This window comes from Tenrec ecaudatus, chromosome 1, assembly GCF_050624435.1.
Source record: "Tenrec ecaudatus isolate mTenEca1 chromosome 1, mTenEca1.hap1, whole genome shotgun sequence".
Taxonomy (NCBI): Eukaryota; Metazoa; Chordata; class Mammalia; order Afrosoricida; family Tenrecidae; genus Tenrec; species Tenrec ecaudatus.
In genome coordinates this window covers 155,639,504-155,711,342 of record NC_134530.1, presented here as the reverse complement: position 1 = coordinate 155,711,342, position 71,839 = coordinate 155,639,504, and the positions used below count along the sequence as shown (strand labels likewise).

General features: G+C 47.3%; 1 protein-coding gene across 2 annotated transcripts; it reads left to right on the top strand.

The window, feature by feature from the left end:
* Window positions 1-19,103: 19,103 nt before the first annotated feature.
* ZNF697 (zinc finger protein 697) lies at window positions 19,104-58,721 on the top strand. Of its 2 annotated transcripts, none has more exons than XM_075560097.1 (3): window positions 19,104-19,387; window positions 51,507-51,757; window positions 53,732-58,721. In XM_075560097.1, exons 2-3 carry the CDS (start codon window positions 51,526-51,528, stop codon window positions 55,120-55,122), a joined length of 1,623 nt encoding a protein of 540 aa, XP_075416212.1. In that variant the 5' UTR covers window positions 19,104-19,387; window positions 51,507-51,525; the 3' UTR covers window positions 55,123-58,721. The 2 variants fall into 2 exon arrangements, with proteins under 2 accessions (XP_075416212.1, XP_075416203.1); XM_075560088.1 differs by lacking the exon at window positions 19,104-19,387 and adding an exon at window positions 19,397-19,600.
* Window positions 58,722-71,839: the final 13,118 nt, after the last annotated feature.

Sequence of the window (71,839 nt, the reverse complement as noted above, 5' to 3'; positions counted from 1 at the left end):
GCACTTTAGCACCCTCCATTCCTATTCACCCAAGTAGGGCCTAGAACGGCTCCGTGTGGGCTGTGTTACGCCAATTGAATTTGGTCTCCCTTGAGACCATCCTGGGTAATTTGATGTCCTTTAAAATATTATTTTTTAATAGAAAGGAGTGGAGAAAAATTTATTTCCATGAAAAAAAATAAAATCCCTCTTTACGTTTAAATAAGGGAGTCTTGTATGCACTAGCAGTAGCCAAATATTTTCCTTATTTGGAAGTTTCTGTTTTCCATGGTTTTTCCCATACTCATAAGCGGAAAGCATTACTCATTCACATTCACTAAGGAGAGAGGTAACGTCCATGGAGATGCCTACACAGGCTTTTTCAAAACATGTCACAAAATGGGCTTCTTGCATCACTGGAAGAGTAGCAAGACAGGGAGTGCTATGTAGACGGTGACTTTGGCTTTTTCAAAACGTCTCCGTTCAAATTCCTGAAGAGCAAGAGTATATTCACACATCACCTCTCTATTCTACACATAACTCGTCACCACTCTGTTGAGTCAGCTCGGAGGACCCCATAGAGCCAGGCTCAGCAGGGCCTACATGACTGTGATCTTCCCAGAACAGATCACCAGGCTGTCTTCCTGTGGTTTGAACCGCCAACCCTGTAGTTTCCTCTCTCTTATTTATTGATTGGATTTAAGACCAAGAAAGTCTTTACCCGACTTCTGTAGTTTCTGTTCTAGCTCAGTCTTCAGTTTCCCAATCTGATGACTTGATGAGGGGTATATTAGGAAGATTGACATTTATGTGTTTTTTTTAATCTCTTACTCCTTGTACAGCGTCACATTCTTGTTTCATTTCCGAGTGTCAGTGCCGGCTTCGTGTCTAGTCAGGATGCTCTATGACACGAAGGAAGATGGACGCACACACGTACACAAAACCAAACCACACCGAGCCCGCTGCCACTGAACGGATTATGACTCACAGTGACCGGCAGAGGGCGTCTAAGGCTGTCTGTAAGGGCACAGACAGACGCATCTTTTTCCTTCTGAGTGGCTGCTGAGTTTGAACCGTTGATCTTGAGGTTAGCTGTCCAATGCCTAACCCACATGGTCACTAGGGCTACACACACACACACACACACACACACACACACACACACACACACACACACACACACACACACCACAGAAAATCTTAACAAAATCAAGTCCAGAACCTTTGGAGTACTTTTAAATCTTTATTTCTCGGCACCTGTACCTCACGCTCAATCCCCACCCCACCTGTCCCTGGAGGCTTGTGTGCTACTTTGTGGAACAGGTTCAGAGGATGAAGCAGACTAGGAAGAAAATCCTGGTAGAAAACTGTCAGAGATGGAAAACAAAATTCTTTTCTACTAAAATAAGTGAAACAAAAGCAGTAGGTCTGTACTCTGGTGAAAAATTTCTGAGATTTAAACTAATAATAGCACCAAAGGTAGTCCTGTTGAGATTGGTTTCTCACAGGTTTCACTATACCTCCGAAATCCGTCACGGAAACACTCCCAAGATACTGCTTTCATCTGCAAGTGATCACAAGGCTGGCATAAGACCTGCGTGGGGCCAGCGGGGAGAGAGGGCAGCCAAGAAGAATAGCATCGTCAGGAGTGCAAATAGACCCAGTTTACAAGCTTTCATTTGTGTGGGGTGGCAGATAGAAACTTGAATTAAATGGCCCCGGATCTCTGATCGGTTCACGTGAAGTTTCCGTTACTGCGTGTGAGGTCTGCAATAACTGACCCCGTCTTTCATCTGGCTCGTTATAACTTTGTTCATGGCAATGAAACTCCCTAAAACTCAATTCCCTCATCGTTAATACTATTAATACCCACTCATCTCTATTCATGTCTATGGCAGCGCCCGGGTGGTACAAGTGATTTAGCATTCAGTTACTAACCGAAGGTTGGCTGTTCGCATGCCCCCAGAAGCACCTTGATAGAAAGCTATGGTCATCTACTTCCAAATGCTCACAGTCATTGACAAATATGGACCCCGGTCCTCTGAAACACGAGACGGCAGTAAATCAGTTAATTTGATCCCGCTCACTGCTGTCGAGTGAACTCTGACCCACAGTGACCCTGTACAGGGACAGAGCAGAATTGCTGTAAACCATTTCCTGCAGCTAACAATGCACACTTGCCATGATGCCACCAGGGCGCCTATTGACTAGGTGGCACGTAGCTTCTGGTGATCTATCTAGGCTGTCTCATTGGGCCATTGGGAGCTGAACGGGGATAAAGCGTGTGAAACATTTTTGCAAAATGGAAGTTGTTGGCCATATATAGGTTGTCATTTTATGATAAGGGGAGAATGTCAGATCAGTAAAGAATTCTTACAATAACAACCCCAATTTCTAGTACCCCTTGAGTGCTAGAAATTTAAATTCAGGGCTTACTGTAACTAAGCTCCATTGCCTGTCTATGACATTTCACTCCGCTCTAAAATGTCATTATCTGCCACAGCCACCTGTGCTTGTACTCTCCCCCGATCCCATTGCCGCCCTCTCATGCTGGCCTTCCAGAATCCTCTGCAATCCTTCAGAGGGCTTAGCTGTTTCTAGGCTCTAAGTCTTTGTACATGGAGTCTTCTGACCATGAATCACCTCTATCCTACATTCTGTCAGCTGAGTAACTTCTCCTTCGGTCTTGAAGTCTTGTTAGGAAATACCCCTGGCACCTAAGATTGGGCTCGGTGCCAGACATACCCTGGACATTCTTCTCAGGGTGCATGTCTGCATCTTGTCATGTGTCCCACTGGATTGCAGTAAGGCCAGTCAGGTGAATAGGGATAAGAGCGTAGGACCGGAAGCTGCACTGCTGGGGTTCCAAGTCTGCTGGAGAGGGGATTGGTGGGGGTGCTAACAGCCCCGAGAGTTGTCATGAGTACTGAAGGACTGCAGAACTCATCACTCTTAGTGAGCTAGTGTGGCTGTAAAGGAACTAGCACATGTGGGTGACTGAGAAACACGTTTATTTGCTCACGGTTTGGGGGCAGGCTGTCTCTGCGTCTATTCTGGAGATGGAGATAGGTGTGGCTTAGCTTCTCCAGTGTTCCTCTCAGGGTTCCTTGGAGATCCCACATGGCATTTATCCACCCCATGTGTGCTTCCATGTTTTGTGTGTGCCTCATCTGCCATTGATGTCTCCAAAGTAGTTAGGTTTGAAGCATATGGGCTTGTTAACATAAACGTGATTTCCAAATGAGATTGTACCTACAGGTATAGAGTGTACCTACAGGTATAGGATCAAAACATATTTGGGGCGAGGCACATAGTGAGGCGCATTTGCTGAGATTGGTGTTAAATATAGATTTCTCTCCACTCCTGCCCCATCTACGACTCCTTAACTTAGTGGTATCTATGCCCACTGTCCAAGTACCTTAGCAGGCTCACAATATCATGAAGGATCTGTGCCCACTCTTCCAGCCCCAAGCATTGTCATTCTGAACAGTCATTCTGCCCCACCTTCTTTCTACCTTACAGCATCTTGGATCCCAATCCTGATACGCCCACTTTTCACTCACAAACTGAACTCTATGGTTGAAGAACCAGCTTTGGTGTCAATCCTCGCACTCTCAATTCCTTCTGCACTCCTACCACTCACAATACCACCTCAGTTTCTGCATTCAAGCTCTCATGTGTGGTTCTGGGCATCAGAGTGCCCATCTTTCATACAGGTGTCCTCGCCCCAAGCATTGTGTACAAAAGGGAGCAGGAGTACACTGACCCAGAAAGTGCTCAAATGCTGGATGAATGGCTGAATAAATGGCTGGATGAATGGCTGAAGAGTTGGACAGATGGGACTTCGTGTTCCCTCACTTAACACTCTCACTCTACGTGTTCCTACTCTTCTTGCCTATGCTTAAATCCACTCTCTGTGGTTGATTGCCGAACAACTTGTTCTCTGTGGTAGTTATGCAATCTGGTGTCAATTTCAGAGAATCGAGTGAAGGGGTGGAGTCTGGCCCATCAATCAAGATATAACCAATGGGGGCCTCTTTGTGGACATGGCCTTCTCTTGAGAAATCTGGGAACTCTGGTATTTCTTCCTTGGAGTCCGGAGAGACCTCTCTCTCTGCTCACTTCCTGTGAGGCATCCCTGAGGAGAAGCCACATGACTCTACCCTGATGCAGCCCTGGGTGCTGGAGCAGCCGTGTGGAGACCCCTGCCAGCACCGAGATGCTTATAACACCACTGGTTCCAAAGACTTTCTGTCCTCTGACCTGTGATCATCCTGCATTAAGCGTCATTGCATGTGTTTCATGAGTCTGATATCGGACATATGGGCTAATATAGGATTGATGGGCTTGGACTGGACTGGCTTTGACTGGTATCAGACATATGGGCTAAATTAGGATTTATGGGCTTGGACTGGACTGGGTTGGGATGCTTTCTTAATGAACAATTACCCTTTATATAAAACTCTATGAACTTGTTTCTGTAGTATACCCAGACTAACACATTCTCCTTATTTGTGAACTTTAAGTAAATGAGATAATATCTAGTTGACCCCAAATTTCATGTCATTGCTCATATAATTTGCGGAAGAACCTATTCCATTTCTTCATTTCCACCCTTCGGATTTCAATCTTGGTTGGTTGGTGTCGGTTTCCAGGGCCCAGCTGAGGAGCAGCAGTGGTACTGGGATCCCTTAGCTGCTCCTAGTCTCAGAGAGAACCCACGTAACGTTTCTCCTCGTAGGTTACAACTCCGAATCAGAAATGCTCAGCATATGGTCAGGCACACCCCTCTCTGGTGCTCAGTCTTTCAACCACAGGGCCCTTACAGCCTACCCTGCTCACAGAATGGGGCAAATCTCTTTGAGCTTTTCTGATAAATAGTTAATAGACACTCCTATCTGCCAACAAGCCTCAGTCCAAAAGTTCTCAGCTCTAGCTCAGTACGCTGGCAGATCTAGCTCCCCACACAAATACCTGGGAGGTACTTCCTGGTCCACAGAGACAACAAATTAAGTACTCTAGGTTCTGTGCCCTCTGCTGCTGCCACTTTTCTAGTATCACAGCTCTCTGTCTCTTGGCCCGAGAAGGTCCAGTGCAGTGATATCAGGAGTCCCCCAAAACATACTCCATACCTGGTTCTTCTTTCTAGTTGGTAGTGAGATTCCCACTTTTCCACTTCTGAGGTGGCTCATTTTAAACCTAGCAGGATAGCAAAACTGACCAATCCTACTGTTAGAATTATGCACACCCCAGTTCCTCTATCTTCCCCCTACTGGTTGGAAAGAATCCACAGAGTCACTGTAACCAAAAGGTCTAGATGACACGCTACCATTTCAGGAGGTAGCTCATGAGCAAGAACCGATGATGCTGCATCAAGCTGTTCAAGCTATGGCCCTCACCATGGCCCACCAAGCCCCGAAGATGACATCCCTGTTCAGAGGAACCAATGCACACAGAGGACTGTAGGGCCGGCCCCACCACGAGACACGGCATTCCCCCACTGACCCATAGTGCTACAGGGGACAGCACTGGAAACACTGTGCGGAAAATGTGCCTGGTCTGTCCCATGCACAACAGGGTGAAATGCGAAGGGAGTTGAGATAGTTATTTTATTGTGCCAGCCTGGCCGATAAACACAAGTGGGATTAATTGAAGGGCGGAGATAGAAATGGCTCGGTGAGCCTCGCCTTTCTTGTCTCTCACTCTTTGATCATCGGACCAGTGTGCGGCTGCCTTGCTTGTTCTGTGCCTCAATTTACAGGCTACACTACCTGTGGGATGCCTAGCCTGTGGACTGTGTCACTGTAAGTTGAGGTCCCTTTAAGACCACAGGATTGAAATGTATATCTCTTGAGCTGGGGACTGACAGTTGGTGACCTGGCTGACAGTTGGTGACCTGCCTGGCTGTTTGCTGCCTGTGCTGGGATAGCCTAGCTCTCTCTACAGAGGACTACGTGACAGCCCTCAAGACTTGAAGGACTGCCAATGTCTCATAACTCTCTCACGGGAGTGAGTCACACCGAGCCATTTGTACTGCTTTATAATTTAACTGTTCATTTCTTGTATTACATATCTATCTGTTTATAATTTACCTGTCCATTTCTTGTGTTATATATCTATCTTTATAAATAATTATCAGCAATCTGGTTTTATCTCTCTAGAGAACCCTGTCTAACACAGGAGTGCAACAGGGCAGCAAGGGGAGCAAAGTAACCAAGTTCCCAGGTAATCCTGAAAATAGACTCCTGACTATGGGTCAGGGCTTGGCACCTCATCAGACTTGATTGGAAAACATACATAAAAGCCAACACAGACCTGGAACTAGCTATTGTTTTTTTTTTTTTGGGGGGGGCGGTTCTGTTTGTTTGTTTTGGTTTGGTTACTTTGTCTTTCTTTTTCTTTTGCCCATGTTTTTCTATACAAGACAGACAGGACGAACAATCTTGAGGAGAAAACAAAGGGACTAACAATTCCTGGGGGGCATGGGAGAGGAGGAGAAGTAGAGAGCCAACAAACTCAGGGACAAGGGAACAAGAGATCTAAAATTGATGGTGAGGAAGGCATATATGGTGGGGCTCAATCAAGTGCGGTGTATCCAAGAGGAATTGCTGAGAGCCGAATGGAGGGTGAGCATGATAGTGGGATAGGAGGAAAGTGAAAGGAAACAGAGGAAAGAAATAGGAGGCAAAAGCTATTTACAGAAGTATAGCTATAGGCATTTATATATGCAAATATATTAATTTATAATGAAAGGGATAGAGGCCAATGTACATATATTTATATGCTAAGTATTAGGATAGTAGATAGACTTTGCGCCTCTACTCAAGGCTGCCCTTAACACAAGATCACTGGCACTCTTTGATGCTCACCTTCCCAACACAATTGCTGAAGACAAAATGGGTGCATAAGCAAATGTGGTGAAGAAAGCTGATGGTGCCCAGCTTTCAAAAGATATAGTATCTGGGGTCTTAAAGGCTTGAAGTTAAAAAAGCAGTTATCTAGGAGGGAAGCAAATAAGCCCACATGGAAGAAGCACACAAACCTGTGTGATCATGAGGTGTTGACAGGATCAGGTATCAGGTAAAAGATCCCAAACAAACAATTATATTGATGTAAACTAAGGATATTGGAGCAGAGACTCAAAGCCCATCTGTAGACAATTGGATATCCCCCCACAGAAGGGTTATATGGAAGGGACAATTCAACCAAGGTGCAGTATAGCACCGATGAAACACGTTATTCCTCTAGTTCCTGAATGCTTCCTCCCCCCCACTACCATGACCCAGTTCTATCTTGAAAATCTGGCTAGACCGGAGAACATACATAGGTACAGGTAAAAGCTCTCGACAAATGGAATTCAGGACAAATAAATCCCTCAGGAACAGTAGTGGGAGAAGCGATACCATGAGGGTACGGGGATGGCCGGAGAGGGTAGGTAGGGGAAAGTGGAGAAAGGGAGAATTCACCACAAGAATGAATAACAGAAATGTGAGTTAAGGGAGACAATGGACAGTGTAAAATATGAAATAATAATATATAATTGACCAAGGATTCACGAGGATGGGAGGGTGGGGAAGGGAGGGGAAAAAGAGGAGCTTATACCTTGAGGCTGAAGTAGAAAGAAACTGTTTTGGAAATGATGATGGCAACATGTACAAATATGGTTCATACAATTGATGTATGGAATGTTATAAGGGCTTTAATAGCCACCGATAAAATTATTTTTTTAAAAGAAGAAGTTCAAGCTACATTGAATGCATTAGCCAAAAACAAGGATTGGCTTCAGGGATTGATGGAATACTCATTGAAATGATTCAGCAAGTTGGTGAAGTACTGGGAGCACTCATTAGTCTGTTCCGGGAAACTTGGAAGATGCCTACTGGCCACTGGCTGTGAGAGATACATATATGTACCCATGGAAAGAAAGGTGACCCAACAGGAGGCTCAAATTAAGGACCATATCATTGATATCACAAGCAAGTAAAATCTTGCCGAAGGTCAACCCTTCAGCACCAGTTCTAGCCTTCCCATGGGTAGATCCTTCTTGTCCTAAATTCAATGCTTAATGAAACCTTCTTTAACCATCCTATATAAGGTAACTTCTCCCCATTCTTCATCAGTTCCTTGCTTTGCTTTCCTACTTTAAATTTCATTTCTCTACTTTTTTGTATCTCCCCGAGTGTAGGGATCATTTCTGTCGTATTTGTCATCTTATCATTTCTGTCTTATTCATATTTTGTCCACAATGCCCAGCCTAGTGCTGAGAATTTATAGTAGGAACTCATTGAGAAAAGTGCTTCATCGTCCAAGTCCATTCACCCACCTCCTGCTTGTGGTATAGTGGTAACGTGCTGTGATTCTCATGGTCAGCAGTTTGAAACCACCAGCAGCTTCACGGGAGAAAGACAGGCCTTTCGACTCCCCTCCAAACCGTTACAGCCTCAGACACTCACTGTGGAGTCGCTATGAGTCAGCATTGGCTCAATAGCAGGGAATTTGGTTTGGTGTTTGGTTTTCCCTTGACTCCACATATTTCCCCATACAGCAAGGAAAAAAAATAGTGGCAATCATTGAAACTCTTCAGGCTTAGGGCTATATTTATTGAGACAGGCAGAGATATTTTTAAAAACTAGCTAAATAAGCAAAGAAACAAAGAAATGGTATTGGTGGGAATTTAACGGTTCACATTACCAAAAAGTACAGGGGTCGGTCGGTTTTGAATGGTTAAAGTGAAGAGCCCAAACAATATCTTTTCTCTCTCTTGGTCTCTCCTTCCGTTTACTTTTGTTTTCTCTGGGCTGGCACCACATTAAGGCTATGGCCACCATTATCGTCAGAGTCCTGGTGGTGTAGTGGGTTACAGGTGAGGCTTCTACTCTGTTCCTGGGGGTTGCGGTGAATCCAAATCAACTTCCCGGCAGTGAGTTTGTTTATTTGACTGGTTTCTTTCAATTCAGTGAAGAGAGTTTTCTTCCTCTCAGTTTCCAGGTCACATGTCCATGTCCTTATCAGTCCAGGAATCTGCAGAATTTGGGAGCTGCTGCTGATAGGCCCAGCGTGGGTTGTAAACCCAGACCCTGAGCTGGGGCATAAAAGGGCGAGGAGATGTATAGGGAGGTAGAAGGTGGTTGGAGGACTAGAAACAGCCTCTTCAAGACAGGAAGGACTATTGAACTATTGTTACAAGAAGTGGGAATGCATTCTTAGGTGTCAATAAACACTAGTAGTGCAGTCGTCCATCTCTCGGTTCCCTTTCCCATACACAGGGCTGTAAACATGCTTGCACCCAAGGAGCGTAAAATGGTGCAGCCACTATGGAAAACAGGGTGGCATGCCCCAAAGTGTTAGTCATGGCTGAGCCGATTCCAACTCCTGGCAGCCCCCTGTGTGCAGCATAGAACTGCCCAGTTTCAAGGCTGTGACTTTGGCAGCTGATCTCCAGGACTCTCTGGGTGAGTTCAAATATCCAGCCTGTAAGTTAGTAGTATTTAACTATTTGTGCCACTCAGAGACTCCAGAAATACCACCTGATGCCTGAATTCCATTCTTAAGTATCTACCTAACAGAAGGGGAAGCAGGAAATGATGTTTGTGGAGGGCAGCCTTAACATCAAGAGTCATAAGGTGGAGACAACCCAAGTGCCCTTCAATAGACAAAGGGATGAACAACGTATGGTGCGTCCATACAATGAAATGCCACTCCGCCTGAAAGAGGATTGAAATTCTGATACACAGGCAGGATGAATGAACCTCGACAATGCTGTTGGTGTGACCTCTTGTTGCCCAGTCAGCCCCTGACTTGTGGGGACTCCATCCAGGTCCAACTGTGTACAACACTACCTGGATTGCAGTCATGTCCGTCATTGGTTGCAGACTGGACTATTGTGATTCACAGGGTGTTCATTGGCTGCTTTTGGAAGTAGATCCACAGCTTTTTCTTCCCCTTGTCTGTCTCAGTCTAGCTCTCCTGACACTTGTTCCGAGCCATAGCAACACCCAGGTCCCCTCCCCAGCATGAGGGTCGTGCGTGCATGAGGTGATTTGGGTGGGAATGGAGCTGGGACTCCTACAGGAAGGCAAGAGTCCCACAGTGAATCACCACTGTCCCCTGAAAACACTATGCTGAGTGCAACAAGTCAGCCTCAAAAGGACAAATACTGTACGACTCCACGTCTCCACAGGACTGAGAAGACACAAATGCATAAGGCTAGTATTGAAAAAAACTAGTAACCATGTGTAGGGAAATCATGAATTATTGCTTAAGGGATGCAGTTGTGCTGACTGATGCACGTGTGACAGAGTAGGATGGGGCTGCATAGCGATTTTATGGCTGATGTTCTAGAAGGAGATCCCCAGCCTTTTGTTCCAAGGTGCCTGTGATTGACATAAACTTTCACCTTTCTGTTGGCACCTGTGCATATGGATGGCAAGCGGCCAGAAACAGATAGTGACGACGAGGGTGGTACAACATGATCAAAGTAACTAATGTCACAAAAAATGTACACTGAAAAAAGTGGTTAAAATGGAAAATTGTGTTTTAGGCAGGAGAAAGCATTCAACCACATGCCAAAGAGCGACCACTGCCTTTGTGTGTGGAGTCCTAGTCCATGATCTTCATTCTCTCCCTGGCAGTCTATGAGAGCGTTTGGTTAGCAGCTGAGCGCTTAACTATTGTGCCATCAGGGTCCCTGCAATAAACAATAGGCAAACGACTGAGTCAGAGTGACTTAACGCGGTGAGTTTGGTTTGGGTATTGTAATTCCTAGGGAGGCTTAGCGGGTGACACAGGGAATGCTTAACCATAAAGCCAGGTATTGGAACCCAGCAGTTGCTCTATGGGAGGACGATGAGACTATGGCTCCCGGGAAGAAGGAATCCCTACCACCCCAGCCAGAAAAATTAGAAAAAGAATGAAAACCCTGTAAACCCAACGGGGCAGTTCTACTACGTGCTAAAGGGTTACTGTGAGTCTAAACTCACTAGACTAAACTTTACATTTAAATTGGATCACTCCCTACACCAAGCCAAACCAAACCAAGATCGCTGCCCATGAGTTGTATCCAATTCCGGCAGACTCTATAGGACAAGACAGAGTAGAATTGCTCCTTAGGGTTTCTAAGACCGAAAGGAGCAGACAGCCTCATCTTTCTCCACAGAGCAGCTGGTGGGTTTGAACCACCAATCGTTCAACGAACAGCTCAACTTTGTGGTTGTTTGTTTGTTTTTAAAGTTTATTACTGTGGTATAGGTAAAGGTTTACAGAGCATATCATCAAATTTCCATGTAACAATTTACACACATCTTGTTCCAACACAGCCCTGAGACTGTAAGAACTAGATGGCGCCCACCTGGCTATCACTACCAATGGCAAAGAAAAGTATCACATTGGGAAGTCCTGGATAGAGTGGGAGAGAACTGTGGACAGAGCTCAGAGTCACAGAAGCCCAAATCGTAACCCACTGCTCTGCCAGGGCTCCTTCCGCTCCCAGAGCGGGAAACCTTGGGGAGGAGGTGGCACATTGGGGCAACGCCTACAGGCAAGCAAAGGGAAAGGGTAACTAATTAGCAGTGAGCGTGTCACATAGCATCATGTGTTGCTCGTTAGAAATGACACGAGTTACCTTTCCTGGAGAGAATGGACTGATTAGCCTGATTTTATGATCGGGAAGGATTCTTATCCACAACTACAGTCATAATGGGAATTTGGGCAGATTCCCCTCCTTGGAATTCTGCGTCTATCGCTGTTGACAGTTTTATCCCATGGCCTGGGAGTGTCTTGAAATAAAAGCCCATAGGGCTCGGTTCATTCACGAGTCTTCTGTTTCTTGGCCTCTTCCCCAGGGAACAATTCAAAATCTTCATCTGGAGGCTGAGGTAGACTGATCTGCTTCTAGCTGCTAGTCAAGTGAGTGTCCTAGTGGACAGCTCCTTTAATTAGGGCAGCCTGCTTTGTAGCTGTCATCCAAGTATAATTATTAATAGCATCTTTACTCATATTCACAGTTGTCCCAGTTTGGATGTTACAGTCACCCTACTTAAAATGGGGTGGATTCCTCCCTTCCTTGGGAGGTTACTCTGGCCCTCGGGAAACTACCTTCACTGCCTCTCTGTAAGGGCTGAGGAAACACCTTTTGCCAACCTGGCACATGGTTCAACATAAATCTGACTGTGAAGATTTGGATTTACTGGCTGCAGGTAGAAAGGTTATCTTCTAGCCAGCCAGACTGGAATTTCTTCCGTTCCTTTAAGACATGGGCCAGATTCAACATTAGCAAGTCTCTGTCTTTAGGATGTCTGACAAAACTAGATGCCGGCAAAATTGGTGTAGCACAAACCCTCTCAAATCCCCAAATTTGTCGATCAAGTTCTCTAAAATTCCACCCTTGGACTCCTGGGATCTGGGAGCCATGTGCAACAGGTGGCCGTCCATTCAGACTTCTCTGTTGGGGGGTCTAAATGTTTTGTTCATTTGTTTGGTTTCCCTTAGACTACCATATCACAAACTTTTTCTGGTTCCCCAACCTGGTAGAGAAAGACCTTTCCCATTTTCGCCCATTCTCACCCAGCTAAGTGTACATTTAAGGATCTGGGCTGCAGCACCCCACACCCAGCTGTCTAGATTCTTTTGGCTGAAAGAGATAGAACTTAACTCAAAATAACTGAGCCCAAAAGGGAACGTTTTGGCTCATGTAGCTAAAAAAGTCTGGGAGTATTTTGGTTTCAGGCAATGAAACAATATCATCAAGTTGTGTTCTCTCTCTCTCTCTCTCTCTCTCTCTCTCTCTCTCTCTCTCTCTCTCTCTCTCTCACACACACACACACACACACACACACACACACACACACACTTTTTTCTCAGCTCTGCTTCTTCTGGTAACCTATCTTCTAGAGACTCATTGGCAGGTCTTTTCACTGGACTGGAGGTCGAGGCAGCTCTGTCCCTCTCCCCCTCTTGCCCTCCAGGGTGGAAAGAAGAATCTTTACTCAAAGGCGCTGCTGCCAAAAAGGGAGCCACCACTGCAGGCTAGCTACAGAAAAAACAACAGATGCCTGTCTTACATGTGCAAACTCAAGAAACTCGGGCAAGTCTGTCCCAATTTCAAGTCCTCTTTTTAAAATGGGGACAAGAATAGATAGCCATTCTACCACAAGATGGCGAAGGGTAAAAGATTTGTTTGATTTCAAAATAAAAAAAGATTCAAACTCATAGGCTGGAAAGTTTCAACTGTCTTTCAAATCTATTGCCATGGTGGAAAGGCTTCCCCCTTGAACTGCCTCCTTGCCCTTTCCCTGGTTTCCCTCACTCATCTGTTACCTTGAGGCTTGGGGAGGGCGCCCGCTCAGAAGGAAGAAAAATAAAGCCCTTTGTGTCTGGTCTCAGACTCTGCATATATCAGCTGGGAATGTGCACTTTATTTGTTTCCAGTTCAGTATCTTCTACCATCATGTCCAGTGGAGATTAGTTAATGTATCAAATGTTTCTTGAATGTTTTAGCCCTTATCCCAGCTCTGTCTTCTGCCTTTACCCCCTCCCAGGCTCTTCTCATCAGCATGCTGACAGAGTTGCTAACTACAAGGTCAGATGTGCAAACGCACCAATCTCTCTGAGGGTGAGAGATGAGGTTGTCTGCTCCCTTAGAGACCTAAAGTTCCAGATGCCCCAAAGAGCACATTTCTATTCTGTCCCATAGGGTCATTATGAGTTGGAATTGACTCAGTGGCAGTGTGTTTTCCAAACACACTTAAACCTACAAGTAACAGAGCCATGTCCACTCACCACAGGCCACTGCAGCACTGTTCACACTAGCCACAAGGTGGAAACAGCCAGAAATCCCACCGTCAGATGAACGGAGACCAACTGTGGTACATCGCGCATTGAAATACTACTCAGCCCAGGAAGTCTTCATACACGCGACAGTTGGATGGAGCTTGAAGACATTATGGCAGTCACACAAATATGGCAACCAAAGAAATATTTTCTGACTTCAGTTATATAAGAAGACAAGAAAAGGCAACTGTAGGTGGGGAGAGGCAAAGAGATGGATTATGGAGGACCGAGTTTCCCTTTATGGGAACGGAGGAGTCATACTGATTAAGGGTAGGATTGAAGAGGTGATTGTTTTAAGGGCTGTCAATTAATTATATAAAGTCGAGTGTGTGTATAAAGTTGAATTGGCAAAAATTTTGTAATAGACGTACTTACAGCAATGACACACAAAAAAGTACCGTATATACTCGAATATAAACCGACCCGAGTATAAGCCGACCCGCCTAATTATTACCTGGGAAACCACAAAAACTGACTCGAGTATAAGCCTAGGGTGGGACATGCAGGATGTGAATTAACACAGAGACCAGAGGGGAGACACGGAGCGCAGCCACAGACACATCCTTACCAGTTCAGCTGCTGGAGTAAGTGAATCACAACGGGTGCTTCTGCGAATTGGAGCTGTCCACGTCATAGGATGGCTCTGATTGGTTATGTTTGAGTAAACAAACATTCAAAGCCCTGTAATGTCAGCGGGGCTTTGAAAGAACAGCGGAGGAATGACAATCACCCGCGAGATGTTACAACTCACTGGGGTACCACTGACCCGTGTATAAGCCGAACCCCAGTTTTTCAGCACATTTCTGTGCTGAAAAACTCGGCTTATACACGAGTCTATACAGTAGGTGTTGAGGCTCCTGAAATGTGTCATGTGCTTTGGCTCCTTGGCTTGGTAGTGTGGGACAGTGGCTTCATGGGACATCTCAGTTAATTGACCAAAAAGCATGTTAAGTGCTTCTGTTTCAACCTCCTATTTTGCTGTGTAGTTCCTAGGTCTTAGAAGTTTGCAAACCACTCCCTATGGCACAACAAATGATCTCCACTCACGTTGGGTAGCAGAGGAAGGAGAGCCAGGAATAGGAGGGGGAAACGGAATGCATGACTGACGGCCTCCATGAACAAATGCCTCCTTTTGCCATGAGGCATGAAGAACTGGATGGGTCCAGCTACCATTATTGAACTTTTGTGTGTGTGGTGTTGTTCAAATATTCCACAGAAACATCTTGATCAAAAGAGAGAAAATGCAAAAACAAATTCCAAATTCTCATATACTCAAGTTCCTGCTGCCAGGAAGGCTGGATGAAGCTCCAAACTATGTGCCTTGAAGATATCATCTTTACATCTCAAAGCAAAAAAATCTCTGAAGTCACAGTTTAACTTAAGAATATGCCTTTGGGTGATAAAAAATCTGGAGGAGAAAACAACGGGACCTACTTCCGAGTGGGGGGAGGGACATAAGAAATGGGGAGATGGGGAGAAAGGAAGTGGGTGTTAACAAGGGAACAACAAGTGATCCAAAATCGATGACTAGGAGAGTGTAGGAGGCCTGGTAGGATTTGATGAAGGGCAATGGAACTGAGAGGAAATATTGAAACCCAAATGAAGGCTGAGCATGATAGTGGTACAAGAGGAAAGTCAAAGGAAATAGAGGAAAGAACTAGGAGGCAAAGGGCACTTATAGAGGTCTAAATACAGGCATGTACATCTGTAGATATATTTATATATGACAATGGGGAAATAGATCTATGTGCATATATTTATAGGTTTAGTATTAAGGTAGCAGATGGACATTGGGCCTCTACTCAAGTACTCCCTCAATGCAAGAACACTTCGTTCTATTACATTGGCATTCCATGATGCTCACCTTCCCAACATGATTGCTGAAGACAAAGTGGGTGCATAAGCAAATGTGATGAAGAAAGCTGATCAAAAGATATAGCATCTGGGGTCTTAAAGGTTTGAAAATAAATAAGCAGTCGTCTAGCTGAGAAGCAACAAAGCTGACATGGAAGAAGCACCACCAGCCTGTGTGATCACGAGGTGTCAAAGGGATCAGGTATCAGGCATCAAAGAACAAAAAAATCATATCATTGTGAATGAGGATGTACACTGGTACAGATAAGAACAGCAAACATAAAGAATCCAGGAGAGATAAACCCTCAGAACCAATACTGAGAATAATGTTACAAGGAGGGTAAGGGGAAGGTGGGGTAGAAAGGGGGAACCGATCACAAGGATTTACTTATAACCTCCTCCCTGGGGGATGGACAACAGAAAAGTGGATGAAGGGAGACGTCAGACAGTACAAGACATGATAAAAATATTTTATTAATTATCAAGGGTTCATGAAGGAGGGGGTGGGGAGGGGGGAAAGAAAATGTTTTGAGAATAATAATGGCAAGAAATGTACAAATGACACAATGGATGGATGTATGGATTATGATAAGCATTGTACGAGCCCTCAATAAAATGATTTTTAAAAGAAAAAAAACCCCAAAAGAATCTGCCTTTGACAACTGGACATCCCCTCACAGAAGGGTCACAAGGAAGGGATGAGTCAGCCAGGGGGCAGTATAACACTGATAAAACCCACCACATTCCTCTAGTGGTTAGTGCTTCCTCCACACCACTATCAGGACCCCCGTTCTATCTTACAAATCAGTGCACACCAGAGCATGTGCACTGGTACAGATAAGGGCTCTCAGCACCCAGAATCCAGGACAGATAAAACCCCCAGGACCAATAATGAGAGTAGTGATACCATGAGGGTAAGGGAAGGTGGGGGAAGAAGGGGGAGAAAGGGGGAACCGATCACAATGACTGACATACATTCGCCCCTCAGGAGAGGGGATGAACAACAGAAACGTGGGTAAAAGGAGACACCAGATGGTGTAAAATATGAAAATAAAAACAATATATATATATTGTCAGGGGTTCACAAGGATGGGAGGTTGGGGGCGGGGAAGAGGAGCTGATTCAAAGGGCTCAAGTAGAAAGAAAATGTTTGTAAATAATGATGGCAGCATATGTACAAACGTGCTTGATACAATTGATGCATGGATCATCGTAAGAACTGTAAGAGTCCCCATAAAATGACTTATTAAAATTAAAATATAATAAAGAAAAATACGCTTAAAAAGGAAAAAAATAAGCTGTAAGCCATAAAAAATTAAAAAGAATCTGCCTCGAGCATTATGCTCTTTTTTGAAATAACTACTCATTAAATGGACAACTCCTGCAAAGAATAGCTAGAGACCTGCAGAGGCAGGGCGTCTATGCTAATCTGGGAGGAAAGGCTCCTTAAAGGAGGACGAGAAAGCTTGCACAACTCCAAGGATGCAGTCAATGTACCTGCGGAAGCAGTTGAATTGCCGAGTGTTTTGCTATGTGTGCATTCTGCACACAAAATTTAAAACACATGCAAATGAAAACCCATGGACAGAATGTTCTCTCCCGACTCCACTTCCATCCCTAGCAAACATCCTCTGGGACTCAGTGAAATGTTGGTCTTTCCTGTTTGCTTTTCTCTCTTCCCTTCCCTTCTCAGATCATGGCCGTCCTTCTCTTGTCCTGTGCTGAAATGGAGGGGCTTATGTTAAGAGCATCACTCTCTGAGAACTCAGCCTCTGCACCTGACTTGGATGTAACACTCACGCCAGGTTAAGTCCATCTTTTCACGGACGCAGCTCCTTGAAGGTCAAACAGAGCTTGTAGTTGCTCAGTAAACACTTTGCAGTTGAATGCTGTTGGAGATCCACTCTGCTCAGGAGGATGGCAGGGCCCAGGTGGCTCTGTCTAAGTAACACATTAACCTGGGTTGGCTTAAGAAAAGGGAAAGGGCAGGTTTGGTGCACGGTGGCTATGATGAGTGAACTTGATCTTGAGAAGAATGTGCTTAAAAGCAAGCATATAAGCTCAGCGAGGGCAGAGTAGACACCTGTAAATGCTCCAGCCAACTGAGCAAGAAAGAGGCTGCTGGGTTTGTCCACCAACAGGTACTCAAGCTCACTGGGGGGCCAGGGTGGGGAAGAGGTTTCAGCAGAATGTTGTCCAGCTGCAATCCAGTTAGGGGCAGTAATCGGTGGGATCTGGAAGATGCAAGGACCACAGCACAGTTGACTAGGGGGACAGTCAACAGAGTGTGAACTTTGGGGAGGTCAACTGTTGCATCTGTAAGCATCCTCTCAATTCTACCCCGAATTCCTTGGTTCTACAGCCCTTATCCCTGTGGTTTGGGGGCTCCTGGGAGAGAAAGATTGTAATCTAACGCGGCTAATCTTTTCTGAAATGGAAGCGAAACCCACTAGTCAAACGTTCTGATTCATTTCGATTTGAGATGCCAGATGCCAGCGATGACAGATCATCATGACTCTCTCTCTGATTACTCTTGAAACACACTTCAGAACCGTCCTTCAACTCCCTTAACCATTCTCCACACTCTGCTTCGCTTCCAGTGGCTCTTCCCAGAGCTTCCCGTTGCTAAATCCTCCATTGCAGCCTTAGGCAGTAACTCACAGAGGAGAGCACAGACGTTTAGGAGGCTGGAAGTCTATCTAGTTTCTCTCCCCGAGACACTGCTTCTACCACTCCGCACCCACCACGCAGGTAAAAGGGCCTTCTGTCCTAGAAGCCAGGGACATTGGGTCGGAAAGACGAAAGGATAAAATCTAGCGCGTCCCTAACCGGCCGCCTTAGAAATGTGGCATTAGAGGTGGGTTGGGTTTGCACGTGTTTTCTATTTAACGCATGTCATTTATTTCCAACCTCTTAATCGAGTTGCTTTTCCTTGAAAAGATGGCTGGGACAAGGCCAACCTCGGAGCGAGGAATGTCACTGGGTTAGGAGCTGGAAACAATCAGCCCCGTATGGGTTTCAGGATGAAACGCCAAGATCTCCAGGAACCTGAATTCCTGGTGAGCGCTGGAATTCTTTAATCCTCCACCCGCTTCCACCCCTCCAAGGTCGGATCACAGCAGTTTGGAGGTAAGGGCGGGGAGAGGGAATCTTCTTTAGAGAACCAAGTCATCCCAAAGCGATCCTATCTGGAACTTTCCCATTTCTAAAGAAAGGGCCGCTTCCCAGCGCACAGTCCCTTCCGCACACTGCGACAACTAGGGGGCCGGAGCCCGTGCGGGGCGCGCGGAGGGTGGGGGGCGTGGGGACCGCGGGACCCGCCCGCAGCGCGCGCCGCGGGGCGGGGTCCTGGGCGCCATTCGTCCGGACACTCCCGGCCCCCAGCAGGCGCTTAGGGACGGCGAGGTCGCCTCTCCTCGCTCTAGGGGTCCCGGGCTCGCCCGGGCTACCTCGGGGTCCTGGTGGCAGGAAGTCCCCGGGAACTACAGATTGAGGCATGCTGGGAGCGTTCCCCTGCTCCTCCCAGGAAATGTCCTTTGTCCAGCCCCACAGGAAGCCCCTGTGAGGAGCCAGCCAGCCGGGCAGCCTGCCAGACCGCCTGCCAGCCCGCGGCCGTGGTCGCCGCCGCCGCCGCCGCAGCACCAGGGCAGACACGGCGCGGCGCGCGGCGCGCGGGGCTCGGGGCTCGGTGCCCTGGCTGCTCTCCGCGCCCGCAGCCGCCGCGCAGGTAGGAGCGTGGCTGCGGCCGGGCTCGCTGTCGCCTGGCGGTGGGGCTGAGCTGGATCGCATCGGACCGCTGCGGGGATGGGCGTGTGCCCGAGAGCGGGTGGCAGACGGCTAGTCCAGATCGTGCCCGGTGGACTGGACCGTTGTCTGGGGCGCTTGAGCCCTGGGGTGCTCCCTCTCACGGTCCCCAAAGCCAGCTTGAGTTCCCTTTGGGGTATGTGGCGCGGGGCTGGAGAAGGACGCTGGGAGGCTGGGGAGGAGGGCAGCGCTGCTAGCGGGGAGTCGGACCATCCCGCAGACCCCCGAAGGGGGCATCCGAGACCCTCGGAAAAAACGTAGCCCAGGGAGGAGCTTGGAAGGCTCGGAGAAGGTGCAGAGGCTTTGTGTGCATCTGTGCATCGGGATGGACGGCGCTTCGCCTCCTGCGTGTTCAGGTCCTTCGCCCGCCTGTGCTTGAAAAGGCGAGGGAGGGGACGGAGGCAAGGGTCCTTGCGAGTGCTGTGATGTGTATCCCTCCCTTGTCTTCTCCACGGCATTCCAGCCTGTTCAGATGGGCGGCTTCGGTTGCCACCAGGCTGGGCAGATGACACAATGTGCACGCGTGGGTGGAAGGATGGGCAGCAGTTGGCCGCCCCGGGGCCACCATCTAGCTCCATTTGCCTGGTACGCTTCCCAGCCTCAGTGTACATGTCTGCCCGCAGTGGTGGCGCAGAGGGAAGGGGGGGCATGAAGGACAAAGCTGGAACCTTCACACGTGGGGGACACCCTGTGACTGAGGATCAGGAAGAGAGGAGCGTGTTAGAAGAGGGCGAGTTGAGGGAGGGGCCGCCGTACGGAGGCACGGGGCGTACAGGATGACCAGCATACATTTGGCCGGACGCTGGAAATTGGATGGTCACTTCCTCGGGGACTTTCCACAATTTTCATTTTCCCTAACGGCTTCTCCCTCCGCTCCCAACACCTCTAGATACAGGAGCTGCAGTTTGGGTTCCACTGGATGAAGTTGTATACCATTCCTTACAGTCGCTGGCATGCTGGTCCTTAATCTGGAGGGCAGTATGAATGTTACCGTCCTGCTGTGGGACTGTGGGGTTGGCAAGTGCGGTGGACAATGGCTGGCAAGTTAATGGTCTTTGAGGGGCAGTGATGGGTGAGTGGGCAACTCTGAACACAACCTGAGTGTGACTGCAGGAAGTGAACTCACTCTCCTAAGACGCTTTGCTGTGTCTCCCTTCCCTGTTGCCCCCTTTCCCCCAGATGTTTGCCAAGAACCCCTCTTAAGAAGCTAATAGAGCCAACCAAGTAATCCTTTGCCCTCTGTGAATTCAGGTGATTTCTCAGAACACATTAGCGTGTGTGTGTGTGTGTGTGTGTGTGTGTTAGTGATGGGACTTGTTGGGGGTGAAGGGCAGGTGGGGAGACTGAAGCCAGGAGTCTAGCCAGGTGAAAGAGCACTAGGGTGGCCCCAGACGGCATCAAGAGCGTAAATGAGCAGTCAGATTGCCTTTTATTTTACTGGAAGGAAAAAGATAGATGGCCTTCAGGTTTTTCTAGGACTAAGGATATAAAAAGGATACAATTCAAACAAACAAACAAACAAACAAACAAACAAAAGAACCCCCTGCTGCGGCTGAACTGGCGTGATGGCATAGCGTGATGCCTGTAAAGGCTGCAGGATGAGGCTGATGGAGCCACACCACATTCCTCTTCTCCAACAACAGTTCTAGAGGCTACCTGCCTCCTTACTTTCTAGTATCCAGTGAAAAGGGGCAGAGAGCTAAAGGTTGTGTACAAAGGTGATACATTAAGGCAACAGAGAGCTTGCCTGTTCATGCAGAAAGGAGGAGAATGGGGAGGAGAAGAAGAAGGGGGAGGGAGGAGTTTAGTACCACTAAGAGGCCAGCAGCCTGAACTTATGTTAGTCTTATTTGGGTTTTCTTCATATTGAAGATCCGAATTTTTCTTGTCTGTTCTACCCCCAAACGGGTTTTAATACTCCACACTAGCTAGTGTTCATATAATGAACAAATCAACCCCAAGCAACCCACTGACACTAGGTCAAGTCTAATTCAGAGTGACCCTGTAGCACAGAGGAGAACTGTTCCATGGGGTTTCCGAGCCTGTCAGTCTTTACAGAAGCAGACTGCTTCATCCGCCTCCCACCACATGGTTAGCCAGAGTGAATGGCCAATCTTTCCATTAGCAGCCCAACCTTTACCCACTGCACCACCAGGGCACCTTCGGGCCAACCAAACTAATGACTTGGTTCATAATTCACTACCTACCTATTCTTATCCTCTGTTGGACCACCCCTAAACGACCCACCCATTTTTGCAGCCCATAGTACCCCATCTCTACATGTAACAGGCACTTACTCTTCCACCTTCATGCCTCCAAATGTCATACGTTCAAGGGTAAATGTTCCCAGTCCCTGGCCATCGAGTCAATTCTGACTCATTCAATTTAGAATTTCCAAGACTGCAAATCTTCATGGAAGTAGATAGCCTCATCTTCCTCACTCTGAGCAACTGGTGGGTTTGAACTGCTGACCTTGAGGTTAGCAGTCTAATACTTATAATGTTCCCCCAAAGACATTACAATTTAGGGGTCTCTCGCTTATTTCTAACTGGGCAGCTGGAAATTTTTCATGTTTCCCCTAATGGTCACCTTTTATTGAACATCTGCTTATCAGACATTGAACTAGATAATGTGTGTTACCTCATTTAGGAGCCCTCGTGGCTTAGTGGTTATGCATTGGGCTGTGATCTACAAGACCAGCAGTTTGAAACTACCAGCTGCTCCACAGGAGAAGATGAGGCTTTCTACTCCTTTAAACAGTTCTGGTCTTGGAAGCCCACAGGGGCAGTGCCACCCTGTCCTAAAGGGTTGCTATGAGTTGGCATCTACTTCATGGTAGTGAGTTTGGGTGTGGTTTCTTTTTGCTTACCTCATTTATCCCAATGGTTTACATATTATTATTATCTCCATTTAAAAAATGAAGAAACCAAGGTTCAGAGAGACATGAAATATTTTTGGAGCCCCAGATCCTGAACTGAAGGGAGATTTGGAAGCCCTGGTGGTTATTCATTGTTTATTCATTGGACTGCTAACCACAGGTCAAGTTCAAAACCACTAGGTGCTCCGTGGGAAGAAGAAGAGGCTTTCTACACCCCACAACCGTTGGGGTCCCAGAAACCTAAAGGGGGGTCCCCCTCAACCCTGCAGGGTAGCTATAAGCCAGAGCTGGCTCGAGTGCAATGAGTTGGTTTTTTTGGGGTTTTGAAGAAAGGCAAAGTTCACAAAACCTGATCAAACCATTGAGCACAAAGCCGTCTGCTTTGAATGCGTTCTTTTTTCCTGCCCAGTCTATTGGAATTCTTTCTTCCTCCCCCTCTGCCAAGGCTAAGCCCTTTGGGTAGCCTGTCTTGACCAAGCCAGCTCTGCTGCTGCTTTAACTTCCTGCTTTGTCTGAAGTACCTGGGGCTAAATGTTTGGATGACACTCGACCTGAGTCATCGTCAGCAGTGTACTGGGCGTACCCGCATAGTCCCTGCAAGCAGCAGAGAAGGGACAGTGTGTCTAGAACACCACCCTGCATGTGGTGGACTTTTGGGAATGCACTGATGATGGATTGATAATGGCTGGAAATGTAGACATGGAGGTCGACAACATCAGCTGCCTGTCTGTGGTTGGCTCCTGTGGCTGGCGAGGGATCAGAAGAGAGAAGCATTTTCTTTTTGGGCTACTCATGTTGTTGTTGTTGATTGGTAGGGTTTTCTTGACTGTGATTGTTACGGGAGCAAAACACCAGACCTGCTTCCTCCATGGGCAGATTGCGTGGGTTCGAACCCCCAAATTCTTTGGTTACCAGCCAAGCACAATCTGTTTACACCGCACAGAGACTCTGGTAATCATTTTCTAAGTTAGTTTTCACAAACCTCCACGCTCTCTGGGTCTATGCCAGAGCAGATCTGCGCATTGCAGGTCTTGCAAGCTTGACTAGCCCCGGCAATGAATGATGATGGCGTTTTGGTGGCACTGCGTCTCCTGGGAGGCCTCCTTTGCTTTGCCATCTGCCTCCTCACTGCCTGCTTACTCTCTACCACATTTTCAAGAAAGGCCTTTTTTGCTGCCCATCTGAGAAAATCACGACTTTCTCTGCCTCTGCAGATAGCAAGCAAGAAAGGCAGTGGGGAGGCAGGAAGAGGACTCATTCTGTTTTTATCTCGGACATAGTGGCAAGACTAGTGTAAGGCTTGGGGCTAGGCTGAATGGCATGATGCATTCATGAGGGATGGTACAAAGGTCAGTGGCCTCCCCTCCTTTACCCAGCTTTATCTCCTGAAGCTGCCAGAGCCTTCCTTTCCCCTTTAAATTCTCCAGGTCAGGATAGGGCCTGGTCTCAAGGCTGCATTGCGCTTGGAAAGCCCGGTCGGTACCCATGGAGCAGGTCCTGGTTCGCTATATGCACATTAATCATTCTAGAGAGAGCAGAAGGCCGCTCTGAGGTGCACACATTTGCCGCAGTGTTCCCGCTAGGTGTTCAGAGAGGGCCACATGCGAAACCTTGAGCTTCTCCATCACACAGGGTAAAATCTGGACCTGCACATGCAGCTCCAATGGGCGCAGATGTGTGCATATGAGAAAAGGGCCCTTTTTATCCAGACACAATGTTTTAGATCTTTATAGTCTTTTGAAAACTTTGCCAAGATTGTGCAATAAGTCACACTTTAGCAAATTTATTTATTTATCCAACCATTTGAATATTTACTTATTTAATAAGGGCTATCTAGCTCTGGATTCAATCTCCCAGTGCCCTGGGGTTAGCATGTCTTTATTTAATGACTGAGCAATTGGCAATCAACCAGGACGTGAAAGGACGATTTTTAAAAATCGTTTTATTGGGGGCTCATACAACTCTTATCACCATCCATACATCCATCCATTGTGTCAAGCACATTTGTACATTTGTTGCCATCATCATTTTCAAAACATTTTCTTTGTACTTGAACCCTTGGTATCAACTCCTCATTTTCAACCCCCCCTCTCGTGAACTCTTGGTAATTTAGAAATTATTATTATTAAATAATAATAATTCCCTTCACCTACTTTTTTGTTTTCCAACCCCCTATGTAGATCATTGTAATTGGTTCCCTCATTCTCCCCCCACCTTCCCCATACCCTCCTGGTATGAATACTCTCAATATTGGTCCTAAGGGGTTTATCTGTCCTAGATTCCCTGTGTTTCCAGATCTTATCTGTACCCATATACATGCTCTGGTCTAGCCGATTTGTAAGGTAGAACTGGGATCATGATAGTGGGGATGAGGAAGCATGAAAGAACTAGAGGAAAGTTGTGTGTTTCATTGGTGCTATCCTGCACCCTGACTGGCTCACCTCCTCCTGAGACCCTTCTGTAAGGGGATGTCCAATTGCCTACAGATGGGCTTTGGGTCTCCACTCTGCACTCCCCCTCATGCACACGATATGATTTTTTTGTTCTGGGTTTTTGATGCCTGATACCTGAGCCCATCAACACCTCATGATCACACAGGCTGGTGTGCTTCTTCCATGTGGGCTTTGTTGCTTCTGAGCTAGATGACCGCTTGTTTATCTTCAAACCTTTAAGACCCCAGACACTCTATCTTTTGATAGCTGGGCACCATCAGCTCTCTTCACCACATTTGCTTATGTATCCACTTTGTCTTCAGTGATTGTGTCGGGAAGATAAGCATCTTGGAATGCCAGTTTAATAGAAAAAAGTGTTCTTGCATTGAGGGAGTGCGAGTAGAAGCCCAATGTCCATCTGCTACCATAATACTAAACCTATAAATATATTTACATAGATCTATTTCCCCATCATCATATATAAATAAATTTACATATGTACATGCCTGTTTTAGACATCTATAAATGCCCTTTGCTTCCTAGTCCTTTCCTCTAGTTCCTTTTACTTTCCTCTTGTCCCATTATCATGTTCAGTCTTCATTTGCATTTCAGTATTTCCTCTCGGTTACATTGCCCTTCATCAAATCCTACCAGGCCTCCTACACTCTCCTCACCATCGATTTTAGATCACTTGTTTTTCCCTTGTCACTGGGTTTGTTAACACCCACTTCCTTTCCCCCACCTCACCCTCTCCTGTACCCACACCCACCCCCCAACTACAAGTCTTGTTGTTTTCTCCTCCTGATTGTTTACCCTGCCTATCTTATCTAGATAGGCCTCTAGAGACAAGAATGTACAAAAGCAAGACAGATCAAAACAAATAAACAGAAGAAAACAAAACAACAACAGCAACAAAGAAAGAAAAGCCTATAAATAGTTCAAGGTGTGTTTATTGATCTTTAGAAGTGTTTTCTGCTCGAGACTGATGGGGTGCTGTGCACTGACCCCATAGTCTATTTTTGGTATTTCTCAAGGACTTCATTGCTATGCTCCCTTTGCTGTTCTGTTGCACACCCTTAGTGTTTCACTTCCGTGTGGTGGGGTCAGATCAGGTGCAATTCCCTCACTGTGCCTGAAAGGAAGATTTTTTTATAAGCCTAGTTTCCATGTGTCAATATACCAATAAGCCTAAAACGCTCAGCTTATTTTAGAATTTTTTAATGAATCAATTTATTAGGGGTTCTTACAGCTCTTATAACAATCCAACCATCAATTGTGTCAAGCATATTTGTACATATGTTGCCATCATTTTCTAAACATTTATTTTCTACTTGAGCCCTTGTATTGGCTCCCCTTTTTTCCTTCCCACCCCCTACCTCCATCCTCATGACCCCTTGATAAATGATAAATTATTATTATTTTTTATCATTTACACCAACCACTGTCTTCCTTCACCATGTTTCTGTTGTTTGTCTCCCTCGTGGGATGGGGGGTTATGTGTCCATCATTGCCATTGGCTTCCCCTTCCTCCTCTCTTCCCTCCTTTCCCCTACCCTTCTGGTATCACTACTCCTATTTCTGTCCCCTAGGGTTTTATCTGCCTTGGATCCCTTGTGTTGTGACCTCTTATTTGTATCAGTGTCCATGCTCCAGTCTAGCCTGCAGTGAATGGCAGGACTGGAGTCATGATAGTGGGCGGTGAGGAAGCCTCAAGAAAACAGAAATAGTGTGTGCTTCATCAGTGCTGTACTGTGCTCTGGTTGACTCATCCCTTCCCTGTGACCTTTCTGTGAGAGGATGTCTCATTGTCTACAGATGGGTTTTGGGTCTCTGCTCCAACCTCCCTTGTTCTCAACAATATGGTTGTTTTTGTTTGTTCTGAGTTACCTGATCCCTTCAACACCTCATGGTCACATAGGCTGGTGTGCTTCTTTCATGTGGACTTGGTGCTTCTCTGCTAGATGGCTACTTGTTTAACTTATACCTTTTGATATCCGGGCACCATCAGCTTTTTCACCACATTTTTTAGCATCTTAAAAAATATATCATTATCTACTTAGCATTTAAAAAATTTATTATTGAGTCTTGCCTTCTTTCTTAAAAATCATTTTATTGGGGGCTATTACAGCTCTTATCATAATTCATCCATCCACTGTGTCAAGCACATTTGTACATATGTTGCCATCATCATTTTCAAACATTTTCTTTCTACTTGAGTCCTTGGTATCAGCTCCTCAATTTTTTCCCTCCCTCCCCTCCTCTCCCTCCCTCTTGAACCCTTGATAATTAAAAATAATTTTTGTCATGTCTTACATTACTGCTGTCTGCCGTCACCCGCATTTCTGTTGTTCGTCCTCCTGGGGAGGGGGTATATGTTGATCACTGTGATTGGCTCCCCCTTTCTCCCCCTTCCTTTTGCCTTCCCTCCTGGTGCCAGTACTCTGATTCTTGGTCCGAAGGGTTTCTCTGTCTTGGATTCCCAGTGTTTCGAGCTCTTATTTGAACCAGTGAACATGCTCTGCTCTAGTCAGATTTGTAAGGTAGAATTGGGATCATGATAGTGGGGGAGGAGGGAGACGAAGCATTAAAGAACTAGAGGAAAGTTGTATGCTTCGCCAGTGCTGTACTACACTCTGACTGTCTGTCTCTTCCTTGTGACCCTTCCGTGAGTGGATGCCCAATTATCTACAGTTAGGTATTGGGTCTCCACTCCACCTTCCCCCTAATTCACATTGATCTGCACTTTTGTTCTAGGTCTTCTGATGCCTGACACCTGATCCCATTGACACCTCATCATCACACAAGCTGGTGTGCTTCTTCCATGTGGGCTTTGTTGCTCTGAGCTTGATGGCCGCTTGTTTATCTTCAAGCCTTTAATACTCTAGACACTATATATTTTGATAGCTGGGCACCATCATCTTTTTTGCTGAGGCACCCATTTTGTCTTCTGCGATTGTGTCAGGAAGGTGAACATCACAGAATGCTAGGTTGTTAGAACAAAGTGTTCTTGTATTGAGAGAGAGCTTGGGCAGAGTCCCAAAGTCCTTCCACTTCCTCAATGTATTGCCATATAAATATATGTACATAGGCTAATACCTCTATTTTATGAGTTAATATATTTACATATGCTCACACCTATGTTTATACTTCTATCCATAGCTTTGCTTATTAGATCTTTCCTCTGTTTCCATTTACCTTCCTCATGCCCCACATCATGCTCTCCCTTCTTTTGCCTCTTAGTAATTCCTCTCAGCTAGATTGCTCTTGGTCCCAAACCACCAGGATCTCTATGTCCTCCTTCTTGTTGATTTTAATTCCCTAGTTGTTCCCCTGTCTATGGCATTGTTTGTTCACCGCTCCACCCCGCAAGTCCCTCCAGAACCGTTGGTCCCATTGCTTGCTTCCCTGCCTATCTTATAAAGGTAGACAAAACAACTATAACACAAAACAAAAAGAAAATAAAAGAGTGAAAAAAAGAGAAAACAAACCAAAAAACCCGAGAAAGCATATGTAATTCCAGGTCTGTTCACTGACCTTTATGACTATCTCCCCACCGGTCCTGAATTTTGAACCTTTTAATGGGCTCCAGTCAGCGTTGCTTTCGTTACTCAATCACAGGGATGCTGAGATTGCGTGGTTTCATCGGCAAGTGCTGCAACCCCAAATTTTGTGGCTGCTGCCACTGTTATCACAGGTCAGGTTTTGTCCTCCTTTTGGGGGTGGAGTGGGATTAGCTGCAATATTGTGGTAATTGGCATATGTGAGTCAATCTGAGCAGGAAGTAGTAATTAAAGGAAAAGGCACAAAATGAAATAGGTTTCCTCTCATTACTAATAATGTCCACTAATAATGCAATTCAGTGTAGAAAGATTTTACAAAACGTTTTTATTGTTAGTACTCATGTAATCTAAGCCGTATGGCACGTAAGTCACTTGCAACAATATTTCTGACATTATTATTGATTAACAAGCAGTCTGGTGGCATAGTGGCCTGTGCCTTGAGAGGCTGCTAACAGAGCCAGTGATTCCAACCAGTCCCTCTGCAGGGAAAGAGGAGGCTGTCTGCGCCCATAAAGATTCATGGTCTTGGGAACCCAAGCACATCTGGCTTTCAGTCTGCGATTGAAGCAGGTCATAAACACTGTGAATAATTCTGCATGGTCCGGTATGGGAAGAGGACCTTGGAACCAAGGGGGACACTAGCCCTAATGATGCTGAGCCATTTCGAATACCTTTGCTAACAGTGGGTCTGCTCACTTTTGACCATGTTGTTGTTGTCAGGTGCCATCGAGCAGGCTCCGGCTCATCTGACCCTCTGCGCAACAGAACGAAGCGCCGCACTGTCCCGCGCCATCCTCACAGCTGTCCCTGTGTCTGAGCCCACTGTTGCAGCCACTGTTGAGGCTCCTCCTCTCTTTCCGCACCCCTCCATCCTTCTCCAAGACCTGGTCTCTCCTGACATGTCCGCAGCATGTAAGATGAAATCTGCCCATCCTGCCCATTAAGGAGCACTCTGGCCTTCCTTCTCCCGATGCAGATCTGTTTGTTCTTTCAGCAGTCCGTGGTACTTTCAAAATTCCTCTCCAGTGCCACAATTCAAATGCACCAGTTCTTCCATGGCCTTCCTCATGCAGTGCCCATCTTTCCCATGTCTAGGATGCGATGGAGGATAACATGGCCCGGGTCTGTCAGTTTGTCACACTGTGGTGGTCTATTTGTGGCTGTCGTGCTGGAAGCGGTGTCACTGGGATTTGCAATGCCGGCAGGTCCCCCACAGTGAACAGGTTTCAGCGGAGCTTCCAGACTGAACCGACAATGAAGGAGGACTCAGCCCCCACTTCAGAAGCAGCCCCGGCAAGCCCTATGCACAGCTTGGCAGCACTGTCAAATATTGTACAATGAGATGTGCCGAATGATGGAAGCTTAAAGATTATATGAAGTGGGAAAAATACTACCAGTTTATGATAGGAACACTTCCGACCTTTCTTTTTTTCTCTGGAATGGGTGTGCCTGATCTGTATTGGTCTGATCTGTATTATTCTAAAATGAGTTTATCACGGGAATGAGAAATCTAAACGTGAGATAAACCCGAAGGAATCACTCTATTAAGTAAGCTATGCAAAGTGGATTTCCATTGAACTTGACCAGGCTGAGAGCAGGCCTGGCTATAGCACAGAGGGAGACACCTTTGCAGCCTCTTTCTTTCTTGTCCACCATCTCTAGCAACTACTTGTTTCTTGATTGAATCGGGCGTTTGACAAATACTTCTGGTCACCTACTTCCTCTGTGGCATGTACTCTCTCTTAAAGATATTTTTTTTCAAACTTTTCGGGGGCCAAGTTGGTTTTACTTCTTAATTCTGGCCCTATTTTAAAGACCACCTTTGATTCCGACCCTGTGTATGTGAGGGGAGGCCTGTGCTCCGTCGCACGTTCAGTGGTACAATCTTCAGAAGTTGATTCCAAACCCACAGACAACTGTTTCCATCAAGATGCTCCTGATTCGTATGAGCGCTTCCTGTTGAAGGGCTTCTGAAGGTAGAAATCTTTAAGGGAGCAGACAGCCCACGACCTCACCTTTCTCTCACAGAGCGGCCAGTGGGTTTGAACTGCCCACCTTACAGTGAGCAGTCCATCTTATAGATACTCTTAATGTCAAATACAACTTTCTTGTGTATTTGAATGTGCTCCCCTTGCCTAAAGCAAGAGCTTGTGACATAACAGATAACTCAGGGAACTGCTAACCACAAGGTCAGCAGTTTGAAACCACCAGCCGCTCCACAGGAGAAAGATGAGGTTTCTACTCTGCAAAAGAGTTACAGTCTTGGAACCCCATAGGGGCAGTTCTACCCTATTCTCTAAGGTGGCTGTGGGGAAATCGTCCCGATGGTGCTGAGAAGCACGTTGAACATTATGTTCTGTTCTAGCTCTTCGAGCACTCCCGAAGCTCATGAGACGGGTGGTCCTTGGTGATGCAGACAGTTCAGCCCTGGGCCACTCACTGAGAAGTTCCAGTCCCCTCAGGGACTCTTCAACAGGGTCTGTTTCAGAAAAGTCAGCCATTGAAGACCCCGTGAAGTGCATCCCTGCTGTGACACACAGAGGCTCCCAAAAATCAGGATAAAATTGGTTGGATTCTAGTTTATGAAATAAGATATTGTTTCTATCTTACAGATTTTAAAAAAAAATCACCAACCAACCGAGGTTCCAAGAGGTGGAGCACATGGCCTCAGGATGCGTAGCTAGAGGTAGATCCCAGCATGCGCTCCATCTTCAGAATCCGCGGTTAACCTCCCTCCGCAGGTGCAGCTTTCCTTCGGAGGAGAGATACTATCAGGTTTCCTGAGGAAGAACACAGGGTGAGAAAGGGCGGGGTGGAGAAGGACACATTGTAGGGATTTAGAGTAAGGCGATTTTATTTTTTTCAATGTTTTATTTTTTTGGGTCGAGATGTACCCTACAGAGGTCAAGGGAAGGTAAGAGAGCCTCTGGCTACACCGTTGAGGACCTGGGGCCTCCCCACACAATCAGCTGACAGCATCACACAGCTCACCAAAGGGAAGCAGCTCCATTTGGGCTGAGAGCATGAAACCTTTGACCCTAATACCTGCAAATGATGTTACCAAGCTCCAAATGGCTCTTGGCACACAAAAAAGATTCCCTGACCCCCAAGTGCAAGTTTGTATTTTCTAGAGAGGGTGGCAAGTCATTTAGGGGTGACTGAGCTGGGGGGGGGCGGATAAATAGTAGCTTAAAACACACACACACACACATTTTATTGTGAATTAGGTAACGTTCTAAGGAGCAAATCTGCTTTTCATTCAAGAATCATGCACTTTTTGTCTCTTATCATCGATTGCAATATGACCTTATGTACCCCATGTCCTTGTGCTTCTTTCCCATTCCTACACCTCCCCGGGGACATGCAAGCGGCCACTCTGCGTTGGTGAGGTGGATTGTACTCAACTCAGCAGAGTTATGGGGAGTGAGACCTGCTGCAGCGAAACCACAGTAAATAGATGCAAGGAGGGGCGCCGCCGCTGGTTTGATTGAAAGGGGGTGGGGGGACGGCGGGTTCGAACTTGACCCCAGCATTTTGAGTTGAGCTGGGGAAGGTTAGAAAAGGCCATCACAGAAATGGGCACGGTCCGGAAGAGCTGAGCTGTAGCCCCGCTTGGGGTTAGAGAGCTAGTGTCTGTGAACGTTCATAAGACTGGCATCTCTTGAGTCTGATAGACTTGATTACAAATGTTGTTTGTTTGGGGGTTTCAGAGCCAGGGGCAGACCCTGAAAATCCATTTCATTTTTATAACAGCTCTTCAAGGGAACTACTTTCCCATCCTGGTCTAGAGGAGGACAAGGAGTCCTGCGGGTGTACTTGGGAAGCACTTGGTTGCTTCCAGGTAGTTGGGGACTCAGACCTACTCAGGGGTTCTGCAGCAGAAAGACTTGGTGATCTCTCGAGACCTCCCCTGCTCTGTCGCCTGGGGTTGCTGTGAGTTGACTGGAGGGTGCACAGACGATGAAGAAAAGGAGACTGAGGGGCTAGAAGACTGTTTTAAGGGCTGCATGTTGGAAGGGGCGAAGCAGATCATTGCGTGCCGTCTGTCTGCTCAGGAGCATGTGCTTGTACCACTGTTTAGGATGCTGCATCGCCGCGTGGGATGCAGAGCAGCGCTGGAGGGCTGGAACGGTGTTCAGGCCGCAGCGATAGCTCCCAGAGCTTGATAAGGAATGTGGATCTGGAGGAGAGAGGTTGGGCCAGACGCTCAATTGGTGAGACCTCTGAACGGAGTTCTCTCTTTTAATCTAGAAGAAGGATCAACACAATTGAGGAAGGGGAAGAGAAGAAAATCTAAAAAGAAACCTCAAAGGTTCCCTGGTTTTAGGAAGTGACCAGCTAGTGAAGTACCAGGAAGCAGTTGGCTGCTGTAGAGTTGGCCCCTGACACATGGTCACTCTGGGTACAATACGACTGAACCGGTGTGCTTCTCAGGATTTCCAGATCTCCAGGCCTTTCTCCCTAGTCTCCACTAGTCTGGGAGACCCCCTGGTACATGTTTAGCACTGTAACAGTGTGCCAGCCTCAGTGCTCTCTGAAGAATGGTGCCTGTGCTTGTGAAGCCAGCAATTAAAGTCAGCTACTTCATAGGAAGCAAGGATGCTCCCACGGCACCCCAACTGCTCCCACCAGGAGCCCCAGGGCAAGGCAACATCACGGGCGATGAAACCACAAAACAAGAAACAAAAACCATTGCTGCTGGGCACATTGCAAAGACGCACAGCGATGGTGTAGGGCGGGGTAGAACCGACCACCTCCTGGGGTTCCCCAGGCTGTCGTAAGTCCTTACGAAAGCCAACTGTTCCGTCTTTCTCCTGTGGAGCAGCTGGTGGGGCTGAACCACACACCTCTCACGAACCACCAAGCCACCAGGAGAGTTTCCAAAAACAGTCTCAACAGGGACTCGACAGGCATTCATTGGCTTCCCAGCATTTGGAAGCAGAGAAACAATTGTTGCTGATATTAGTATGAGCCCTACCTTACTAAGTTTAGTAATTAGTCCCCTCTGCTAAATGGCCCACACCCGGGAAGTGCCCAGTTTCATGAAAAGTCGTGTGTGTGTATGTGTGTGTGTGTGTGTGTGTGTGTGGTGGTGACGTTAGCATTTATTAGGGCTCGGGGACGCTCATCTCTCCTTTCCCCAAGAGTCTGTAAGCGATGCCCCAAAATGGCACTGCAGGGGGGAATTAATATCATTTGATAAGCAATGATGTTTATTTATTTAAAAATCATTTATTGGGGGCTTTTACAGCTCTTATAACATTCCATACATGAATCGTATCAAGCATATTTGCAAATATGTTGCCATCATCATTTCCAAGACATTTTTTATTTGAAGCCCTTGGTAGAAGCTCCTCTGTTCCCCCCCCCCCTCATGTATCCTCCGTAGTGTTCTTTTGTATCTTACACTGTCCATTGTCTTCTTTCACCCACATTTCTGTTATTTGTGCCCTGGGGTGGGGGGTGGGGGTGATGCTTTTTTAATGAGAGGGCTTCATAGTTCAAATGGGAAAGTATTTTTAAAGATTCTCTCTAAATGACATCAACAGGACACGTGCTTTGGGACCTCATCGGATTTCTTTCATCTCTGCTGCCTGCCCCCTTTATTCTCTTTCTCTCTCTTTTAGGATGACTGTTGCTGCCAATGCAGTATAAAGAATTTGGGATTATTCTGTGTTTACCTTGACACCCCATTAAGTCAATGTGAAATCAAACAACTGCTTTTTGTTGCCAGCAGGGCATTATGTCTTCTTTTCCTACAAACATTAGATGATCCAAACTCCATTAAACCAGAGGCCATTTCTGAAGTCACATGACCTTAAATGTCAAGAGTGTTTTCTCTGGACTTTGGGGGGAAGTTCATAAAGTTACAATAGAATGTATATATGGAAAAGAACAAGAAAATGGGAAGGAAGAGGTGGCATCAGTGTGTTGTCACCCAGGCTACAGTGCCAGTATGCTGGTTGTCTTGGGCACTTCCAAGTTATGGTGCTCCCAGGTGCCTCGGCATAGAGCTTTGTGCCACAGGGTTTTGAAAAGCCCACGTTTCAGAAGGAGATCACCAGGCCCTTCTTCTGAAGCACCTCTGGGTGGACTGAGAGCTCCAACTTTTCAGTTAGCAGCCAAACACGTTCCCCCTTCGCACCACCAGGGATTCCAAAGCTAGAGTTGTTCTTGCTGCCAGCTGCTGAGTCGGGTCCTAGAGCACGCGCCCATTGCCATTGAGGTGACGCTGACTCACACCAACCCTAGAGAGTGGACTAGAACCGCCCCAGAGGGGTTTCCAAGTCAGTCTTTCTGAAAGCAGGCCTTCGCATCCCGCTAGCTGGGGGAGCGGCCGGTGGGTTAGAACAGCCAACCGTTGGTTCAGTTAGTAGTTGAGCGCTAAACCACTGCGCCACGAGAGTTCCTTCTACATCTTAGCCATAGACATGACAAGATGGGCTGAGAGAGGGTCTGGCACAGGGCTGGTTTGCCCTCACAGGGAGTCAGGGGACCTGAGTAATAGTCCTGATTCCTTTGCTCCCAGGAGACCGTCGTGAGATCAAGCAAAACATTCCTTTGGTCTTCATTTTCGATTTTAAAAATTGTGCATCTCTCCTTATTAATGGCACAAGGCAAAGATCGTTGGCTTGCCCTGGCACCTGACCCGCTTTTGACCACTTCTCACAGGATGGTCAAGAGAAGGCTCAGAATGCAAAGCTATTGAAACCTTTTGATGTAACAGAAAGCAGTGTAAGTGTAAGAAGCCCTCTGAAGTGATGGCTCATGTGGAATGAGCTTGATTTTATGGTGGACTTGATCTTGTTGTGGACATGAACCTAGGGACGTCCTCTGTTGTGAAGTTGTGTGTTACACCTAGAACCCCATCCTGTACCCTGGTATTTCCATGATATTATTTACAGGCAGAATGACTTGGCTAACACATTGCAGATATCTTAGGAATGAGTTTGTGACTTTGGCACTACTCCTGTGAGAAATAAGAGTAGGATTAACTAACAAAGCACTTTGTGTACTGGGTAGGTTCTGGCTGAATCAATGTGATTTGACTGACTGCCCAAGTAAGCAGCTGATAGGAGTCACAAACCTGGGGCTGGACTGGCTTAAATAAGGCCGATCCCAGAGTGGCAGTGTTAGAGGTTTGAAGAGGAACTTAGTTCTTTCATAGTGTATGTGCCACATCACACAAGTGATTGTGTTGTTGGTGGTGCATACTATTGAGTCTGTTCTGACTCTTAATAACCCTAGTTACAGCGGAAAGAAGGCCTGCACCATCCTCACAATTGTTGATGTGTTTGAATCCAGCTGCTGGGTCAGTGCATCTTGTCTTAAGTGCTTCCTCTGTTTTGCCGTCCCTCTACTTTACCAAGCATGATGTTCTATTCCAGGGACTAGTCTCTCTTGATAACAAGTCAAAGGAGCATTCTGGTTGTACTTCATCGAAGACAGACCTGTTGTTCTTTTGGCATTCCATAATACTATCAATATTCTTCTCCAACATGACAATTCAGATGCATCAATTCTTCTTTGGTCTTCCTTATTCAATGTCCAACTTTCACCTGCAGATGAGCCTATTGAAAATAGGCTGGCTTAGGTCAGGTGCACCAAAGCCCTCAAGTTAGCATTCTTGCTTTCGGTACTTTAAAGAGATCTTTTGCATCAGAGTGACCCAATGCACTGTCACTTGATCTCTTGAATGCTGCTTCCATGAGCACTGATTGTGGATCCGAGCAAGACAAAACCTTGACAACATCAATCCTTTCTCCTTTATCACGATGCTGCTACTGGTCTAATTGGAGGATCTGGATCTTCTTTACATTGAGTGGTAATCCACACTGAAGGCTACAGTCCTTGAGCTTCATCAGCAAGTGCTTCAACTCCTCACTTGCAGCAAGCAAGGTGCAGCATCTGCATATCACAGGCTGTTAGTAAGCCTTCCTCCAATCCTGATGCCACATTCTTTTTCTTTTTTTCTTTATTTTTTTATTAGGGGCTCATACAACTCTTATCACAATCCATACATATACATATATCAGTTGTATAAAGCACATCTGTACATTCTTTGCCCTAAACATTTTCAAAGCATTTGCTCTCCACTTAAGCTCTTTGCATCAGGTCCTCTTTTTTCCCCCTCCCTCCCCGTTCCCCCCTCCCTCATGAGTCCTTGATAATTTATAAATTATTATTTTGTCATATCTTGCCCTGTCCGGAGTCTCCCTTCCCCCCCTTTTCTGTTGTCCATCCCCCGCCCATTCTTTTTCATATCATCTAGCTTCTCTGATTATTTGCTCAACATACAGATTGAATAAGCATGGTGAAATGATATGACCTTGACTTTGTTCATGTAAAACCATGCATTAGTCCTTTGTTCTGTTCCCACAACTGCCTCTTGATCCATATTCAGGTTCCCCATGAGCACAATCAAGTGTTATGGAATTCCCATCTCAGGGATACCCATATTTTGTTCTGGTCCACATAGTCAAATGCATTTGCACCGTCAATAAAACACAGGAATATATTTCTGGTATTGTTATGTGAGCCACGATACATCTGCTGTCAGAAGTAATGCTTTCTGTTCTCCATCCGTTTCTGAATCTGGCTTGAATTTCTAGCAGCTCCTTGTCACTGTCCTGCTGCAACCATTGTTGGACGATCTTCAGCTAAATAAATGTTACTTGCATATGACATTATTCTATAATTTGTGCATTCTGAGGTGTTACCTTTCTTTGGAATGAGTACAAATATGGACCTTTTCCAGTCAGTTGGCCAAGTAGCCCTTTTCCAAGTGTGTTGGCAAAGAACAGTGAGTGCTCCCAGTGCTTCATCAGCTTGTTGAAACATCTCAGTTGATATTCCATCACTTCCTGGAGCCTCGTTTTTGGCTAATGCTTTCAGTGTAGACTTCTTCACTCAGTACCGTTGGCTCTTGATCGTATGCTTACTCTTGAAACGGTTGAGTGTTGATTAGTTCTTTTTGGTGCACTGTTCTTTCCGTCCTCTTTGGATGCTTTCTGCATCATTCAATATATTGCCCAGAGACTCTTTCAATTGTTCGACTTGAGATGAATTTTTTCTTGAGTTATTTCATTTTGAGACATGCTGGGCATGTTCTTCCTTTCTGGTTTTCTAATGACAAATCTTTGCACATTTCATTAGAATAATTTTGTTTGTCTTCTTGAGCGACCGTTTGACATTTCCTGTTCAGCTCTTTACCTCATTATTTCTTCCATGTGCTTTAGCTAGTCTATGGTTAAGAGCAAGTTTCAGAGTCTCTACTGACATCCGCTTAGATTTTTTCTTTTTTCCTGTATTTTTAAAGGTCTTTTGCTTTCTTGATACCCTCCCACAGCTCATCAAGTCCTCTAGCAGTAGTGCTCAATGCATCAAATCTGTTCTTGAGATGTTCTTGAAATTCAGGTAGGATATACTCAAGGTCATATTTTGTCTCTTGTGGACTTGTTTTAATTTTCTTCAGCTTCAACCAGAAATTACATAGAAGAAATTGATGGTCTGTTCTACAGTTGACCCCTGTTGGTTTTATTTTCTGATATTGAGTTTCTCCATGGCTTCTTCCCACAGATATAGTTAATTTGGTTTCTCTGTATTTCAGTTGAAGAAGTCCACATGTATCGTTGCCTTTTTATTGTTAAAAAAAAAGTATTTGCACAAAAAAACAAAACAAAAAAAAGTATTTGGATGGAGAAGTCAATGGTCTTACAAAATTCTATTATGCAATCTCCAGCTTCATTTCTATCACTAAGGCCACATTTTCCAACCATTGTTCCTTCCTCTTTGTTTCCAACTTTTGCATTCCAATGGCCAATAATTATCGATGCATCTTGATTGCATGTTTGATCAATTTCAGACTGAAGACATTAGTGCAAGCAGTTCAGATGATTAGGTAGTGTAAATCGGGTGAACTTAATGATTCCACGAGACCCCGTGTAAGTAGCTTAGGCTCTCCCCATAGGCTGCAGGAGGCTGCATCGAAATAGGCTTGGGAGAGAAGTTGGGATGCCAAGGATTACGTTCCTCTCTGCCCTTACCTAGTGTGGTGATAGGCAATTCACCTAACTTTCTGGGTCTCCTTTCCCCTTCCCATTGCAGGCGATTAGATCAGCTATCCCGCATCAAGCTGCGTCTGAAATGAGGCGTGTGGATGAAAGGAAAAGAGAGACATGAACAAAGCATGGGCTTGGGAGGACAACAGTCTGATGGACTGAAGTACCGAGTATATTCAAAGCTTGGTTTTTATACTCTTCTTACAAGGGATTGGTTACAAAACAAACATCAAAGAATTTGCTTTAACAAAACATTCTGAACCTCTTATCTATGCAGATCTTACTTAACTAGGCACACTTTCTAAACACAAATAATAACAGCACTATATTCTAAGATAAGCACAAGGACATGCAGGGTTCAAAAGAATCTTAAAGAGGTCATAAAGAACTGAGTTATCTCACAATTCTTTTAGTTACAAGGTAAACAGAGGCACAGGGGACTAATTAGTCACCCACCAAGAAACACCTTGACCAGCAGACCTCCTACATCCCATCTGTAATGAGATCCTGTCACCTATCTGTCAGCTTGCTGTGCTGTGGTGGTTTGTGTGTTGTTAGGATGCTGGAAGCAAAGCCACTGGTATTTTAAATATCAGCAGGGTCACTCATGGTGGACAGTTTTAGCAAAGCATTCAGACTAGACAGACTAGGAAGAAAGGTCTGGAAATCTATTTGCAAAATTAGCCAGCAAAAGCCTTGTGGATCTTTCCTTGCTGGAGGATGAGCCCTCTATGTTGGAAGGTATTCAGGTGGCCATCCACACTGACCTTGAGCATACCGATGATCATGAAGATGGAGCAGGCAGGGCAGCATTTTGTCCCGCGGTACACGGACTCCCCGTGAATCAGAGCAATTCAACCTCAACTGACAACAAGAAAGATCAGATTAGCAAACCCCATGATGAATGAGATCAGGAAGGTGACATTTAGCAGGTTCTTCATTCTGCTCCATGCCCTCTGACATTTAGTGGTATTTTTCCCTGTGCTGCTACCAGAATTTGGCTTTACTTAGCATCATCTCCTCCTCCATCAGCCTCCCAAGATATCTTGTGGTAGGGGGTGTTGAAATTTTTCAGATTCTTATGTCCCAAGGCCACTCTGGATGATTTCTGAAATGTTTATAATAAGGAATTTCATCTGAAGGTACCTCTGTAATAGTTGAGACAGGGGTTTTGTTCAGTCAGCTAGGGAAAGTTATGGGCCAGCTCTTTAGGAAGCTGTTCATACAGAGAAATGTACAGGAACTTTCCTTGTGTGCATGGATGCTGAAGGCCCTCAGGCAGAGAATCTATGCTCAAGGAAACAGCCCTTATGCTGTTTTACAGGCTGGGATTGTGCTGCGTTGTCTGCAGAGAGGGCCAAGAACTGGAGGCAGAGGAACGGAAGTAATCCCAACATGCTGAACCAGTGGAAGGGCTCTGTCATGGCAGTCTCTGAGGGAGCCCTGGATATCATTCACGCCCTCCTTGTTGAGACAGACATCATTACTTCCTGGATGAAAGCTATGTCCTGTGACTGGTTCTAATCGAGATTACGATACACCCTTAGCTATGGTGGAACCTGTCCCCGCACTTGGCTCTGCTCTCTCTCTAGTGTGTTGTGCGTTCTTTTGGATTGCCCCCTCAGAGTTCCTCTGTCCAAGACACAATCTACACATAAAGGTCCTGAATTTGGGCTAATAAAGTGCTTCTATTCCTGTCAGGGTTCTTCATATGGAAATCACATTTGCCTGAATCACCAGCTTGTTTTCTTCCTTTCATCGATCTACACAGGCTCTTGGGTCTTTCCTTCCTAAGAAGATCAGATAAGGAACTTAGTCTCTCGGGCACTCCTAGCAGCCCATCACTGACTGACCTGAAGATAAAGCGTTTCTCTCCTAGAGTTGTCATGACCAGGATCCCCAAGCTGGTTTCTTGCCCCTTGGGTTTAAGTATATAGTTGCATATCAAAAGGTGGAAACAAAGTACATGAGAGTTTGGGACATAACAGTGATTGCTTACTCATATTACCTTTTAAGAGACCAAAGAACATCACACTTGTTTCTTTTCTTTGCAGGTTTTAAAACCATTTGTGTGTGTGTGTGAATTGGGTGAAGGTTTACAGAGCAGATGAGTTTCCCAATCAACAGTGTACACACCTTTTGTTTCACGTCATTGATGGCAAATCCCACTTCCTCAAAATTTCCTGTTTCCAGCTCACCTTTCTGAGCCTCCTAAACGTCGTCCTGGCTAAAAGCTCACAAATGGGTGGTTATTTTTCTTCACCTTCTTACAGCCCCCACCCTCGGTCACATGGATGCTATTTGATATTAAGTGTAGTAATCCTGGACTCCTGTTTTACATAACTTTCAAAAGTAGGCTAGCATCTTGTGTGCAAAGCACTGACATTTTATTGTGATCCTAGAGCTTGAAATGGTAACAATCAACCCTGAACTTGTGGGAAAAATACTCAGTCATGTTTTCCACTTTTAATGCTTTTTATTAGTTTTCTAGCAACTATGAAAGTGGGTAGAGTAGTATAATGAGTTGACGAAGCCCATCATCCGGTGTCAACATATAGGACCAGCCTGGTTTCATCTGTACCTCCCATGCATCCCATCCTGGAATTATGCTATGGCAATTCCAAACACCTGAAATGGAGCATTCCACCTGTAAATGGAGCATTGTGTGTCCCGGAAAGATGAAGAAAGGCTTCAAGAAGCTTGTGGAAAAACACCGTTCTTTTTGAGTTCCAGTTTTCCTTTTGGAAACTCACCCATTGATGGACTTAATTGCAATATCCATACTTTAAACAAATGAATACTCCCTTAGTGCCATATGTAAACATTTGTAATTCTCCCATCATCTCCAAATGTGTCTTCTTTGATAAAATGTATTTGAAAATTTGCATATTTGAATTGGGAGTCAAATAAGATCTATACATTGAGGATGGTTGACATACTTCTGAAGTTTTTGACCCAGCAGTTTCCCGACATTTATTTTTCCTTGCCATTTGGGGCAGGGGCGGGGGGAGGAGAGGTGTTACGATTTTAAAGAAACCTTATAATGTTGCCCCAGATCTGGGGTTTTGCTGTTAACCTGTTATTTTTAAAGATAATACCGCCACCCAACATTAAAAAAATTTTTTTTTAAACGGTCACTACTATTGAGTCAACTCCAAACTCATAGCCCCCCTTCAGGCCTCAGTAGAACTGCCCCTGTGGGTTTAATTCTTTAAGCAGAGAACCTCATCTTCCTCCTTCCGAGTGGCTGGTGTTTTTGACATGCTGACCTTGTTTTTAGCAGTCCAACTTGTAGCCCAGGGGCATCTAAGGAAACAACAGTAATACACCTCTACATACATTCATTTTTGTAGCTATTTTTATAGAGATTCACATCTATATAAACTATATCTAAATGTATGCAGGTGTTTCACCTCTAGGTGAAAGGACCCTGGTGGTGTGGAGGTTATACACTGGGCTTTGATCCGCATGGTTGGCAGTTCAAAACTACCAGCAGCTCCAAGGAAGAAAGACTCCTGTAAATGGTACTGGAAACCCACAGGGGTCGCTGTGAGTCAGCATTGACTCTATGGCAGTGAATTCGGTTTGATTTATGGAGTTAGACACATCAAAAGGCAGGGCAATTCAAGAGAAAAGGGACATCTTTACATGCTTATCCCGCTTTCTCATTGCTGGAAGATAGGTTGGCAACCTGTAGGCAGCGGGGTCATTCAGCCATGGCTGACCTGTTCCAGGCTGGAGCATTCCAGTGGGTTCCCACCCACAATGCTGAACAGCAATTTTCCTGCCCACAAAGCCCAACAGCTATTTTTGGCAGACAATTGGACAAGCAGTTTCCTTACTTGACTACAGAGAGAGCCTGGAGAGACTGAATATAGACAGAATCTTTTTGGCCCCAACACGCCCCCCCCTCACGCCTCCCCACCAGGTCTACTGTGATGAACAGTCTCTTGAGGGCTGTTTCTTCCAGTGGAAATCTGATCACAGAATCTTCTGGGCAGGAAAAGGTTTCCTGAGGTCACCTGGGCCCAGCTGGCAACCTGAACAGAGGATTCCAGCATCAGCCCTTGCTGAACAAAGCTGTTTATTTACAAGTCCCCTAGCTCAATGACACCCTGCCTTTTTCTGTTTGCCTTCAGTGAAATCCACGGGTAAGTGGGGTCGCTTTCTGCTGTGCGCGTGTGCGTGTGTGTGTGTGTGTAGCAGAGGTTCAGATAGATGCCTGTGTGGGCTTTTAATCAGAATGAATCTGGAGTCATCCCTGCTGCCCCGCCTTCTACAGCACCTTCCCATTGGGCTCCTAGGCAGCTGTCCTATATTTCTATAATGGTTTTCGTGAAAAAAATAAGATGCTCTGTGAACAGAGTGATGTATGATGGAGTTCTGACATACGGTGACAGTATGCAAGAAAAGTGGACATGTGTATGTGTTTGGTGTGTGTTTTTATTGTTGTGTTTTTACTTTTGCCTATGTTTGGGGCAGCGTTTAGATGCCAAGACCACTGGCTACATCATGAGGAAATCAATTCTGGTCATCACTGTTTTAGCCACCTGGTCACTCTTCCCTTGTCAGCCCCAGTTTCTTATCTGTAGAAGGGATGTGAAATCCAGGGTTCCCAGATGGACCATTCCATGACATGTAGATGTTGAACCCTGGAGCCAAGTGCTGAGAAGATGCCTGGAAGCAAGGGCTTCTCTTGTTAAGTAAGGAGGGAAAATAGCAGATGGTATGTAAAGGTAGTAGCCAGCTGCCAACAGACCCTGGTGGCATGATGGGCTATGCCCTGGGCTGCTAAGCCCATCGAGAGGGACGATCTCGGAACCCACAGGGGCAGTTCTACTGCCAATTGGTATTGACTTGATGGCAGTGCGCTTAAATTTTTGACCAGTTCCCTTCAAGCTGATGTGGACCACAGCCATCCTATGTGTGCCAGTGTAGAATTATATTCCACTGGGTTTCAAGGCTGTGACCTTTTGGAAGCAGATTACCAGACCTTTCTTCTTCAGCGCCTATAGATGGGGCTCAAACCTCTACTCTTTGGTTAGAAGTCAAGTGCAGAATGCATCGCCCCGCCCAGGGACTCTGTAACGCTAGTGGGTGGTAATGGTGCAGTGTCAACCACAAGAGAAAACACTCAGAAACTGGTTTTCCCAAGATATCGGGTAGTATATTCTCATGAATTAAATCTGTAACATAGCTGAGATGTGGATGAGTAAACACCTGTGTGAAGACCTTCACTGTGGGGTCTGCTCATCTGACGGCAGGTAACCTGACATAAGGGGCAATCATGCTCGTTTTGTGCAGGGGGAGTTGAAGGGTGGCCGCTTGGCAGCAGTGACAAGCTCATGCTGTCAGGCCAATCGAGGGCCCGTAGCACAGCCAGCGAGGCCGGAAATGCCTGCCCCCAAGGGCATGTGTGCTATTCTGGACACTGAGGTTGGAAGGAGTCTCAGACCAGCTCCGGCCAAGTGGGCTTCACATGGATTTTGCTGTTGGCTGTGGTTTCGAGCCTTCCTCTTTTTCAATGCGGGTCTTCCCTTCCAGGTAACAAAGCAGGAACCACGCGGTGGAAACCATAATCTTTCGACTTCTCCTGTCTGGAGAGTGGTCAGCACATCTCTGAGTCTTCTTTTGGCCCTCCCTGTCAGACTGACGGCTGACCGCAGGCTGGTATTTGGGTTTGGCCTAGAGAAGCCAGCCGAGAGCAAAGCCTGCTGCCATCTTTTGGCTGTGGGCACAATCTCTAAGATGGTCACTCCCAGCCCAGGGAGACTCGCCTGCAAACCTGGTGGGGTGGCTTCTCTTGCCCTTTGGGGTTTCCCTGAAGAGACCGGCAGGCCCCTGAGAGCCATATGCTCTGATAGGCTAGTTGGCCATTGTCTCCACTGGCACTGAAGACTGACAAATGATTAACCCCTGGAACTGCTGGTTAGACCGACCCTAGTTGTGCTCAGGAGTTCAGCCTTTGAACTGCAGATTTCCATTGTCTCCCCCACATCCTCCCCAGTCGGCGTCCCTGGCAGGGCTCTGCTGTGAACACGCTCCCTGGGGAGAGTGGGTGCACAGGGGGTCGTGGGAAGTGAAGAGAGGAAGCCTGCGACTGGCCCTGCTGGAGGAGGGGCAGTCTGAGCGGTGCTGGCGTCAGCGCTTGGAGGTGAGGAGGGGACCTTGAGATGAGGAGGAGGCAGGAAAGAAGCTGGAGTCTGGAGGAGGCTGAGTAGGAGCCGCTCCTGGCTGGCTGCCCAGCTGCTTCCTTCCCTTGATATGACAGCTCTGCTGGCTTGGCTCCTGGCCACCTGGCAGGGACCATGGCACATGACTCCTGCCATGCTGTGGACACTGTGGGGACCCCAGGAGGGGTTGGAGAGGTTGACCTTCCTCGTCCTAGTGCAGGGCTGTCTGTTCAGCTTGATGCTGCCAGGTGTGGCCTCGGGGCTCCCTTCCAGGCCGGTCTGGTGTTCTTCCTATTCCAAACACCCTCACCTGCGTCCCCTTTCCAGAGGCGAGGAACGTGGTGGGAAAGAGGGAAGGATGGGAGCCAAGATCCACAAGGCTAAGGCCTGTCTCTGTACCTAGGAGATCTGTCCCCAAGTGCTGAAGTAGAGCATCGGGGTCAGTGGTCTTGGAGTACTTTGGCTCATGGGTGCAGAGGAGAACTGTGCTTGCCAGGCCTGGCTTTCTACATGCCCCCGGTGGATTTGAACCACCATCTTGTAAGTAGGGGTCATGTGCTTAATCCAGTGACTCCATTCAACTGAGACTTTCACTGCAGAGGAGAGTGATTGGCTTCCCTTCCTCCCCACACACTCATCCAGGCCAGAGGGTGGATGACAGCATTGAATCTTTGAGCAAACTCTGAGAAAAGCAGTGAGCTCTGAAACTGACTTATCTGGGAGACGTGGTATTTTCTGGCCTCCCTCTGTAAGAACTGGAGAGTGAAGGGGGAGGCTTGGGAAGGGTCCAGCCCCTTCACAGGAAGTTAAGTTAAAACTATAGTATCCAAGTGCCCCTGTGGGTTTCCAAGACTCTAAGTCTTTCTGGAAGTAGAAAGCACCCTCAGAAAGGCTGGTGGTTTTGAACTCCTGACTTAGCAGTTAGCAATCCACTGCATCACGCACTGTGCCACTAGGGCTCCTTGTTCAAAAGGGATAGAGAGGCTAGGTAGGTGGCTCCACAGAGGGACACCAGGTAGAAAGCAAGGACGTGAACATATTGCATATTTTGGAAAAAGGGATTTCAGTAATCAAGGCAGAAGTTGCTCAATCCTACCTTGATCTGTAATCCAGAGAAGGGTTTGGGTGGGGGGCACAGTGGGAGCTGGGGAAGGGGCAGGGAGGAGGAGGGGGGTGGGTAAGGAAACCAGCTAAAGCCGTTAAACTGAACACGAGGTGTGTCTCCCTGACTTAATCACCTGCACACATTCGAGTCATATGACAGGAGCAGAAAGAGGTCTCAGGCATGTTCAGTTGCAGACTCTTCACTGACCAGAGGCCCAGAGAGGATGAATGGTTACCTGAGGTCGAACAGCACACTGGCTGTGCTGGCCACACCCCCGGGCTCTCCCTCACCATTGCTCACTGCGCTTTATGCTCCCACAGTGGTGAGAACTAGACTGGGAATCTATCTTGGCTGCTGGACTGCCCTCACCATTACTTCTGGTTTTCCCCTAATGCCTTATCCCGTCTGGCTGGGTAGAAGAGGCAGCGCCCTGTAAGTCAATGTTTGCTGACCTGTGCTCCCACCCCACCCAGCTATTCAGCGGTATACAGACTAGTTGTTGAACGCTGCCCACCAATATAAACCCTTTCCCCTCATCCCAGTCATCCAAAGCCACCAGTGCCTCGTTGTTCCCTGCAATGGGTTTATCACTAATTGAATCTTTAACAGCAAGGAAGGAGCCCTGGTGGCATAGTGTGCTTCGAATTGAGCTGCTAACCACAAGGTCAGCAGTTTGAATCCACCAGCTGCTAATGGGGATAAAGGAAACTTTCTGCTCCTGTAAAGATTTGCAGCCTGGGCATCCCCAAGGGCAGTTCTACTCTGTCGTATAGTGCTGCTGTGAGTTGTCTCTTAATCAGGGATGCAGAATCTGAGGTCCAGCAAGCCAGTTACAGAAAGTAACATGGCAGAAGACTTGTAGGTAAATAACGGATTTGAACACAAGTCAGTCTGGCCACAGAGTGATCACAATCCCTCCATCCTTACCCTGGTTAATCCGGCCACGGCCTTGTCTAGGAAAACATGCTGCTAGTTTGTATTTCGAAGACAAATGGAAAAAGAGCTAGAACAAAATGTGCCTAGATAACCATAGTAATGACTGACATTTCCGTTATACCCCTTTGTCTAGATAATGTTTCCGAAATGCAAGTCTCCAGAAGTCCTCATAAATCCTGAACGTGTCTTCCTCTTTGTTGCTTTCAGAATCATCAGGGGTTTTCCTTAGCAGGTTACAGTAACACAGAGCCGACTTTTGATTCTTCTGAATACAAATACTTGGTTTTTGAGAGAATCCAGGTGTGCGCAAGCAAGAATTCTTCCCAGTGATAGCTACATCAGGAAGGGGTTCAGCATTACTTCTGCTTAAGGTTGTGGGCCCCTGGGACAACTTCAGGGGCTTGAAGCCCTGCTCAGTCTCTTAAATTGCCCCGATCTTTTCTTTCTCCTGTTAGTGAACTGAGAAATAGCCTTGCCTCATTGAGTTGCCGTTAAGATGATATGGGTTAAGAGTTGTGACACCCCATATCCAAGAGATGTTCAATTATTGAAATGTTATTGTTTAAAAGAGTTTAAAGTTTATTACTTTTTTAAATTATGATTTAAGGTTTACAGAGCAGATCATGAATCTCACACTCCACAATTTTTAAAAACGTTTTATTAGGGGCTCATACAACTCTTATCACAGTCCATACATATACATACATCAATTGTATAAAGCACATCTGTACATTCTTTGCCCTAATCATTTTCTTTTCTTTCTTTCTTTTCCCTTTTCTTTTTTTACATTTTATTAGGGACTCATACAACTCTTATCACAATCCATACATATACATACATCAATTGTATAAAGCACACTCCATACATTCCCTGCCCCAATCATTCTCAAAGCATTTGCTCTCCACTTAAGCCCTTTGCATCAGGTCCTCTTTTTTTTTCCTCTCCCTCCCCGCTCCCCCCTCCCTCATGTGCCCTTTGTAATTTATACATCGTTATTTTGTCATATCTTGCTCTATCCGGAGTATCCCTTCCCCCCCTTCTCTGCCGTCCCTCTCCCAGGGAGGAGGTCACATGTGGATCCCTGTAATCAGTTACCCCTTTCCAACCCACTCACCCTACGCTCTCCCAGCATCACCCCTCACACCCTTGGTCCTGAAGGTATCATCCACCCTGGATTCCCTGTACCTCCAACCCTCATATGCACCAGTGTACAACCTCTGCCCTATCCAGCCCTGCAAGGTAGAATTCGGATCATGGTAGTTGGGGGGAGGAAGCATCCTGGATCTGGGGGAAAGCTGTGCTCTTCGTCGGTACTACCTTGCACCCTGACTGACCCATCTCCTCTCCTAAGCCCCTCTATGAGGGGATCTCCCGTGGCCGACACTTGGGCCTTGGGTCTCCACGCTGCACTTCCCCCTTCATTCAATGTGGTATATATATAAATATATATATACACATACACACACATATTTTTTTTTTTGCATGATGCCTTATACCTGGTCCCTTTGGCACCTCGTGATCGCACTGGCTGGTGTGCTTCTTCCATGTGGGCTTTTTTGCTTCTGAGCTAGATGGCCGCTTGTTTATCTTCAAGCCTCTAAGACCCCAGACACTATCTCTTTTGATAGCCGGGCACCATCCGCTTTCTTCGCTACATTTGCTTATGCACCCATTTGTCTTCAGCAATCCTATCATGGAGGTGTGCAGCCAATGATATGATGATTTTTTTGTTCTTTTATGCCTGATAACTGATCCCTTTGGGATCACTCGGTCACTCAGGCTGGTGTGTTCTTCCATGTGGGCTTTGTTGCTTCTGAGCTAGATGGCTGCTTGTTTATCTTCAAGCCTTTAAGACCCCAGTCACTATCTCTTTTGATAGCCGGGCACCATCAGCTTTCTTCACCACATTTACTTGTTCACCCACTTTGGCTTCAGCAGTTGTGTCGGGAGAGTGAGCATCATAGAGTACCAATTTAGTAAACAAAAGTATTATGCATTGAGGGAGTGCTTGAGTGGAGGCCCAAGGTCCTTCCGCCACCTTAATATTAAACCTATAAATGTAGACAATTAGATCTATTTCCCCATCCTCATATATATGTTTGCATGTACACGTCTTTGTCTAGACCTCCATAAATGTCCCTTGACTCCCAGCTCCTTCCTCCCTCTCCCTTGACTTTCCTCCTGCCCCACCACCATGCTCCGTCCCCACCTGGGCTACAGCTATACCTCTTCTCTACGCAACCTTACCCTTGATCATTCCCCATCAGGCCTGTCACTCCCCCCTCACTACCATTTTGGGTCCCATGTTGTTCCCTTGTCCCTGTGTTTATTAACACCACTTCCTTACCCTCCTCCCCCTTCCCCACCCGGATCTGTCTGTCCCCCCGGAACTGTCTGTCCTATTGTTTTTCCTCCAGATAGTTCATCCAGCCTGTCCTATTCAGACAGACCTGTGGAGACACTAACATGCACGAAAACAGGACAGAGGAAAACAAAGCAACAGTATACAACCAGACAATAAAACAACAAAAACAAACCACTGACAAAGAACAAAACAAAACACTTCACAAAAGAAAGGCTTGTAGTTCATTCAGGGATCCTTTGCTGGCCCTTAGGAGCGTTTTCCAGTCCAGTCTGTTGGGGCACCACGCCCTGGCCCCAACATCCACTTTCAGCATTCCCTGGGGACCTTGCCACTCCATTCCCTTGCTGTTCCACTGCACTCCCCGAGTGCTTTGCCTCGTTGTGGTGGGATCAGGTCAGGTGCAATTCCCACACTGTGTCTCCGGTGCTGTTTCCTGTATCGCCCTTAGTCACTGAGGGGCATCATGTCTCAGAGTAGGGCCAGCCTTGTTGTTCTCTCCACACTCCACAATTTATACACATTTTGCTTCAACTCATCCATTTTAATTCCATCAGTGTCTCATCCCTTATCCCACTTCCTCCCTGGGTCTCCTGTTCCCATTCTTCCTTCTTTTCTAACCCTTTGTCCTTGGACAAATGCCGCCCTTCTGATTTTAAGGGGTTGATTAACACAGCGGTGAGCTCTGTTCCACACCTCACAGATGATGAAGACCATCTTCTTAGGCCTCAGTCTCACCAATCTCTAGCTGACTAAGCCTGGTCTCTTTTATCATTTTGTGTTCTGCTGCATATTTTTCTCCCACCCTCTCCAGGACCTTTTGATGTGATCCATTTCACAGCAGTTGTGAGTTGTAGTGGGGCACTATCTAATTCGTCTGGCCTCCGAGCTGGGTTGGCATCATTTTGATAGCGTGGCTCAGCGCACTGCATCTCTCTATCTGTGCATGGATGTGCACTGAAGAACCCTGACGGCCCAGTGGTTGAAGGTTTCAAGAGTTGGCAATTCTAACCCCCCAGCCTCTCTTTGGGAAAAGCATGTGGCTGTCGGCTTCTATAAAGATTTACGGCCTTGAAACATCTATGGGGCAGGCAGGCAGTTCTACTCTGTTCTCCTACAGGGTGACTGTGAGTCAGAATCCACTCAATGACGGTGGATTGGTTGGGGACATGTATGTTTAAAAGATGAGATTCTTTTCAACCAGCTGACGTTCATCTGGAACATACTGTGGCCACCTTTCCTAACCTCTAACAGTCCTCATTCCCAAGCCAGGGAGGGGCACCATCACCTCAGTGGCACCTGCCCAGCCATGTTCTGTGAGTCCCGTTGGGGCTTCCAGTAGTCAGGGAAGGAACTGGGCTCTTCACAGTCTAAGACCTTTGACCTAGAAATTGCCTTGCCTGCCTTGATTGAGCTGAACTGTAGGAGCGATGGAGAGCAGAAAGAAAGAATTTTTGGCTTTATTGCTCAGCCTTGGCAGTGGGCCCTTTAACTTTAAAATATAAACTGACATGTACAAAAGGTTTAAGAATCTCCCTTCCTGCACCCCCGCAGCCCCCGTGCCCCAGTTCCTGTGCTGGTGATGTTTCTAGCTGTGAGGTCCCTGGCTTTGCTTGTTTATGCAGTGCCTTCCTGTAGAGGGTTCTCAGCTCTAAAATAAGAACTGTGGAGCCAGTTTCTAGTATTGACCATCCTTATGCCTCTTCTCCTCTATGTACCCACCAAAGCTTGGCTCCGGGCTCTCTGCCAAGCAACAGATACTCATCACAAAGCCAGGCTGGTGCTGCCATCGGTGGCATGGTCTTTGATAAGAAGCTTGGGCACTGTTGCTTCTGTTAGTCTTGTGTCTTAAACAAGCTTTTCCCTCTGGCTCCTCACAATTAGCTAAATCCTCACAAGCTTCCTTCGAGGAGGCCATGATGTAATAAGAGTCAGGCAAAGAGTGTAGCAACATCATTGATTTCATCCCCTCCCAGTTTATTCTGCCAAGGAACCCTGGTGGTCTGCAGTGGTTAAGGGCTTGGCTGCTAATGGAAAGGTTGGCTCTTCTGTGGGAGATAGGTGTGGCCGTCTGCTTCCATAGAAATTCTAGAATGGGCTAGAAGGTGAGGGTTTTCTACTTCTTACAGAGAGGAGTTCTCATGGTAAAACTGCTAAGGATTCACTGGGCTTCAAGTTGGGCATCTCAGCTATAAAATAGGAATGCCCACTTTACAGTTAACTATAACCCCTGCAAATGGACACTCAGTTCAGAGCTGCCAGTCCACTTGTAGCCCAGGCAGGGCCGGCCTGGGCCATCAGAATGCCCCCAACAGGACTCACAGAAAAAGGCCGCTCACACCGGCCTTCTGAGCCCTTGGTTCTGAAGACATTGAAGGGAGGTGGACCCCCCCCCCGCCCCCAGGGGCTTGGCACTGTGGGCATTTTACTGGCTGACAGTGCTGATTTTTCAAGGCCTTCAGGGCCAGACGTGGTGAGAGGATGAGACCAGACGATGTGACCTTTATCTCTGTGTGTGTGTTTTGTCTGGAGCAGGGATCCCCGCTCTCCCTGGATGGAAGAAGACGACAAGCAGGGTATGTGTGAAACTCCAGAGTCGGAGGACCAAGAGATGGGCTCTGACTTTGAGAACTCCGAGGACAGGGAAGGGCACCCAGAAGACAGAGGAGCCCAGGACTCAGATGAGAAAGGGGACCACTCTGAGGATGAGCTGGGCTCCCATCCACAGGATGAGGACCTACGAGGAGTCTCAGAGGATAGGGGCACGGTGCCCAGCATCTGCACAGGTGAGGAGGAAGCTGTGAGGTACACTTGGAGCCCACTCCCCTACACTCATCTACTTCTGGCCCCAGTAGTGTTACACCCTGGGGGCTGTGTGCTCTGTGGGTGAGCTCTCAAGAGCAGCGGTTCTCAACCTGCGGGTCGAGAACCTGCAGGTCACCTGATTCATAACAGCAGCAAAATGACAGTGATGAAGTAGCAAAGAAAATAATTTTGTGGTTGGGGGGGGTCACCACCACATGAGGAACTGTTTTAAAGGGTGGCGGTATTAGGAAGGCTGAGAACCACTGCTAGAGGATTCTTTACTGCCTTATCCCTGCCAGTGTTCAGTCTCAGGAGAACCTCTCCTTCAATCCCGTCTGCGGTGGGCCGTGCTGGTAAGCCTGAGTGAGGAGGGTAGCTCATGGGTGTACCACTTTACAGTATGCTGCCATGTAAGTAACATATGCAATAACGCTCGACAGGAGGGAAGAAAGAGGTAACACTAGAACATGCCGCATAGGGCTGTGGGGAGCTTTATATCAGTTGTTGCATATAAAAATTCATTTAGCACCAAACCAATTCCTGAGGTCCCTTTCGGAGAGAACAGACCTGCCCCCGCGGGTTTCCAAGGCTATTAGCTTCTTTGTTTGATAGCCTAAAGTGGTTTTGTTTCTTTCCTTTTTCAATTTATGAAAGAGGGAAGAAATGATGCTTTGAAAAGCTCTTGGTGCCATTCTCCAATAACCCAGGAGAAAAAGAAACTGTGTTGTTGTGTGTACTTCTGGTACCAGAGCTATGTCAGGACACAGCCCCAGATGGTTCAAATAAGGAGACATTTGAAATGGCCCCTTACAGTGGGGCTGAGGGGACCCACCAGGGACATGGAGGCCCCTAGAGGCTAGCAACAGCGGAGATCCATTACTGCCCTTGCTTGGGCCTGAAAAAGCAAGAAGAGGAAATGTGTTACTGGAATATATATTAGATATTTATATATGTGGTTTTTTTTTTTTTTACCACGAATCTACTTTTTTTTTCACATGGCCTAAGAAGCAGTCTTTTTTAAAAAAAAATCATTTTATTGGGGGCTCATATAACTATTATCACAATCCATACATACATTCATTGTGTCAAGCCCATTTATATGTTTGTTACCATCATCATTCTCAAAACATTTTCTTTCTACTTGAACCTTTGGTATCAGCTCCTCACTTTTTTCCCCTCCCTCCTTCCCTCACCAACCCTTGATGATTTATAAAATTTCCTTCATGTCTTACACTGTGCGATGTCTCCCTCTAAGTAGTCTTATTGACATACAAATCCCATACGACTCAATGGTAAAAATGCATTCTGAAGAGATGTATGTAGTCATCACCACGGTCAATTTAAGTTATTTCTTCGCTCTTGTACTCATTTTCCTCAGCTCTGCCTGTTCTCCCGACCTCACCTTCCACAACCCTAAGAAACCAGTAATCCACTGCACCACCCAGAGTCCCCCTCCCACCTGTGGGGTCACTGATCAACAGAATCCACATGATGGCACTTGTTTTCTGTTTGTTTTTATTTGAGTGGTCCTAATTCCCCACAGTATAGTAAAAACGTACCTTTTCTATGCCCTTGAGGGGTGGTGGGAAACCCACGTGACTCGCATTATTGTGATATTTGCTTTATACGGAGGGGGTGGGGGGAGGCGGATCCTGGACCCTAACCCGCGTTATCTGATAAGTGCCTGCACTTTCAGGAGGCCTCCACTCTGAGGACCCCAGGTGCAGTGGGTGTGGTTGGGGTCCTGAAGCTGAACTGGTGGGTGGAGGGGTTGGTGAGTAAACTGCCCTTCATGGAGGAGTGGAGCAGGGGTGGCGGGAACCTCCAGCAGGGGCTGCAGTGGCCTGGAAGGGGTGACTCCTTGACCAGCGCTCAGACTGGGACTAGCTTTCTCAGGGGTTCCCTTTTGAGCGCCTAGAACCATAACCCCGCTGCCGCCGCCTTTTCTGTTGCAGGGGGGCTGCTGAGTGCCGAAGGGGTTGCTCTGCTACGGGAAGAGGATCATCAACCTGGTGTCGCGGAGTTGGCCACGTTCCCAGGACTGTCTGAGTCGGACAGCATGCCCCGCAGTCCCCGGGAAGAGGAGGAGGAGGACGAGGAGGAGTGTGCCGGAGAGAACCGGCTGCTTCTTGGGGACGAGGAGCAGCCGCCCCCTCCAGTGCTTCCCTGGAGGCGACACCTCTCCACGGGGAGTCGGCACCCCGAAGACAAGCCAGCCCACCGCCGCTTCCGCCGGCTCCACCACCCCATGGCCGTGGACCTCGGGGAGCTCGACAGCCTGGTGGCCAGCATCATGGACGCGCCCACCATCTGCCCGGACTGCGGGGAGAGCTTCAGCCCGGGCGCCGCCTTCCTGCAGCACCAGCGCATCCACCGCCTGGCCGCGGCGGCCGCGGGCCTCCGGCCCTTTGACTTCGCCGCCGAGTGCGGCGCGGCGGGGGGCTTCGGGGCGGGGCCCGCGCTGGCCCGGCCCCCCAGCGAGAAGCCCTTCCGCTGCGGCGAGTGCGGCAAGGGCTTCAGCCGCAACACGTACCTCACCAACCACCTGCGCCTGCACACGGGCGAGCGGCCCAACGTGTGCGCCGACTGCGGCAAGAGCTTCAGCTGGCGCGCCGACCTGCTCAAGCACCGGCGCCTGCACACGGGCGAGAAGCCCTACCCGTGCCCCGAGTGCGGCGAGACCTTCAGCCTCAGCTCGCACCTGCTGAGCCACCGGCGCGCGCACGCGGCCGCCAGCGGCGCCGGCCCCGCGGCGCTGCGCCCCTTCGCCTGCGGGGAGTGCGGCAAGGGCTTCGTGCGCCGCTCGCACCTGGCCAACCACCAGCGCATCCACACGGGCGAGAAGCCGCACGGCTGCGCCGAGTGCGGCAAGCGCTTCAGCTGGCGCTCGGACCTGGTCAAGCACCAGCGCGTGCACACGGGCGAGAAGCCCTACATGTGCTCCGAGTGCGGCGAGACCTTCAGCGTGAGCTCGCACCTCTTCACGCACAAGCGCACGCACTCGGGCGAGCGGCCCTACGTGTGCCGCGAGTGCGGCAAGGGCTTCGGCCGCAACTCGCACCTGGTGAACCACCTGCGCGTGCACACGGGCGAGAAGCCCTTCCGCTGCGGCCAGTGCGACAAGCGCTTCAGCGACTTCTCCACCCTCACGCAGCACCAGCGCACGCACACGGGCGAGAAGCCCTACACCTGCATCGAGTGCGGCAAAAGCTTCATCCAGAGCTCGCACCTGATCCGCCACCGCCGCATCCACACGGGCAACAAGCCGCACAAGTGTGCCGGCTGCGGCAAGGGCTTCCGCTACAAAACGCACCTGGCGCAGCACCAGAAGCTGCACCTGTGCTAGGGCCTGGTTGGAGGGCGGCGGCGCACTGGGGAGCAGGTGGGAGAGGAGACAGACCCTGGAGGAGGGAGGAGCCGGGATGGACAATCCCGCCATGCCTGGGAGCCTTTGGTGCTTGGGAAGGGGTGCTGACAGGGAGGGTTGGATAAGAGTTTTTTCTTTGGGAGCGCTGTATTTTGCTTGCCTTTTCCCTTAAGAAATACTTGGAAGGCATGCTTACGATTGAGGACTTCATCAAATACCCGTGTACGGAGGGGGCAGCGAGCTGGGAGCAATAAGTACTTGAGGCCCTGGAGGAAGAGGAGTTGGGAGGCCGACAAGGGGAGCACAAATAGAGTGAGGTGTGCCACGGAACCCGGAGAGGTGTGCGTGGAGTGAGGGTTGGCAGGTAAAGTAAAAAGCAGGTATAAATAACTCTGTCCTAGTGCCACAGGGTGTTAAGCCACTTTCCCCTGCGGGCCCCTCCCTACCTGCAATCTTGTCCTGCTTGTAGGAGAGACTAGTTTCCTTACTAGGTGGCTCTAGGAGTTGAGGTTTGGGCTGGGATTTTGAGGCGTCCACGGGACACTTGTGGAGTAAAGGACACAGCCTCATTAGACAGGCATTCATCATTGGCTCTCAGATCTCACCCGAAATCCAAGTCTTCCTTAAAATACTCTAGCTTCCTGCTGGGCCAAGGTCCTAGAAAGTCTAAAGACCAGGCCCCTGCCCGTGGTGTCAGAAGGGGGGCAGATCCAGTATTTTCCTTGGGATCTTTAAAATGCAGGGCAATGGAACCGTCCCAGCCATCAGCGACTGCTCCCTTCCCAAGTTAATTTGATGCTATTTCAAATGAGCCTCAGACCAGAGATAGTAGCCCCACAGTCCTGCCCCCGAAGTCAACCAGAAAGCAGAGTGTTTGCACATAGGTGAGGCCCTGGTGTTTCCTTTGCCTTCCTTGTGTACCTGTGGGACCATCTCCCCTGCTTTACTAAGGGGGTGGCTACCCAAACTTCCACCTTGATGAGGGGCCTGGTCTGAATAGGAATTTCTGTTTTCTGCAAGTGGAGGGAGGCAGAATGGACACCTTGAGGCTTTACATGTGGGGCCGGGCGGCTGGGCGGCACACAGCCAGGGGAGGTGTAAATGCAGAATTGCCAAATAGCACAAGCAAGGACTATTTTCTGGTGGTTCTATGAGGGCCAAAATAGCACTTTTATATTTGTAAAGTGCTTTATGCTTTTTCATGATTGCTGTTTCTCACACCCTTGTGAAGGAAGTTCAGTATTATGGCCCCTGACTTGGGTAAGCCTGGGTACAGGAGTGCTTCAGGTTGTCCTGCGGAGAGGCTAACAATGGTGTGAATTGGTGAAGGGAGTCCTGGTGATGTGTGAGTTACATGTTGCACCGCTAACCGCAAGATCAGCAGTTTGAAGCCACCAGTCCCTCTGCCACAGAAAGACGGGGCTTTCTACTCCCGTGGAGTTACAGTCTCAGAAACCCACAGGGACAGTACTACCCTGTCCTATAGGGGTGCTAAGAATGCAGTTCAATCAGAGTGACCTTTATGCCTGCCAGCTCAGCTGCTAGAGAGACTGGCCTGCCACGATTTGAATAACAATCCAAAATAACTCGCTGTCATCAAGTCAATTTTGACTCACAGTGCTCCTCCAGGACAATGTAGACCTCCCCTGGGTTTGCAAGACTAACTCTTTCCTGGAGTAGAAAGTCCTGTCTTTCTCCCTTGGAGCGCCTGGTAGTTTCAAACAGCTGACCTTACTGTTAGCAGTCAAAGTCATAATTCACTACACTCCCAGGGATTCTCTATAACAGCGTAAGGACAGTGAACATCCTTATTCTCAAGACTGGTCTAGAAAGGCCAAAGATGTCCTTGTTGACAAAGCAGGCCATTGTCACCTAATTAGGGTGTCCAGAGCTATGTTCCATTTTTAGCAGGGAGCTATAGTTAGATCTCTCTTGTGTCGATTTCAGTTACCTGTGCTGAAAATCCCTCCCATAGGTTAACCCTTAGAGGTTAGGGTTGTGGAAAGCAGCATTGTTTTCTAAACTAGAGATTGTTACCCTGTACCTCTTCTGAAAGTAGCTTGACAAACTATTGAGCATTCTTGAAGGTAAGCAATTAAAGGGGGTGGGGGGAAAGCTACAAGATTATTATCATGTACAAATTATGGTTTCAGCAAGGATCCTGCAGATGCTGATAATTTATACTTGATTAGTTGCAAAGAAACTTTAGGGACTGCAGGAGATCCTGTTTGGCTTTGTTTCCATTCTGAAAGAGTTTTTAAACAAATCCTGACAATTCTAGACGTATAATGCCTGTTGATCTTACGCTCTTAATCAGCTGATTGCTGCTCACAAATGCAAATCACTTTTCGAAATAGATAGACACTAATTATTTTCTTTGCGTCAGGAGTAACACAAGCAAAGTATGTGCTTCCATATATATTCAGACTCGTATCATCTGAAGACTGAGTGTATTAGACTCACCTTACAGTAATTGGCCAGTGTGTGCCGCATCCTCTCCCCGGCTCTCCCACCCTCCACCTCACCATGCACATCTACCTCTTCCAACTGTTTGCAGATCACAAGTCTGTGCCTGTGAAATCGCATCCAGCTTTTGATTGTCTGCTTTCTAATTTCCTGGGCCTTCTGCTGTTAGACTTTATACTATTGTACAGTCTCACCCGCATCAAATAGGTTACGTATCAACAGTTTTAGGGAAAGGGCTCCTGTGGAGAGGAGATCGTGTAGAATGATTAAGTGGCAGTGGGCACAGTTGGATTTCATTTATTTACCTCTCCTGTTTGTCTCTTACCAAGAGAGCCCGCTGCTACTTCCGTTTCCCCGTCTTTAAGCCAATCCCTTAGAAGAAGAAAATGGTTCCACCACCAGCACCCTACTCTCACGGTGCATTTCAAAGGTGATCCCATTTTCCGCTACAGTTCTTCAGGGCACAGATCTGCATTAAGTAGGGGTGAAATGCATCCAAGAGGCAGCTGACCGCTAGAATCGAGTTTCCGATTGTCTTCAGTTGTATTTTGTCCGCAAACCCCACTGGGGGGAGGGGAGTCCACCCTGGAGAATGCTCATCCATGCCTCAGTAATGATTGTGAGAGCAAAGGTAGTATTTGTCTCCTGGGGAGTCTGGCCAAAGGTGAGCTTCCTCCCCTGTCCTTTTCTGAGTAAAGCCTGGAGCAGTTGACAAGGGCTAAACGGTGCCCTTGCTTCTGGAGATTTGATGAGTCCAAAGGAGCAGAGAAGAAAGACGTTAACCCCTTGAGCCATGTGGTCTCTTCAGGATCAAGAGGCTGTACATATGTGAAAAAGTACAAAGAACCTGTGTTCAAAGACAATCTGAACTGTTTCTGAAGTCTGTGCCCATTCTGCTCTGCTGTAATGTTTTACAGCGTTTGCTAAAATGGTGAATAATTTAACGGTCCTAAACATTTCTGGATTTGTGTGAATGTGTGCTTGTGTATGTGAGAATTGCCTTTTTCCCCAGGTGTTTATTTAATGATGGTTCTTTGGACAGCCTTCTGGTGTTCAACAACCAAGATGGAATATTTGTCATTAAATCTGTATCAGTCTTTTGCCACGTCATTTTTGGTCGGTCCTTCCCATCAATTACATGTCACTCGCCTCAGGCTGTCAGCATTGTGAACAGGAGGTGAGAAGCTACCAATTCCAGCCTACCTCCTTGGGTGAATAAATAAAGTTTTATTGGAACACAGGCACATCCCACAAATACACTTTTGCAAGCAGCTCACCAGCAACTGAAAGGTTGGCATTTCTAACACATGCAGAGGTGCCTCAGAAGAGAGGCCTGGCATTCTAATTCTGAAATACTCGCTGTTGAAGACCCTATGGAGTGCAGATTTACCCTGACCCACATGGGTCACATATGCGTCGGAAATGGTCATGGCGGCAACTGGTCAATCTGCTGCTTTTGTGATACAGCCCCAGGGCTGAGAAACTGTGACAGAGGCACTTTAAAGTCCTTCGTGTTGAGACCTTTACGGAAAAAGCATGTGGGCCCTTGTGCTCCGATGTGCATCAGCTGGCTCCTAGAGCCTAGAATTGCCCAAAGGGCCTACATGTTCCAACCAGGAAGTCAGCACCATTGCCCTGATGCGGCGCAAGAGTGCTAGGAATGTGTGAATGTCATAGCACTGGTTTGATATCCAAAGCTATCAACGCAGCCTTCATTTTTCATACCTGGCTTAGCTGTAGGGACTAGAAAGCAGGGAGATAACTTGAAGGGAGGGAGTGTTTTAGGTCTGGGTTTTTTTTTGAAAAAAAGAAAAGAAAAAAGTCCTGATTCACCAAAGCGTTTTCTTTCACCGAGGGCTCAGAAATGTAACTTAATAGATACTGATAAAATGAAAGGCAGGGAACTCACACCCACTAGACAGGCCTTTTGTTCCAACTATTTTTAACTCATGTCTGCCCAACTTCATGGAAACAGTTTCTAAGGAAGGGAGTCACAAAAACAGACAAGAGGAAAAGAAACACTTTATTTTCTTGTAATGATCACCAGGACTCCCTTATCTGAACATCTGCGGGCCCTTTCTCTGTCTAGGATGACCACGTGAATGCCAGCTCTGGGTACCGGAAGCCCCAGTAACCCAGTAGTTAGAGGCTCTGCTGTAAACCGGAAGGAAGACTGTGTAATCCTTGGCAGAGATTATAGCCAAGAAAACCCTAAGGGGCAGTTCTGTGTCCCATGGGGTTACTATGAGTCTCCAAAGGGCAGATGGAATAGGAGCTGTACATGCACTGTGGCCACAACTCCGTCCCCCAAACCTGACCATTTTAGCTTACCAGGCTGGAACCTGGCTAGAACCTGGTCCCTAGCTCTCTAGGAAAAGAACATTAAATTATAAAGTAACATTACAATGAAGGAAGAACTACAGTATATTTGTATATTGTAGTATTAAATTATAAACCACAAAAAAAGACAAACTCACTGCCATCGAGTCAATCCGAGTCACAGCAGCTCAAACTGCCCCTGTGGGTTCCTGGGCTGTTTATGGAACCAAACGTCCCCGTGGTTTCTAATTGCTCACCTGCAGGTGAGCCCAGCGGGCAACCACCACATCACCAGAGCGCGTGTTAAGGTGTAGTATAAATAAAAAACCCCAAACCCATCACTTCCAGGACGGAGTAGATTCCCGCACACTCGCTGTAGCTCAGAGGAGCCCTGGAGGTGTCCTGGTTACATTGGCCTACTGACTGGAAGACCAGCAGTTTGGAACCACCAGCCTCTCCAGGGGAGAAAGACAAGGTTGGCTACTCCCTTAAAGAGCTACCGTACATACTTGAGTATAAGCCCACCCGAATATCAGTCGAAGCACCTAATTTTACACAAAACAGCATAAAAATGTGCTGAACAACTCGGCTTATACGTGAGTACAGATATTCTCAGAAACCCACAGGTGCAGTTGTACCCTGCCCTGTAGGGTCTCGACTAGTCAAAACTGACTGCAGCAGTGAGTTGTTTTCATTGTTCACTTGCTGTATTGTAGCTCAGTGGGTCACAATACTGTAGTACGGTAACTATACTGTATTTACTGTGCTAAAGTAATATAATTGTCCCGTGGGGATGAATCCACGAAGCTGGGCCTCTGGGCTCCGCTCTGAAGGGATGGCCAGCCTGTGAGCTTCGATAGAATCTTCCCATTCAGAGAATATGTATCTTATCAACCTGAAGTTCTCCAGGTTTAATTAGAATAGACCACATGTTTTCTTAACCTGAACTGCACCTTAGAATCGCTTGCAAATTTTTATTTTAAAAAATTCCAGATATTGAATAATTGAGGTAAGCCCAAGTAGCAGTCTGTGTTTGGTAAGGGGCTGTCCAGTTGGTTGTAGTTCATAGTGACTCCGGATCAAAACACTGTTCAATCGGGATTGAGAATTCTGTAGGAGCTACTAGAAAAACTCACCACCAACTCATAGTGACCCGATAGGAGAGAAGAACTGCCCTTGTGGGTTTCTGAAACTGTAACTCTTTACAGGAGTTAAAACCTCATCTTCCTCCTCAGAGCTGGCTGTGGTTTCCAACGGGTGACCTTGCAGTTAGCAATCCAGTGTGGGGGCCACGATGCCACCAGGGCTCTTGGACTGCCATTGCGCCAATGCTGACTTACAGTGACCCCCTGTGAGTTTCCAACACTGTAACCACTTATGGGAGTGACAAGCCCATTCTCTCTCCCCAGAGCTGCTAGTGGTTTGAACTGCCAACCATGTGGATCACAGCCCAACAAGTAAAAACTACACTACCAGGGCTCCATCTAGGTGTATTTGGCACCAGTTAGGCACCTCCTTTCATGATGGTACAACTAGGAATTGAGTGCTAATTGAAAGGTGGGAGGTTCTAGTTTACCCAGAGGCACTGCTGAAGAAAGGTCTGGCTGTCTACTTCCTGAAAATCAGTCACTGGCAATGACAGAGCACAGTTCTACTCTTGCACATTTAGGGTCCCAGCGAGTCAGAGTTGACACAATGGCCACTGGTTTGTGCATTTGGGGTTATTTATCTTTCTTGGGGATTATAGCGAATACACGCATGAGCCTCCAGCCCTGTGCTCTGCTAAGGGAGGTTGAGGCAGAGAGCACTGCAGCTTTGCTGCCTGTGGCTCCTGCTGGGTCTGCCTCCCACACAGACTCCCCTGCCTCCTGGAGGCCACACAGTGCAGAAAACAGGGACTGGGGAGGGTGCCTGCCCTTGCAGTTCTCCAGATAATGGCAGAATGGGTACTGCAGGCTGTCCCAGGCCCTCCCTCACCACCCAGGCCCTGGAGGAGGGCAAGCTTGCAGGTCCTGCCCTTGGTCTCTGCTGCCATGGGCATCCCAGGCTTCCTGCCCAGCAGGGAGAGGGAAGGGGTGCTCCCAGCAGGAACAGTCCCTCTGGTCTCCTCTCCCTTCCCTCCTGGGCCTCAAGGGCCTTGCAGATGGCAGAGCCCCATGGTTTTTCATTTCCAACCACTCTGGTTTGACTTTGGGGCTCTCCCAGCCCCCAGGGGAACTGCCCCCTGGGAAATGCTCAGCTGTGGGGGGGACCTTGCTGGAGCCTCCTGGGGCTGACAGTCAATAAGGTAGGGGGAGTGCCCCAGAGGCAGAGTGAGCTGGGAATCAGAGACTTGGGGAGGGGTCAAGGTGTTCACAGTGCTCAGGCTGGCACCCCCACACCTGGGTTTGGAGGGTTGTCACCGGAAGTAAAAGCCCTGAGCAGCTCAGGCCTCCCTGGCTCCTGGAGACCAGAGCCTCCTGGGAGCAGTTGGAGGCAGTCATGTGCTCCATCGAAGCTGCCCCATGCTCCCCGGACCTGTGCTGGAGCACCTCCTCGGCAAGAGTGTCCCTGTGAGCTTAAGGCCAGCACCCCTTCTCCCCAAGGCAGCGGCTCAGACACCCCAGTGCCCTCCATAAGCACAGACTCCGTGTCTGTGTGCCAGGCTCTGGGCTTGATGCTGGACATGCCTCTGTGGGGATCTCAGAGTGAGGCTGAAGGCCGTCCTGCTCCTGATGGGGAGCTCTGCAAACTCGGAATCAGACATTTGGGAGTCGATCCCAGCCTCTCGGGCCCGATGGCGCCTTCAGCAGAGGCTTGGGCTAAGCAGCCCAAGTCCAGAGTCCTGGCTGCGTTGGAGTGTGGCTCTCAGTCTGGGTCACCCCCACCTCCAGGCACAGTGTCCACCTTATCTGTGACCTGGGGAGAGGCTCAGGAATCAAGGGACTGGGGAATGTCTGGTCACACACGTGTCTCTTGTCAGCTCGCTTTCCTGATAGCAAATGTCTGAGGGGAGCCAGCACTTTGGTCGACAGGGACCATCTTAAGGCTTAGCTGGAGCAGTTCAGCTGTGCGGAGGCAGGGGTGGGTCAGAGGTAGGATTCCTGCCTCCGGGTGGAAGACCAGAGCTCTAGTTTGGGGCAGCACACCTACTGTAAGTCACCATCTATCTGTCAGCGATGTTACAATGCTAACCAGGTATCAGCAGAACTCCCTGTCTAAGATGGACTAGGAAGAAAGGCCTGGCTCTCGAGCTTAAAAATGCGTCCACGGAAACTTGATTTAGCCATAGTGGTGGTTCAGCACCCGGCAGGGTTTTGTCCCATTGGGCATGGGGTCCCAGTGAATTGAGGACCAAGTCAGCGGCAACGACCAGCATCTCTACTGCTCCCTGGGCTGAAATTAATTGGTACAGTGGGAGTCATGGTATGAGGTCACCACCTCTGGACTGAAGCAGCTGCGGTTCAAGGTGCTCCCACCCAGGCAGAGCGCGACAGGTAGGCTTGATCTCGATCTCTATTTTCTGTGGAAAGATGCAGGTGTGAGGGGTGTGGTGTGGAGATGCATCCAACAACATAAGTTCCACGCTGGCTCCTGGGAGATTTCGAAGCCGGCTAACATTAGGAGCAAGTGTTCCTGGATGTTTGTGCTGGTGCCGCAGTGAACGGACTGTGGCAGGGTTTGTATGACAGCTCCTAGCCGCTTAGAGGAATCCCTGGTTTCGCAAAGTTTTGGTAAGCTTAGCTGCTTACCAAAAGTTGAAGGTTCAAGTGCACCGAGGAGGGACTCCAACGGAAAGCCTGACCAATCATCAAGTCTTTTGCTTGGGGATGAGCTGCGTGGTTCCAAACCTCCAAACTTTAGACTAGCAGCTGGGGACTCAGCTGTGTGTTGCCGGGAGTGAGAGTCTGGATTGCCTGCCACTATTTCAGCCAGACAGAGACCAGGTTGATTGGAGAAAAATGTACGTTTATCCTGCAAGTGCACGACAGAAGGAAACAGCGGAGTTCTGTACTTCCAAATTACCTCCAAAAATCCAGTGAAAATCAAACAAGTTACGTACCCCAAGCTCTGTGACAGAAACCAGGGTTTGCAGTGACCACAGAAAGAATGATATGAAATGGTTATATGTAAGCAATAAACAACAATTTCTCTAGGGGCTAACAGACCATGACCCCTGAAGCACCATTCTCCACTGGGATTCTCCATGTGGGATGCTTCATGCCTGGCTGCCTGTGTTAATGGCTTGTTTAGCGCCTTCCTGAGTTAGAAGATCGTCAAGCTTAAAAATAAGTTTGACTACTAGGAAAGGGGCTGTTACGTTTTGGATTTCCAACAACAGAATCTTAAATTAGGGTATCTTTTTAGTGTTTTGATCAACAGCAAGCCAACTCTTTTACCTCCTCTATCAGTTTCCCCACCCAGACTGCTTGTAAACAGTAGAGAGCCCTTAGCTCTCACGTCCACTTAGAAGGAGGCAGAGGAAGGATATGTTCGAGACTCACGAAGGACTGACAGAAGGATCAGTGCCACAGCTTGTCCTGGTGGTATGGCTCGGCTGGTTTTATGACAAGGACCTGCCGCTTTGCAGAGATCAATGGGCCAAGCTTTGGAACATATATTGAGGAGGAGAAGAGCTATTGGGATTCTCAGTATTAGAATTTGTCTACAGAGTTCTCAGGAGTCTTGGGCTATCACTCCCATGGTTGGCGGTTCAAACCACCAGCAGCTCCGCAGGAGAAAGACTGGACTTTCTACTTCCGCTAACAGTGACCGTCTTGGAAACCCACAGTGGGACACTATGAGTCAGCATTGACTCACGGATGGTGAGTGAGGTTGGTTTCGGGTTGAGTTATACAGTTCTTATTACATCTTTTTGAGAGCACCTTCATTTTGGTGTACCCTTAACAGGAAAGCACTACAGAAGCAGGCATCATCAGTGAGCTCTCAGCTGAAAAACATCTCCAGTATGTGAACTGGGGGTGGGGGAGTGGGTGGAGGGGGCTAAGGATAGGAAGTGATGTCATATTTCTACACCTTGGCTAGATGTCTGGTTTGTATTTTAGTTTTAAATGGACATCTGCCAAGGCTGAGCAATAAAGTCAAAAATACTTTCTTTCTGCTCTATCGCTCCTACAGTTGAGCTCAATCAAGGCAGGCAAGGCAGTTTCTAGGTCAAAGGTCTTAGACTGTGAAGAGCCCAGCTCCTTCCCTGCCTGCTGGAAGCCCCAACGGGACTCACAGAACATGGCTGGGCAGCTGCCACTGGGGTGATGGTGCCCCTCCCTGGCTTGGGAGTGTTCTGCAAGGCCTTTCAGGGCAGCAGGGGCTCCCAGGACCTTCGGAGTTGAAACAGGGGTGATAGGCAGGGCACCTCCTGCAGGGCCAGCCTCACCCCACAGCCGAAGGCAAGTCAGCTTAGGAACCTCCCTCAAGACTTCAGTGCCTTCCTCAGGGGAAGGAGGGCCGGCTGCTTAACCTTTCTCACAGGCAAGGTGTCAGAAGGGAAAGGAATTAAGAAGCATTTTTGGAAAATGCCACAGAGAGAAACAAACGGATGCTTCTGTGTTTTATAAATGTGGGATATACACATTACTCATGTCCAGATGTCATTCCAGCACACAGTGCCACACTTTTGGCAGGCCCAGGGTCCTGACTAGCACAGCATAGGACAGCATGCCTTTCTCAGGGGTAGCCCTGATAGTACTCACAGGTAAGCATTGGACTGCTTGCCTCAAGGTCTATAGTTCAAAGCCACCTACTGCTCCATTGAGGCGATCTGCTCCCACTGAGATGTACGGCCTGGGGGTGCCTATGTAGTGCTGCTGTGCCTCACAGTCCACCCCCCGGCAGGCGGGCAGGGTCTTTGGGAAAGTAGAGTAGAAAAATCACACCCTTCCCTCCCTCCCTTCTGCTCCCCTCCTTTCCCCTCCCATCCCTTCCCTTCCCTTCCCTTCCCTCCCCTCCCCTCCCCTTCCCTATGGAATGGCTGTTTGGCCCAGGAATGCCGCTGAGTGGCCTATGCAGGGCACACTGCCTACAACACAGGTTTTGGACACTGGGGTTTTCCTCTGTTAGTCTGTAGGCAGAAACATCCTGTACAACCATAGCCCTTTAAAGAGATCTGCCCACACACGTCTGTATTGACCCCTATCATTCTGTTATCCCCGGAGCTCAGCCTTAAAGTATGTCCCTTGAGTCTGCATATCTAATACACCCAGGGAGTGGGGGTGGGGTGGGGTAGTGTGGCAATGCTAGGGTTTTCAAACAAATGACCTATCAGTGTGCTAGTTACTGAAAGCAGGATGGAGGGACAAATCCAATAGATCCTGTCAGCCTGAGACCAGGGAGAAGAACATCAATAAAGGAAGCCCATGAAACTCAAATGGGAGTTCTAAAGAAAGACAGGGAAGTTTTTCTAGGTGAAAGGTAGAATAAAGAGATGGTTGGAGTCCCCCACCTGGCAGGCAAGTTCACATTGAGAACCCGGACCTCTGCCTGCCCAGCAGGATGGGTTGTACAGAACACCCCGCCCTCACAGCATGGCAGGCTAGGCAGCACCAGGTAGCAGTAAAGACTGCTAGAGGTTAGGAAAGGTGGCCACAGGACGTTCCAAATGAACGTCAGCTGGTTGAAAAGAATCTCATTTTTTAAACATACATGTCCCCAACCAATCCACCGTCATTGAGTGGGTTCTGACTCACAGTCACCCTGTCTGCCATAGGGTTTCCAAGGTTGTGAATAGTTATGGACGCCAACTGACATGTCTTTTCCCCAAAGAGAGGTGTGCAAAGAGTGCCAGCCTTTGGTGAGTAGGTTAAAGATCTCAAACAGCCAGCCTTTTAATATGTGTGATATCTATGTGGATGTGTGTATAGTTTTATTTGTACACATAATTTAACCATTCAATCATATTGAAATTTGCCATCATCACCACAATCAATTTCAGAATATTTTCCTCTTGGACTCTTTATTCAGTCCCTATTTCCCCCCATTCTTCCCTTCCATACTTCTAGGCAATTATTAATCCAGTTACTGTCACCATAGATTTCCCTCTCCTGATTTCAAATACAGAAAACCATACAAAACACAAACAAGGAGTAACCAAACAAACAAAGCCCAACAACAATGGCTTGGCAAAACATATAAAAATCTCAAACGAAAAGAAAGGAGAAAATATAAAAAATGGAAACAACTTTTAAATAGGTTAAAAGGGAGATCAAATGGTAAGCTATTGCACCTTAAGCACTAACAACATCTGCCGCAGTTGACTTTGCAGTGCCCCCTGTCTGCTAGCAAGCCTGTTTGCATCCTTCAACTACGGCCATAGGGGACTCACCAGAGACTTAATCCATGCAGAGGCCCTGCTAATGGATTTTCTGTTCCCATCGTAACCCATATCCTTCTGCAAACCAGTATCTAGAATTTAAGCTCTGATACTAATCCCTCCTTCGGATTGAGCTTTTATTATTTACAATCCTTGAGTCACAGGCTGGTGTGCTTCTTTTATGTGGACTTAGTTGATGCCTCCCTTAGATGCCTGCTTGCGTGAAGACAAGCCTCCTTTAAGACCAAGACACTATTATTTCTGACAGCCAGGCACCATCTGCTTTCTTCACCACACTTCAAAAGCAGCACCGATATCTTCAGTGATCATTTCATGAGGGACAGCATCAGGCAGGGCCATGTCATAAGAACTATTAGTTCTTAGATTAGGGCTAGAATTAATTGCAAGCCCCAAATCCATTCATATCTATATGGTTTATATGGGTCTCTGGTTCACTTTAGAGACATTATTTTACAATAGAGAACATTATACACGTAAATCACCCCCCTTGGGCATTAGGGAATTCTATTGATAGCGTCATTAATTTAACCAATCATTTTGAATATAAAACTTTGTTGACAAAAGGAAATTACAATATAAGTGCAGGTTGACTTCAGACCAAAATACATGAATTTTTGACTTGTAAAGATTGAACTCTTAAGTGACCGGACAATACTTACACAGGGGTAGAGGTAGGGACTGGTGATAGGTAGAACTTTCAGTAATACGCATTCTCAAAGGCAGAACCATGCTATGGTAGTCAGGTGATTTTATGTCAAATAGTCACTCTGAGCTAAGAGTGTAGTCAAATCTGCCAATCAGTTCACAGTCTGGTGTTGTGTCTTTGCAGGCGTCACCTCCTCTCTCTCCCCCCTTCACCTTCCTGCTTGTTTGCCACCCTAAGAGCTGCGGGAGCTTCCCCATCTTTCCACTGACTGTGGTCTGCTGTCATCGGCCTGTGATCTTCCTGCATTCTGCACCATTGCATGTGGTTGCATGCTTTTGAAGAGGACTTTCAGACTAGTATTGGCCTTATGGACTTGACTTGGACTGGGATGCTCTCTTGATATATAATTACTTCTTGATAAAAACTATTTCTTGTACATATATCAATGCCACTGGATGTGTTTCACTAGTCAACCTGGCCTAACGTACATGCCTACCAGATAAATATATGTCATAATAAATCTAGAAAGGCAGTAAAATAGCAACTAACTGGTGGTCCTGGGCCACTATTCATTGGGCACCCTCAAACGAATAGATCTGAAACAAAAGTCCAGCAATCGCCAAGTCCCAAACCTTGGGACAGCAGTTCCCTGCTTCTCGCACTAGGCCATTTCAATGCGAAGTCCAAGAGAGTTTGCCAGTTCCTCAAATGTGCTACAGGTAAGTTCCCTTAGAGCAGTTTCCGCATTGGACCCTATTGGTCTGGCCTACGAAGAGAGCCCCGAGCCTTGAAAGGACAGCGTCCCAGTAGTCTATAACACATGGCCTGGATCACCAGAGGCTGGATAGAAACTGGGTCAAACATGTCCCATTACGAATATCCTCCTATAAATATTGTTAAATATTTTTTTTCCTGATAGGAGGTTGCTCCTCCCAGTCACCCACTAACAGAGACTTGACTGCCTTCTACAAGACGCACGTGACTCTCTCCTTGTATCTTGACTTGTAGGCGTGTCTGATGGTTTGGGATGATCTTAGTACAATGCTGTATGGCAATATTTCAATGTTCTTCACCCTCTCCCTGATCTTGAACAGATGACTCCAGCTGAAATGAGCTTTCCTCTGTGGAAGAGGGTTTTTTCTGTACCCATAAAGGGGTGATATATGGCTCATGAGTGCTAGGCAGCCTCTTTACCTTGCTGCCTGGGAGATGGATTAGAAGATTCCAAGACCTGAGAGCAGGGGCCTGACTTCTCTTGGTATTTGGCCTTGTAGTAACGCACTCCTACAATATCTGTCCTTGTGTGAGGACCAGCTTCACTCAGCACAACCTTCCAGGTCCAACCTTGTCCTGAGGTGTTTCATTACTATTTTTAATGGTGCATATTATTCCACTGTGTGTAAATACCAGAGTTTTTAAAATCCATTCTTCTACTGATAGGCTTTTGGGCTGTCTCCAATTTCTTGCTGTTGTGAACTGACCTGCAATGAACATGAGAAGCACATGTCTGTTCCCGTTCTGTCTCATGTCTTTAGGGTATATGTCTATCAAACATATCGCCAGTTTTCTTGGGTGTCACCATATCCCTTTCCACGTGGTTGTACATATTTACAAGCCCACTAGCAGTGTATAAGCGTTCCCATTTCTCCACACTTTCTCCAGTATTTGCTCTTTCTGTTATTTTTGAATTCGCCTTCCGTTATGAGTGATATCTCATCGTTGTTTTGATTTTATCTCCCTGATGGCTGATTGCAGTGTGTCCTCGTGTATTTGTTTGCCATTTGAGTGTACCCCTTAGTGAAATGTCTGTTCATATCCTTTGTGCACCTTTTAATTGGATTGTTAGGGTTTTTCTCTTACTGAAGTGTTGTAGTACTTAGCCCCTTGTATGAGGTGTCATTGTTAAAGATGTTTCCCCCAGCCGTGGGCTCTCATATTTCTCTTTGGATGAAGCCTTTTGATGTACATAAATGTTTTCTTTTTGACTGGTCCCACTTATCTATTCTGTCTTCCACTGTTTGTTCTTCCTGTATTATATTTGGTAGTCTGTGTATGCCCTGCCAAAGGGCCCTCAGGTTTGTCTCAATTTTCTCATTGATGATTCTTAAAGCTCCGGGGTTAATAGTTAGGTCTCTAATTCCCCTTGAGTTCATTTTTGAATATAGAATGAGGTATGGGTCCTATTCCATTCTTCTGCAGTTGGAAACCCAAATTCTCTAGCATCATTTGTTGAAGAGGGAATCCTTTTCCCATGAACTGTTTTTCAGTCCTTTGTCAAATATCAGTTGTCTGTAGGTCAATGCTCTTTTGTTTTATAAGTTGGGATTTAATACTATATCATATCATTCCATAGTTCAATCACGTCAAGTAGAATTGTACAGTTGTTACCACAACCAGTTTCTAAACATTCTTTTTCTACATGGACTCCTTGTCATCTCCCTTTGACCTCACCACCTCCACTGTACCCTCCTCCCCCACCCCCACCCCTTATTCTACTTGCTGTCCCTATAGGATCATCAATCCTGGGTTTCATCGACTGAAAAACGGAAAAGTCTGTAACACAGCTTCTAGAGGGTGACCTCCGGTGATATAGCACCTCTGTGCGACACCCTAATAGGAACCAACAAAACTATACAAACCAAAATACAGAAAAATTTGGAAACCAGATCAGGTCCAGCCTGAATCATAAGAGGGATCTATTAACCCAGCTTTGACTGTTCAGGTCAGATGTATGCCTTTGGTCGTCTGTCCTCCTCTCTCTCTCTGCTAAGCACTCTGGTTAGTCGCCACTTTCTCCCATCCCTCAGGGTTAGACAGGGGGAGTTCTCCGCAGGCTATGTCCTATGTCGTTCCACAAATGCTTCTTGGGCTTCCACTGTCATCCATCACTGTCTGCACACCAGAACCTCAGAACTTAGCCTCCAATACACATCCCTCTGTCGACTTCAGATTATATGGACTGCAATCCTTCAGCGACTGATGATGGTGTGCTTCTTCCATGTGGCCTTAGTTGACATCTCACTTAGATGGCTGCTTGTTTGGAGACAAGCCTTTAAGAGCCCAGATGCTATTTTATCTGCTAGCTGGGCACCACTTTCAGTCTTTGCCACATTTTGCTACAGCACCTGTATTGTTTGTGTTCCCTTCCTGGGGGCGAGTACCGAATCGAGCAGGGCCATGATGTAAGAACTAATTGTTCATAAGTTGAAGCTAGGATTTAGTGCAAGCCCCAAACCCATTCCTGGATCTATAGTCCCCAAACCTTTTTAATTTGCTGTAACTTGGGAGTTAATATATATGCCCTATTGTGCCATATTTCAATCATGTTAGTCTCCAAACATACTTTTCTTTTCTGAATGCCTTGACACCACCTCCCTTTTATTTTCCCCACCCCTCTCTGTATCCCCTCCCCCCAAAGAAACCTTGTTCTATTTGTTTTCCCTATAGGCTCAACATCACTGGGTTTCATTTACTGACAAACAGGAAAACAACACAACTTCAACAGGTGACCCCCCTCATGTCAACACACCTCTGAGATATACCTTAATATGAACAAGAATAAGAAAATAAAACAGAATGTCCATCACAGGATTGTCAGAATAATATGCATCTTAATACAGCACATAGGGCGTTGATGTAGCAAGACCTTGTGTGACCGTCAGCCAACACTATACCACTTTTTGTACAGCTATCTTCTGCTTCCCGAGACACCATGTGTTTTTCGACTTAAGTCCTCAGGTTACAAGTGTGTCTGAGGTAGAATCCAGTTTACTCAGTGGAGTTCCTACATGGGGTCTCACTGATGCAGCCTCTCGAGCATGCCATGAACCCCAAAGATTCAGGATTTAGTGTCCCAGTGTTTCATGGCACCCAGCCTGGCTTCTGGGATACCCCCCAGATGCCCTAGTTCAAAGTTTCCCACCTGCTGCATGCTACTA

What these genes read in the sequence shown, in the direction of transcription:
- ZNF697 (XM_075560097.1), top strand. Translation starts at nt 51,526, where the DNA reads ATGGAAGAAGACGACAAGCAGGGTATGTGTGAAACTCCAGAGTCGGAG. An exon ending in GGTGCCCAGCATCTGCACAG is followed by an intron (nt 51,758 to 53,731) that starts GTGAGGAGGAAG and finishes TTTCTGTTGCAG; the next exon opens with GGGGGCTGCTGAGTGCCGAA.